General features: G+C 43.4%; 1 protein-coding gene across 1 annotated transcript; it reads left to right on the top strand.

Moving 5' to 3' along the window:
- Positions 1-10,871: 10,871 nt before the first annotated feature.
- On the top strand, positions 10,872-65,249 carry LOC147881689 (uncharacterized). The gene is made up of 11 exons (XM_087401773.1): positions 10,872-11,127; positions 23,254-23,316; positions 40,428-40,512; positions 40,660-40,734; positions 40,983-41,034; positions 41,229-41,280; positions 48,627-48,736; positions 48,935-49,004; positions 64,258-64,340; positions 64,665-64,713; positions 64,806-65,249. The coding sequence occupies exons 1-11, from the start codon at positions 10,957-10,959 to the stop codon at positions 64,839-64,841; spliced, it is 846 nt and encodes a 281-aa protein (XP_087257899.1). The 5' UTR covers positions 10,872-10,956; the 3' UTR covers positions 64,842-65,249.
- Positions 65,250-70,613: the final 5,364 nt, after the last annotated feature.

Here is a 70,613-nt window from a genome sequence, read left to right as displayed (position 1 = left end):
CTAAAGCATGGAAAACATATCTCATGCACGCATGAATGAGAAAGAGGGCTTGATTATAACGATTGATGGAGGCTCTCACCTCCATGGGAGTCCAAGGGTTCAGAAGGGGATTTCAGGGTTAGAAAGGGGGACAGGATTGAGAGAGTTAACAAGAGTTCCAAGGTTCAAAGGGGGTTGCAGGGTTTAGGAGGAGTCCAAGGTTGAGTGGAGAGCTAGTCTCCTTCACAGATTCAAGGGGTAAGGGTTGAGGAGGAGGGACAAGGAAGGAGGAGGAAGAGACGGGAGGAGGAGGAGATGGGAGAAGGAGATGGGAGGAGGAGGGAGGAGTAGAAGGAGGGAGGAGGAGGAGATGGAGGAGAAGGGTGAGGGAAAAAGAGGAGGAGGGAGGAGGAGGAGGAGAGAGAGGAGGAGAGAGGAGGAGGGAGGAGGAGGAGGGAGGAAGGAGGAGGAGGGAGTACACGGGTGAGGGAGGAGGAGGAGGAGGGAGGAGGAGGAGATGGAGGAGAAGGATGAGGGAGGAGGTGGAGGAGGAGGAGGAGGGAGGAAGGAGGAGGAGGAGGAGGAGGAGGAGGGAGTACAAGGGTAGAGAGTGCAGGGTAAGGGCATGGAAGAACACGATAGTGTAAGAGAGCATGGACACAATGGAGATAAATCGCATGAACACAATAGTGAGCTTAAACACTGAACCCCAAAGAGTGGGAATATTTATACATGTTGGTCTTTACACAATCTGTAGTGGGTACCTCTGTGGTGGGACCTCTTTTGTAGGAGACCTTCTAGATAGGAGTCCCTCCACTTGTGGGGGGGACCTTTTGGGTCTCTACACAAAGTGAGGGAACCTTTTAGGTCTCTACACAAAGTGGAGGGACTTTTTGGGTCTTTACACAAGGTGGAGGAACCTCCGAAAGTGTAGACTTTTAGTCTTTCTCTCTCTAGATCATGATTTTGCAAGTATGATTGGGTCTTTTCTAAAGAGGATTTTGGCTATCCTCATCCTTTAAGATTTATCATACTATCTTTCAGGCTCAAGATATTACAAGCGGAGCTTTGCTGCTGCTCTACACACACAATGCTCTCATAGTTGTTATCCTAGACTGCACTTCTGGCCCTTGTTGCCACAGGGTTAACAACTCCCCTAGACGAATTTGATTACCCATCCTTGGGTTATGTTGTGATGCAGTTGTCTTTACCCAATGAGTACGGTAAAGATGGCGGCAGTGATAGATGGAGCGAGCTTCTTGTCAATCTTTTCCTTGTAATCCATGAACACTATAGATTGCTTGCTCAGTTTTTAAGAAGCCAGTGTCAACCATTTCTTCAAACAAGCACACATAATGCCCTTGAAGAGATATGGCCCTTTGAAAGAGGCGACTTGTTGTTTGAGCATTTATCCACTGCTATTGATTTGGATTGAAGCTGAGGTTGGGCAAATGGTCATCAATGGTGAGAAACACCTCTAGGATGATTGCTAAGGCTTCACTGTATCTTGCACTTGAGTGTTTTATCATAACTGCTTTGCATAATTGATGCATGTATGTCCAAGGCTCTGATGAGTGTTTCCTGGCTTGTCCATTTGATTTTAGAGTTTCTATTGATTAACGGCCAATTGTGAGGAGCATATGTATTATCTGGATCATGATGATTGGCATCCCACCAGTAGTGACGGGGCACCGCATCAAATGTGGGATGCGTGAGAAAGGAAGATGAAGCCTGCATGTATTCAAGGAGGTACTTTTCATTGAGTAGCTTTGGTTTGCGCCAAGCAGGATGTGGCTTCAATTTCATGTTGATGTCTGGAGTGATTTGTGCTTGGCAGATACTCATTGAAATTCTAGAGGGGTCCCATCCTCCTCTTGACTGCATCTTTGGGTATTGCCTACAAAAATCACCAATTGGATTACCGGGCATGGGAATCCTATCTATATCTTGTTGCAACTCTCTTGTGGGTGTGCAAATTGGATTATCCAATTCTTGAAGCTCATTGATGGAATCATTAATGGTGTCTTCCATTGAAAACTCAAGGGAAATTGGAGGAACATGTGATCTTGGGGGAGATGAAGAGGTTATAGGGAAAAAGCTTGAGGTCGAAGCAAGTAGTGAATTTGAGAAGGTAGAAGTAGGAATGTTGGTGGAAAGTGGAGGGAGAGCAAGGTAAATTGATTTTAGCAACTTGATAATCCTCAAGGGATGGATTGTCAAGTGTTGGAAAAAAGTTAGGTGTAACTGGATGATAGGAGTTAGATTCTTGGATTAGGCGATAGTGTTGAGAGGCATGGGCAAAGAGGCATGGCAAGGAATATGGATTAGCATGGATTTCTGGAAAGGTATGGAGGATAGTACTGGAGTTAGGTAGAAATGTGAGTAGGTCAGAATAGAGAGTGGCAAGATAGGGGAGATTAGATTGAAGGTAGACCACATATTCCTCTGGCAGATCCCTACCGCTTCTGGTAGGCATTCACAGTTTTAATTTTGGATTCTTCTAGGAGTTATATCCCATGGAAGTTGCTGGTGATTGTTGCAGTAAAGGTAGGAGTCCGGCTACTACCCGAAGAGGGGGGCTTCCCATCAAGCATTCATATAGTAGTATTGCATCAACCTTTAACCGTATGAGATTTGCGTGCATTGAGAGACATTCCTTCTCTAGTGCTTGAATTTGATGTTTACCTTCTTTGAGGCTGTTCTGCAACTCATTGTTTGTGTCTAATGTGGCATGGATCTCATCCTCTTTGAGTAGTAATCTTTCATTTAAGTGCACCCATTCCTTCTTGATATCATCACAAGTGGCTTGCATATGGGAGAGGGATAACTTGACCTTTTCCTTTTGGTTCAAGGCATCAGATATTTGTAGGTGTTTATCTTGGAGAGAAACCGTGGCTTGTAGGGCATCCTTTCTACTTTTTGCTAGAGCATTTTGTGTAAGGAGTTGTTGTTGCATTTGTTCTACCATGCTTTCCTTGAGCTTCATAATTTTAGTCTCGACACTTTGCAACTTGGATTGGAGTGATGGCAGCATCTATCTTTCCATTTCTCTTTCCTGCTCCTCTGACACCATGGTAGCAAATAATTGAGACCATTGTTGTAATTGTTGGCTATGATGTTGTTTGATCTGGAATGTGCTATGGCCTTGCTTGTATTGGACATACAGTTGACTCCCATGTGCCCATGTGGAATTTTGATCTATTTCTTGAACAACAATCTGTTGTATGGTGCCAGTAGAGACATCTGGGGGTTGTGACTCTAGAGTCGTGGAGTCATTTAACATTGGTGACTTGTGATTCCTGGAGAGGCATGCTATTTGGCTCTCTTGCAAAGTCATTATGTGGAATGGTATCCTCTTGGATTTCCATGCTCGAGTCCTTCTATTGTGGGAGCAAGGCTGAATTGAGTTGCAGTATTCTTCGACAAAGTTCCACATTGTCATTCTCTAGAGTCTGTTTGGAATTGTTGCCCTTCCATGCTATCCGCATTGAGAGTAGGTGGAGGGTCTAATTCCCATTCTGGCAATAATATCAATGCTTCAAAGTCCTCTATATCTTGTGTTGAGAGGGGTGTAGAGTCATCCTCTTGCTCTATTGCAAACCCAAGAGGCCTACGATGACATTCCTAAACAATTTGAAGAGGTTTGACTATATATAAAAGAATCATATAAAGCTATTCTCTCATTAACAAGCAACAAGTGGAGCAACTAAATAAAAAAATCCCCAATATAAAAAAGGAATCAAGTAACAACTTTCTCATGAAGGAAAGAAAATGCATAATTGGGTCTAGCCAATCACGAAACTATATTGGGGGCATTTTTGTGGTCGTGTGATGTTGCACTACAATGCGTTGGTGGGTGAGATTCCAAATTGGGGTTAGGCTTGCACTCTTGTTGGGTTTCCCCCCTGGCATATTGATTGCCACACTAGCATAATGATGAGACACAATCTGTTAAAACTTGCTAGCATACTTGTTCTAAACACCGTGTAAAGCTCGACACACAGCACTCCATGCCTCTACTCCACAGGCATATAATCATTCTAAACAATGTGCAAAGCTCAACATGTGGGCTATACATATAACCATTCTAAAAACTGTACAGAGCTCAACACCCCACAACTTTACTAGATAGGCATACAGTGTGTGATGTGTGGTAGTCTGTAGAGCAGTGGGACCACCACGTTGGTCCTTGTGCATGAGCACCGCACTTGTTCAACAAAAGAGGTGCTTTAGTACTTCAAATCTATTTAAATCCAACATGATGGTTGCTTTTTTCATAGCTATTTTAGATAGAGAAGTAAATCAACCATTATTTTCCCTATACAACCAATATTTTCTTGATATTCTTATAACATACATTTTTGGAATTTTAGAGCTCTTCTATTGCATGCTATAAATTATTGCAAAGACACTAATATTTTAGGATTTAATATCTTTTTTTAGATCACTTAACTATGTAAAAAAGTACATTATCACGTGCATTCAAGGAAATCCCTTAGTATCCCAACCACAATTATGCCAAGAATGCACATTTTGGGCATTGTTTAGCACTTTTAGAGCATGTTGATAATTGCACAAAGAAACTCATATTTTTAGGCACCTTTTAACACCTTTGGAGAATGCTCATGATCACACAAAGATGCCATTACAGAGAGACACTCATATTTTATGTCAAAACTAGACTATCACATGAATTTAAGGGTATATTAGAAATCCCTTAGCGCCCCAAACAATGGCCCAAACCATCTACATTTGACTTCAAATTTTATTGCCCCATACTTTACTATACTACAAGATTTATATTGTAATAATCCAAGCATATTCACTATTTGGCAAGAGACTATGAAGAAAGAGAAATGTGTTTGTATCTTTATAAATTTTATATTACAAAATCTGGCAAGAGAATATTGAGCCCAATACAAAATTTGGCAAGAGGATATTGAGCTCTTGGACCTACAATTGGCTGAGACACTGTTGTATGTGGAACTTGATCTTTTTTCACGGTGTTTTTTGGTTGTACTTTAGGCTCAGGCATGTTTATACCCATTCCATAAAGGGGGGTAGTGGGGACAACGCCCTTCCTAGGACTATCATCGCGAGGGGTTCCAAGGGGGGCCAATGACATGCATTAGGCCCCCCTTGGCCAAAGCCAAAAGTACATGAAAATTGGTACATGAGTTATGTGGTTGAAATTGCAAGATAAGGGTGTGGCACACATAGCAAGAGAGTAGTGCATATACTAATTGTATCTTCTCACTAGTGATAATAAAAATGCAAGACTAGATATTTTTCTGTAGATGCAGCCCACGCTAGGTGAACCATGTATGTCTATGTCTCTCTTTCTCTTCCATTTTGTGCCCTTCCTATATTGTGTAGTTTACACATTTTGCTTGTTGAACTGTTATCACATTGCTCGTAACAACTGGTATCAAAGCATTTGTTCGAGCAACATCCATTAACTCGTTTGGAAGGAGTGGGAGCAAAAAAGGCAAGTTAAAAATGGAGAAGTTCAATGGCAAGAACTACCAGCATTGAGTAAGTCAGTTGAAAACTAATAGGTTCTTGACAAAAAGGTGCTAGAAATGATAGGACTGCGTTTAGGAGCATCAGTGGCTTTCAACGTCCTTGAATAGAAGACAATAAAGGACTTGATGAGGATGTTGAATTCATTGTATAAAAACCCATCAACTTCTAATGAGGTATTTCTTAGCATCTATTCAATCTGAAGATGTCATAAGGCGGGTCTATAGCTAATCATTTGAATCCTTTCAATACACATACAAGCGAATTAAGGTCTATAAGAGTAAACTTTAATGATGAGGTTTGAGCTTTCCTGATTTTATGCTCATTGTTGGAAAGTTGGGATGGCTTGGTCATGGCTGTGAGCAACTCTACCTCTAGGTCAAAAACTTTAAAGTTTGATGATGTTGTTGGCGTTCTCCTTAGCGAGGAAATGTGATGAAAAGGCACATATGAAACATCAGGTAATGCTTTGACTCTTGCGCCCACAAAAAAAAAAAGACCATAGTAGCATGCCATGGATTAGGGGACAACGCCATAAGATCATGACTCAACATCTATTGCATTTGTCAGACTCTATTTCCAAGGAATACCTTTGCTAGTGCATAATTTGCAAAGATTTTCAATGCACACTCATATTGCACAACAAACCCAACTCCACAGCAAAGCCATCACGCCAGCTCAAGCCTACAAAATAAAGAGCTACATGACATCTCCCAAGGTGTTTAATGCACTCTATGCGGCCATATTCCTCTTATATAGAGTCAAAACATTGTGGTGGCATCTTTGTCATGGTATGTTTATTATGTGCACAGCTACCCAAGACATCATAGATAGTCAAAGAGGCAACCCAACCAAAATGAGTAGTGTTTGCTATGGATGAGGCAATTGCAACTATGGATTGAGTTTCTAAAGAGGAACTAAAGGTGCAGTTAGTAATCACAGTAGTTGTAGATTGATGATCTTCTTTTTAACTTTGTTTAAGCTCCTAGTTGCAAACCATGCACATGGTCTACTATTTCATGTAGACAGCTCCATTAGCTTAGCTATAGTTTCCAACACATGTTTGTATTTAGTTTACCTTTAATCTATGAATTATATGACCTTAGAGATTTGTAAATTATTGAGTTGAAATCAATTGGAGAATGAAATTCATTGAAAATCTTTTTATACTTAAGAAAACATACGTGATCACAACATATATGTTTGAAGAGTATTAAATCTATAAAGTGTCATATGTGTGATTATATAAGTGGTACTTCTAAAGTTCTAAGGAGAAAAATTTTGAATACCTACTAAAAGGATTGTATGTACTCAAACACTATTTGCAAACACTATTTGAGTAGATGCTATCATCATAATCCTCAATTGTTCCAGATGTTAAAATTAATATTATTTCCATTGCCCAATACTTTGATGAATTTGTTTTACCAAATTGAATTGATCCTAAAGGTTGGTTATGCTAGATAACATTGTGTAAGAATTTACCTATTTTTCATGACTAATGTGGCCACATATTAATATATGTTTGTTGGTGACATTATAAGGGAAAGATTCAAAGAATTAAGCTTTGTCTTTGGTATTTTTCTCAATGTCATATTTGTGTAGGACAATAAAGATATCAATTAATTCAACATGTACAATGCTTTGACCTATACCAAACATGAGCAATGAATTGGTGTAGTATGGAAGTTTCTACTAGTATAGGATAAGAATAATAATAATTTAGAGATAATTCATAAGTTCTAATTTGCATAACTCATTGAGGAAATTTGAAAGTCTCATGAAGATACTTTTTGATAATCTTAGTGAGGATTTCAATGGATATCCAAGAAGGTCTTCACATCTTAATTTCCTCGCATTCACTAGTAAAGTCAAACACACAATGGAGGCCAGTTTAAGATGGATACATGAAATTTTTTTTCCATCATCATGTTCTTGCTAGGGGTAATTGCAAAGTGATCCATACAACACCACTAGACATGGCGGTAGTTTCAAAGGATGCAGTTTCGAAGGTTTAATTAGGGATACTAATTAAATCTATGTTTTGTCAATCAAGCTAATCGGTGTTATAGGTGATTCCTTATTTATACTATTGTCACTAGTGTGACTGTGTTATTGCAACTAGATGGCTTTGTGTTTTGATGTTTGAGGTGTGGCATCAAGGAATATCTTGGCCAAGTGTGCCAAAATTTGTGTTTGTATTATAATTCTAATATAGGGGCAAAAAGATTGATGAAAGCATAAAAGCCTTGGATTATTTTAAGCTTGTGGAGCCATGTTGGGAATGCCTTTAATTGTGGTCAAGAGGCGTCTCTAATGTCAATAACTATGAATACTTTGGGAAGCTGGACTAGAGGGGTGGATGGATTAGACCCAATGTTGTGTAGCCTCATCTCTCTTGAGGTTTCCTTTGTTTCTTTTGTTCATGAATTTGTGAGCATGGTAGATCAAAAATAGGACTAGACAGTGTGTGTTGCACAAGCAAGCACATCTCATGGCTTAAGGAGTTTGCTTGTAAGATCATAAAGTTTTACAATCAAAACAATGGCTCGAGATAATACACATGTTAAGAGATGGGTGCATAATGCTACAACTACCTATTGTGACAATATTTTGCATGATCTTTTAGACATTATGATTATTGATTAAGATTAAGACTAAGACATTCCGTTGTGACATATTTCCAAGATGGATGTCGAGTGACAAAAGACTATTGCAAGGTTGTCTAAGAAAGGATAAGGTTAGTGTCATTAGGAAGTCTACTAAGGAAAGGATAGGGTTACCATCATTCTGTCAAGGAAAGGATAGGGTAAGCATAATTATGGAAGTCTAGACATTAAGGATGCCACGAGGATAACCATGCATGTCATGTTTGCGATGAGAGCTTTAAACTCAATGGTGTTGGAAAAACCACCAGATGTTGCCATGTGGTAGATGAATGTGCTGAGTACGAGGGGGTCCCCCTCCCCCATCTCCTAGCCACGCTAAGCCTCCCCACTATCGTAAAAAAGGCTAGCGAGATAGTGAGGAGGGTCTCCAAGGCTTCGATATGTCTAAGGACCCTCTATTCTCACAATTCTATATGGGACTATGTCTCTCGATGCCATGTTTCTTGCATACACCAATGAGGCCTTTTTTAATCACATAATCACTGGGGTTTGGCCACAAAGGCCACATTTTCCACCAAAAGACCCCAATCATAGGAAAAGCTTGCATGCACTTTTGGACCATAAAGGAAGCTCTTATTGCCAACATCCTACCCATGTGGTGATTAGAAGAGGGCGCTCTAACTAATGCCACCCTTTGGTCCATGCACTTTTGGAGGTCAGTCAATGATGTTTTCGCAAGAGAGTTGATGTCAGTCAAGAGCGCCTCGAATGGAGCTATGTAATCCACTTGTAGATTGGCCACAACTTGTAGACGTTTTTTTGCATGCATTAATTCCAAGTCAAAGGAGACTTCAATTTTGAGACATAGAGCATTCGTGATGCCTTTTCAAGCATGATGCAATGTTTTCAATGCATTTTAATAAATGCAAGATGATGTGATGCATGGTATGCTGCAACATTTTGAATCATAGTATGATGCAACATTTCAAGAGGCCAATGAAAACGAAGCCAAAAATGGACTATATTGATGCATGCATATAGGGTGTGATTTTTTGGTGAGCTTTTTGTCATGAGCTTTTTTTCAATTTTCATGAATATTGCGAGCTTTTCATTCACCTGAGAGAGAGAGAGGGGGGGGGGTCATGGAGTGGGGTGGGTTGAAAGTTTGGGTTGTGGTTGCAGTTAAGAGGAGAGAGGGGGGGGAGGGGAGATAAAGGAAAGGGGGAGGGACGGGCACATGGGTAAGGTAGCATGGAGAAGGGAGGGGAGGGGAGTTGGAACATATATTCATTATCATAGTGGAGAACGTAGAGGGGGAACTTATAAGGTATGCAAAGAGGAGTGCAAGGAGGAGAGAGAGGATGAGGAATGTGAAAGTTATGTTCATGTACTAAATGTAAAGGGGAAGGGAGACCATGTGGGAAATTTGTTTATTTTCAAAGTGTATAATTTGACAGATTTGACCTCATATTTGGATTCCTCGTCGAATTCCGGTCATTTGGAGTACCAACATGACCATATTCTGATAAAAATTGGAAAAATGGTGTTTTTGTAATTTTGGCCTGTTTGGGGCCTGTTTTGAGTCTAGCGCAGACTCAAAACAGGCCCCAAACAGGCCAAAATGACAAAAACACCATTTTTCCAATTTTTATCAGAATATGGTCATGTTGGTACTCAAAATGACCGGAATTCGACGAGCGCAGACTCAAAACAGGCCCCAAACAGGCCAAAATGACAAAAACACCATTTTTCCAATTTTTATCAGAATATGGTCATGTTGGTACTCAAAATGACCGGAATTCGATGAGGAATCCAAATATGAGGTCAAAAGTTTCAAATTATACACTTTTAAAATGTACATATCTCCCATAGTTCCTCCCTTCTACTTTGAATATGGACATATCTTCCATAATTTTTTGCCTCCTACTGCCACTCATATCCTCCCCCCCCTTGTGCATAGTATACACTCTTCCACCCCTCCCACATGCTATGAAAATGAACATATCCTATATTCTCTCCCCCTCTTTCTAACCTCCCCATCTTTCTTATAACAAAAACATGTATGGATTTCTAAAAAAAGCTCGCAAAAACAAAGGAAATGGTAAAAAAGCTCACATTAAAAAGCTCGCCAAAAGATTTCCCCCATGCATATACAACCCACAATCTTATGTACGTCCTTGGTTGGATAATCAACGAGATGAATGCCCATGGATATTTTCGGACCATTCTTGTTGTTGAGAGAATAATGGCCCACAATCCTTAGGTCAAAAGGCCACCACAATACACAGAGGAAATTTTGGGCACATTTGGGTGCAACGAGGATGGTCATGGAGTAGTCTATAGGAAAGGATATTGTGAGGTTATAATGATTCTTAATATCTTGCAACTTAGGCTCTTGCTTGTGGACCCAGTGTGCGAATCTTTGTCAGTCTCCAAGGAAAGCCACTTCAATGTAGTGAATGCTTCGAAACATTCCTGCAGCCAATGATGCCTATCGACATGCACTACTTGCCATAAAGTCTACTAGCCATCATGCTCATCCGACCCTATTCCCATTGTATATGCCATCTATCTAGTATTATAAACTTTCCAGCAGAGTTAAGCTCCCACTCTATTCTAGTGTATCTTAAACCCATCCAATTCCCAAGCCATCGCCTTTACTAGGGGGATTCTATATATATATACGAAGAGACGTTAATTTCGGAAATAACATAACACAGGGGGATTGAACCCTTGACCTGGGTTTCATAACGATCCGCCTCAACCACTGGGATTCTATTAGAGAGGCAGCTGGTTAGGGTTTGTTTTGTTTTCTAGAATAGCATTTCTGTTATATCCTCCGGGCATGGCTGTGGAGACCTCTGCTCAATCTTCCGGCTCTGGCGGCGATGAGGTTCGGACTCTCTTCATCTCAGGCCTTCCTAACGACATTAAGGAGCGCGAAATTTACAACCTTTTTCGAACGTACACGGGCTATGAATCCTGTCAGCTCAAATACACCGGCCGTGGTTATCAGGTAACAAGCACGTGTAGGTCGTCTAAGTCAGTCCATTATAGAGGCGCGATCGTTGCACGCAATGTTTAGTGATGTATTGCAGCTCTTTTAAATTGCAAGGCCTAGCAATTTATTGTGCAGCTTTGTTTAGTGTTGCATGGTTCGGCTTTGTTTTAACACACACACACACAGACACACACACAGACACACACACACACAAACACACACACACACAGTTTTTCCTTTCAGTGTTCCCCTCAAGACTTTTACTTGAGGGGGTTTTCACCGTTTTGGCAATCTTATAATATCATTAGATCTGAAATGCGGCTGGATTTCATGAGGATTATTAAACGAGCTTTGAAGCATAAGTCGGGTTATGCTACTGTTTTTTGCAGAGGCATAGAAACGTGGTCAGCTTTTGAAACATAAGTTCTTGCATAGGCATGTACCTCACTGTGTTTGGCTTGAAATTAGGGGGTAGAGACTTGTTCATTATGTTTAGCAATCGCTCCTAGATTCCTGTCTCAATGTTTCAGGGTTATTTGTTGTGGCCCTATATTGCCTAGCAAAAGCAGCAGCTCTGTATAGCGTAGTAGAAGCGTCTTGTTCTCATTCAGGTAGCGCTGGAGAGAGAGAATAGACGAGAGAGAGAGTGTGAGGGTATAGTTTTTTGGCTGCCAAGATTTCTCATGTTTAGGTAAACCCTTTAAGTTACAAAATACTTTTTTTTCATCTTTTGGTAGAGCCTTTAAGTTTATAAAATACTGTATAGAAACCTTGTTGTAGGAAAACGTGCCCATGTTGACCCCCATGTCATTTTACGAATGGCACTTGGATCTTAGAGGTGGGTGGTATGCTACTTCGTTAATCTCATAATGCACGTGAGTAGGCACAAAGTCGTCTTAAATCTCATGACCTCTTCAATATTTGTTTTGCTTGGCTTAAGCTTCTTGCTTGGCGAAATGGAAAAGATCTTCCATTTTTTCGAGGTCATCGTTGCCTACTACTTTTTCAAATCCATGCCTGTGGCATGTGACCTAACTACCTTCCCCTAATGGTTATGCTAGCATAGAAATCTCTCAAGACCTTTGAATATCATGGTAGAATGGCCTCAAATACTCCAACCCATTTGCTCACGTTATCACAGGATGGTATCTTGTATATATGATATGAATAATTGTTGTTAGAATTGACTCATAGGCGCTCCAATCATTAACCATTTCTTGAAGAAATTGGGGTCACTCTCCACTAGTGAGCCCTCATATGAGGAAGACATGGGGGAGGATAACCTACCTTTAGTAAAAGGGGTTGGATTAAGTTTGCCATGTGGGCAGCAGATTGGCTGCCAGATGGGCATTATTGGAGAAGGGCATGTACTGCAGCCCATGCAAGTACGGGCAGGAACGGCTCCACCGGCATGGCGGATGAAAGGTATAGGTCGGCAAGTACAAAAGGTCTGGTTGGCACATGCACTGTGCGAGGTACAAGGACCTAGAGAAGAATGCATTGTAGTTAAGGTGTCGGCTTGGCAAATCCATCCCCTTTCACTTGGAGTTGTTCTTTGACTTTCACAAGCCGAACTAGAGATAGTTCTGAAATGATTGTTTCTTCTGAGGGCTTTGTATTCCCCTCAGCTTCTTTGGCTGCAAGTCCACTTTAAAAAGGAAGCCATAAATCTGACATGGCCAATATTAAGGCATATCATACTCATTGACTTCTCATGCAAGAGAGGTGTCTTTGTCACGATCTGTGACGTATTCCTTTCTCTATTTCTAGACTTATGGATGGTTTGATGATGGACACTTGTGGAAGGGTATGCCCTTTCGACGGGACACTTCCTATAAGGCACAACCCTTCACAAGAGACATTCTATGGAAGAGACACTTCTATTGTAATGTACCCTCTCATCAAGGGTCACACCCTTCACAAGGGGTACCCTCTACACAAGGGGTACACACCTCTTCATGCACACACACTTTGGAGTACAGCAGGAGATCTGCCTTTTCTGCACCCAGCCTCTGCCAACGCCCCTCGTCTGCCTCGAAAGTCTACCAGGCACCTATTTCTAGTTCACACATCCACGTGGATTTGCAAGGACAGCAACATGGACCTCCGGACAGTGATCTGCAGGCCTTTTCTACGCAACTAACTGGCATATTAAATCTATGCCAGGTGGATTCTTTCCATTCTATTTCTAAGGATTCTCTTTCATATTGTCATTTGAAGCTTATTATCAAATTACAGCAAATGAAAGCGGCTTCCTTAAAGAATGGAAACCCCTGGCAATTCACCCATCCTTTCAAGGACACCTCAGGCATCATCTACCACACAATATCGTGTTCAGATTGCACAACCAGCCCGTTTCGGAGCTTTTGCATCGTGGTTCTTCTGTGTCACGTGCCCTTCCAGTGATTTGGACCACATCCTATACCTTTTGCGTGAGGCACCTCAGTTACATTACTTCCTCAGCACAGTCCAGGTTGTGTTCTAAGAGACACGTAGATACCCAGAACCTGATATTCCTCACGAGTTTGCTGTCCATCTTTGGAGAGAAATGGTGCGTTGCCCTATCAGCTAGATTTAGATTTAGATGCTCGTTGGGGAGAGACTAAAATGAAAATGTTTAGACTTCACAAGCAGTTGTAGCTTGAATGAAGAGATTTTGGACTACCTTTTGATTAGCCTTCTCCTTTAGTGCTAGCCTTCATCATGGTTGAGTCTGCCCTTCACCTTCGGAGTGCCGACAGAAACTCAGTACGAAGACTTTGTATAAATGGATGCTCAAGTATGTGTGGGGGTGTGGATTTGTATGTGTGAGAGCATATTTTTATACTATGGTCTACACCCACTATTGGGCGCTGATGACGTCAGTGGGGATGTCATAGTAGCTAGTCCCTGCTATGCATGATGGAGTTTATGGTTTTCAACCTTGTGAGTGACTATCATGAGATTGAAACTGCACTATGTTGTGTTTTTAGAGGATGAGTTTGGGAATGTTCCTAGATTCATCTAGGTATATTTGGAGAGATTTTTACCCTCAGCTTCAGCATCTCCAGGGTACTCTCCACCTCCTTCAGCTCCCAGATATCCTCCTATACAGGTTGTACCCTCCCCAAGACAGTATTTACACTCTGAAGGCACTCCTTCTCCTGGATATCTTCCACTTGCGACAGCTGCTCCTTATCCCTTCTCAGATCCGTGGACTCTGCAACCTACCCCTGTACTCTCACGAGTAGTAACACCCATTTCGGCATTACCAGTGTTACCTCAGACAGGATCTCCTTTACGAGATTTCCACGGCTGGTTCCATCCTGCTTCTTGTGCCCCCTCCAACATGAGTAACCTCAGGGAGCAGCCCGAATCTTCTTCGAGGAATGGTACAAACTAGAGCGTAGGTTCGTGCTTTTCTCACAGGGACCTCAGATATGTCGCAACGCTTGCGTGCAGCCTCTCCGAAAATAAGCGACTCAAGTCTAAAAAAGACCCTTGAAGTCAACCTCAATGTGTTTCGTGCGAGCATGAAACACTGGATTCTTTGCCACTGCTATGGCACACTGACTATCAGTGAGAATTGGAGAAGGACCCTCCAATGACAGATGAAGATCAGCAAATAGACGACGCAGCCAGACACATTCAACTGTTGCTGTGAAAGCTGCCCTGTACTCAGCTTCACATGATGAGGTAGCCACTGTAGATTGTTTCTTGCTCAGCCAGGAAATGCAAGCTTTACCCAAAAAGAAACAATTGCCACTATTGGACTGCCTAGTGTCATAATCACCAGCCCAACTTCTTCTTCTAGAGGTATCATACCTGTTTCAGCTAGTAGGGTCGGGTAGCGTGTTTGTGCCTTAGCCCGTAGCTCCCCTATCACGAAATGTTTATGTAAAGTTCCAATTCTACCCAATAACTCCTCGAGAGCCCTGTGCCCAAGTTGGGCATCCGTAAAGGATTTTGTCTATACAAGCATGGTGTACAAAAACTCTCATTTTCCAATTCCACAAATTTGCTTTCCTACATTCGTTTTCAAAGATATATAAGTCTTTCAAGCCTCCAAGAATCCTCGTTTCCATGCATGCATTGCCTTTGTAGGTATCTGTGAAATCCAGTCTAGCTGCATGTATGTCTGCAATTTCTTGCTGAACCACCGGTTCCACTGCCTGTGGAGGTGGCAAGACATCCTGTGGCTCAATTGGAGCATCGGGAGGTGGTTGTAAATTCTGATTTGCATCAGAAATATCAGCGGGGGAACCCAAGGCAATGGGTAGTAACCCCTCAAAAACATCCTCTGAAGAAGAAAGAAAGAAAGAAAGAAAGTTTATTAAAGTCTTTGGGAGACCGTGAAGGTCTATGAGACTAAAGATAACTGATACAATGAGCATAACGGTGGCGGTCTCAAAACGGGCCAGCCAACCGTTTCTACAAAAAAGAGGTTATGAAGGACGGTGTGTCTAGTCCTGATACAAAAAATATGTGTCTACCTCCAGATGATACAAAAAAGTAGGGGGGGTTACAAAAAATGGGGCAGAGGGGGGAGATACAATATATATGTGCAGGTGGTGATCGTCAGAGACCAATCATAGAGGGGCCGTCAAATGGGAGGCCGGAAAAAACCCTGCGATAGATGATTGGCCTCTGACGTCACGCGGCCTAGTCGAGCTCGGTCGTCGGGGGCGGTGGGTGGCCCTGTGGATGAGGGCAACGGTAACCCCGGTGGGGCGGGCAGAGAGCAGAGACGAGATGTCGTGGACCCGGATGTGTGAGTCTGTCCGCTGGTGCAGCTGTCGTGGCTTTGGCTCTCGCTCACATCCGCGTCGTCGGCTAGATTGAGGAGAGGTATCCTGTGACTGGAAGAAATCAGTGATGGGCCGCTGGGCGTTTTCACACTGTGTGCTGTGCGTGTCGCCGTGCTCAGAGAGAGGTATCTCGGTGGCGAGTCATCTTATGTAAGAAAGCGGCTAGGCATTGCTGATCCGAGAACTGCAGCATGTGTGGGAGGAGGCCGAATCCGTCGCGGAAGAGGCAGTGGTACTGGCCTCGAATGGCATAATAGATAGGACATCTGAAAGCAAAGTGCTCCTCCGACTCGATCTCTTGCAAGTCGCAAAGTGGGCAAAGGCGGCCCTCTCGTGGGATGCCCTCTGTGCGTCCGCTCTCGATCCGTAATCGGTGTGACGAAACCCTAAATTGACCGAGGGAGATCTGGAGCGCATGTGGTAGATGAAGCTGTGTGTAACCCGGAGGTGTGATGAAGCCCTGCTGTGAGATCTGGAGGTAGTGTCGGCGGTAGAAGTCGAGCTTCACAGGAAGCTCGGGGTGAAGAAACCATGTCCGCTAGGTGTGGAGCTGGAGCAGATCCGCTCGAATGAGCCGGTTGACCTCCTGATTAGTGGGGGAGAGGGGAGATGGTGGAGCGTCGAGGCTGTATTGAAAAGGAGGCAACCGGTCTAAGTCGAGGCCCAGTCGGGTGAACCAATTGGAAAGACGACTATACCAGCATCGCTAGTCCCCATCAACGGATAAGGCCATAGAGGAGGATAGGGCTAGCCAAGGTAGGCGGAGGTGACCGTCGGAGGAGGAGCTGAAATCCCCGACTCTGTGTAGATAAGTGATAGCCCGGAAAGCCGCATCGAGCTGTAGGGGTGAGGCGCCGAACTCTGCTAGAATGGTCTGGTGTGGTACCGATGGTTTGCTGCGGATCATCCGAGCAAACATCAGTATCCGTAGGTGCTCGACTCGAGCCCACTCTGTGTCTGAAAGGTCGGCTCTCCACCACGGGCTACCGTACATGCCTGCTCTCAATATCTCAACTATCTCAATAGGGTCGTCGGTGAAGAGGAACTGCTCTCGGTGCATAGCGGGTTTGGAAGTGTTGAAGATCATCACCTTGGTTTTCCCAAGGTTGACCTTCAAGTCATGTGTATCACAGAAGGCCTGAAGTCCATCCAGGTGTCGTTGAAGACCAGTAGCAGAAGAGGATAGTAGTACTACATCGTCTGCGTATAGGAGAATTTGGATGACAGCCTCCGCAAGAGAGCAGCCTGCACCTCGGAGTGTCCTGATGGTGGTCTCGAGCTCGTCGATGTAGAGGCCAAATAGAGTCGGTGACAAGGGACATCCTTGTTTGACTCCGATAGTGCTCGTGATCTCTGGGGTCCATCTGGTGCCAATCCTGACCTGGCCCGTCACCCGCTCATAGAGAGCTACTACTGCCCAGATAACCTCCAAGTCGTAGCCTAACTCCTGAAGGCATATGAAATTCAGCTTGAGTGTGAGCTGAATTTTCTGCAAATATCACATCTCTCCTGACAATGATCTTGTGTGTAGCAAGATTGTAGAGACGGTACCCCTTGCTTTCTGCACTGTATTAACAAATATGCACTTAATTGCCTTATCTGACAACTTATGCCGAAATTCAACTGGCACATGAGCATATGCAAGGCATCCAAAGGCATGGAAATGATCCACTGAAGGCTTTCTCCCATTCCAGACTTCATAGGGAGTTTTTGTTTTCAAAGCCTTAGTTGGCACACATTAGACCTTCAAGCCAGAATTGTGAGGCATGTGTTTGCTTTTCAACATACATCTGTCCATCTCCATAAGAGTTCTGTTTTTCCTCTCAGCTTTGCCATTTTGTTGAGGGGTGAGCCTCACTGTGAGCTGATGCACAATACCCTTGCCTTTCAAAAAAGCATCAAAATTTGCAGACAAGTATTCCCCACCTCTATCTGTGCGCAATGTCTGTGTCTTGAGTCCAGTTTCATTTTCAACCATGGCTGAAAAGTGTTTAAACACCATGAACACTTCTGATTTGCGCTTCAGCCCAAAGACCCAAGTGAAATTGGAGTAATCATCAATAAAAGTAACAAAGTAGAGATGACCACCCAATGATGGAGTAATCAGCGAAAGTAGATGTATCCTGTGCGGACAGCAACGACACGACTGACAGTACGTACAATTGTACGGCGGATAATTGTACGGGCTGTTGCTGTACGGAAGTGCGGCAGGTGTTGAATGGATGTATGGTTGGCTGACATAGGACTGTAAGGTTGGCTGATGTTGGACGGTACGGACAGTCAGTGCATGTACTGAACGGATGGCAGGTATGGACTGCACGTGTGGTAGTACGACGAATGTACAGACAGCAAACTCGAAATCCGTACAGCGTACGGATGTTGTACAGCTGCTTGTGCGCACATGTACACCTGCAAGTACGGACGGGGAACTGAAGGATGTATGGCGACGAGCTATATAGCCGTACGGTCGCAGGTATGGACGACGAGACTGCAGGTACGACAGGTACGGAAGCAGCATGTACGACAGGTACGGCCGCAGCAAGTACGGCATGGGACTGTACGGAATCAGTCCGTACAGATTGTACGGACGATCTGTACGAACGACGAACGATTGGAGCAGGAAGCTATTGGGCTGGTGATGGAGGCGAATGTGCAGCATGAGTTGAAGGGAGCAGGGAGCACGGAGCTCTTGAACCCACTCTGATACCAAATGTAAGATTTGGGGAGAGAGAGAGCAAGAGAGTGAGGTGAGAGTTGAAAGCTTGAGCGCTTAGTTGCAATAGAAGAGTGTAAGTGTGATACAACTGAAAGAGTGAGATAAGGTATCCTAGTGACAAAACTTAATAGTCACTAACCATAGTTAGTGGACTAATTGCAGTTAGGGAAAAAAACCTCTTAAAGAGGGAAAAGTGCCCCTAACTAGCTTATTAAATTACATTGGTCACTGCTGAATTATATCTATAATTCTAACACGCAGTACCACCCATACAGAGGATGATGTGACGCAACCAGATGACTATGTGGACTCATTCCCACCAGAGATAGAAAACACTGAACTTCGTGCCCTCTACCGTTTACTCCAAGCTTCCAAAACTAAAAGACTTGAGATTAAACTTCCGGAAGCCTACACTGGTTAACGAAATCGTCGAACAGTTGACCAATGGCTCGCAAAACTGCGCATGTACTTTGATAGTGTTGACCTCAGTGAAGGCAAAAAGATTGCCTTGGCAACCTCCCTCCTTAAGGATACAGCTTTTCTATGGTGGCAAAGACGCTTAAAGGACAGAAAAAGTGTGTTAACTTGGGAACGTTTTGAACACGTGCTCCGTAAGCAGTTCATACCTGCTAATGCGGACTTCCAAGCACGCTCAAAACTCTGACAGTTGGAGCAAACAGGCTCCCTGTCCACTGTCGATGAGGATAGTGACCGTTGTTCTGCGAATCGTCGATCCTTGAACACAAAGTACTTGAGTGACTAGGGAAGGTTTGGGGTTGCTGGTAAGGCTCAAGTGGATGGTATTTGCCATTTAAACAGCTTTGCCTTTCTTGTCTTGTGCTGGGGTAGCATCTTCTGTTTGGGAAGTGCATGGTCTACACCCACTGTTAGGCGCTGATGACGTCAGTGGGGATGTCATAGTAGCTAGTCCTTGCTATGCATGATGGAGTTTCTGGTTTTTAACCTTGTGAGTGACTATCATGAGATTGAAACTGCACTATGTTGTGTTTTTAGAGGGTGAGTTTGGGAATGTTCCTGGATTCATCTAGGTATATTCTGTTTGGGAAGTGCTAGGTTCCATATTGGAATTTTGCTTTGGTCACTTGGGACAATCGAACCATCTATGGTCGCCTGTACAGATGGTACAAAGTCCTTTTGTGCTGGAGTTGTTCTTCTTGTCAGTGGCCGCATCTTTATGTTAGGGATGACGGTAATGACTTTGTGAAGAAGAAGAGGTGCGATCCTTGGAGGAGTGCCTCTGTTGGAATCCAGCATATGATTTTTGAGACTTCTGGGGATCTTGAGACTGTCGTTGACCTTGATTACCCGAGTTTTTTCTAAACCTGGGGTTATCTTGAGGGTGAGCACCTTTGGCCATAGTAGAGTTCTGTGTTCGATTAGCACTCTGCTTCCCTGTGTTTTGGAAATCTGTAATGCGCTCTGCGTAAGCAATAGCGCCAGCTGTGGTGGTGATGTTTGCTTTAAGGACATCAATGCATAACGAGGGATTTAGGCGTGAGATGAAAGCATGAAGGCAATCATCCTCAGTTAAACCATCAATCTGCAGCACCAATGTGGTGAACTAAGAGATGTAGTCATGGACTATCAGATTGAACTCGCAAATGGAACTACCTTCTTGTGCAACACCAGGATCAAAAACTTGTCTTTTCGCGTCCAACATTATACGGACAAGTTGAATTTCGACATTATGCCTCTTTCTCGGTACGATGTCATACTTGGACAATAGTGGCTCTATGACTATGATCCATCAATCAGTTTTCGCAGCCATACTATCCAGTTTGTTCACCAGGGAAAACTTATTGAGCTAACTGGTTCTAGGGACTCTCCTTCAATCACAGTTGCCTCTGCCCTACAAGTAAAGAAGTGGGTTCGTAAACGTCAAGTAAAGACTTCACTTCTGTTGGTTACGACAGTAGAGGAGACACCTACAAAGGTTCCTCCTGAATATCTCAACCAACCTTTTTTCTAGCCCTACTTGGATATTTTTCCACAGGAATTGCCAAAGCGGTTACCACCTTGATGACCAGTGGATCACCCAATCGAACTTATTCATGGCAGTAATCTACCGTCGAAACCTCCTTATCGGGTTTCTTACACTCAAAATGAAGAAATCCAAAGACAGGTGACCGAACTACTCGACAAAGGTCACATTCGGCCCAGTCGTAGCCCTTTCGGATCTCCTGTACTACTTGTGGAAAAAAAGAATAAGTCAATGCGCCTTTGCATCGACTACCGAGCCCTCAACAAGCTCACTATCAAAAACAAGTATTCATTGCCTCGCATTGATGACCTCTTCGATAACAAGAGACATTCTATGAAAGAAACACTTCTATTGTAATGTACCCTCTCATCAAGGGTCACACCCTTCACAAGGGGTACACACATCTTCACAAGGGGTACACACCTCTTCATGCACATACACTTTGGAGTACACACCTTTTCATGTGTGACTCTTCACTCTCTATATAGGAGAGGCCCAATTGTATGGATGACACTACAGATACACTATAGACACTCAAGCAATACAATTATTCCTTGTTCTCTGCTATTTCAGTCTCCTTTCTGTTCATTAGCACATTTCTAAATATAATAAATCTAGGATTTCTTACAGTCTTCTTGAAATGAATTCAAGAAAACAGTCCATCTTCGTAAGGCAAACTTTATCAACATAAAAAAGATACTTAGCCTTAATAAAACTGTTTCTTGGAATCTTTCCAGATCCTCTTTCTTTGAAAATCCTCTCAAATCTTTATGAATGAAGTGATAAACTCCATACCGATACTCTTCCAAGTATTGTAAAGCTCAATCTTGGAAGTTCGTTCGGAAAGAATTATGCATTGGAGAATATTTGTAATTCTATTCACGGATTTGGTGCTTCCTTATACATAAAATATCTTGCTACCAAACACTTACTGTGTTGAGAAGACATGAACTTGGAGGGTTGTCAAACTTTCCAAAAGGACATATAACTGACAGATGAACTGTAAAACTCTGTTGCTTTGGCCATAGTAATCCACGAGAAACCATAAGAGTTCTTGTATAAAACAAATCCCAATGGAGACTATTGAATAATAGAATCCTGAAGAAAATACTGGGTCAATAACCATAAAATGCCGCCATATTGAGGGCTGATATATGAGCATGTCATGTTCCATAACAAGAAAACAACAAAACTGAAACTCCTTTGGAACTGAGATAATATAACTTGAAACTGAAATACTTGGTCAATAATGATCACATGGATACTTGCCATAAAGGATCGAATACTTGATCATCTCATCCTCCATAAGAATCATGACTAGTTATCATAAATTGAAGATCATAAAATCAAGTGCATGACTATCAACTTGCCGACTTTGAACATACTACCCTCAAATAGGGTCTGATCTTGAATTTGTCATGGATCTAACTCTTCAATTCATAAAAAATATACAAGTATTCTCCGGCACTTCTCCTCTTTGGCATAAGTTGCTCAAACCCATAAATTGGATATAATAACTTTGAGATTCTTTTGTCTTGGTATATCTTTTGTCTTGGTACTATGTACACAAAAGTTTGATGAGACCAAACAAATAGTCCATAGCCTTGACCACATAAGTCACAAAAAACTGGTTCCATAATAGAGACTATATCACTCGTGTACAATAACTTGGAATCCTCCAAAACCGAAATATAACTCGGAAAAACTAGCTTGTCCCATCAAGGAATACATTAGGACCACATAGGTAGGTATAAGCAATCTTGTATGTATAAACAATCAAGGAAATTACAGCGGAGCAGTTTTTATATTCTTGCAATATTCCCTTCAAGGTTGCAAGGACTTCTGCCTACAAGAAGGTTTACCTTCCTCTAGTAGAGTAGGAAAATCATTCCTTGCATGTGCTAGTTATGAGACTCTGCGTATCACACGTTCGAAGAAGCAGGTGGGATTGATTAAGAAAGACATGGAAGGACTCAAGGAGGGTTGGGGTCCATACCACACGTTTGAAGAAGTGGATGCACTGTAGTCTTTGAAGGATGGAGTGACACCAAGATGAGACATATGATTAACATCTTGGTTACTTGTTGTGTGGGAAGTACCTTCTTGAGGGTGGTTGATGGAAGGCCATTAGGAATCTCAAATGCAAACAACAATTGAACTAAAAAGGAGACAAGGTTATCAATCGATATAAATATCAAATATGCAAACAAGTTCCAATTGTATCTTTCAAGACATAAAAAATTTCTTTGATCAATGTGTGAAAATTGACAAAAGGAATAGTAAGTCAGCATATGACTTCTAGGATTATTAATCCTACCGTAGTGCTTTATTAGATTTGTAGGTTTTGCAGCAAAAATGCATGCTAGTTGTTCTATATCTCAAATGGATTTCTTTTTGAAACATTATAAATAAATCATCACATGCTTTCGTTATAGCATGACTCTGATAGCTAGTGAGAGAAGCAGGTAGATCTCATAGCAGTTAAGTATTATATCTAATTTTTTTCTAGATTAGTATTAAGGAATACCAATGTCATGATTATTTGAAATACAATCGTGGGTAATGCGATATTTTAATGTTCTCCCAAGGGTAGCAATTTGTGACAAAAGATTGAATGTTTTACTTTTATATGGCAGATCGTGGCTTTTGCTGTGTTCACCGACCAAGCATCGGCATTGACAGCAAAAGAAGCCCTTAATGTAAGTAACTTAAAACTTATCCTCTAATAATTTGATTTTTAATATGTACAAGTGTAGTTTTGGTTCATAATTGAGGTTTAGAATTTGCCATGAGTGCATTCCACAAACCGGAATTTCGTCAAACACTTCCTGTGCTCTTGTAAGCAAGCCATGCTTGGCATACATATCAACCAAAGTGATAGCAACAAAAGGATCTCTTTCCAACAATTTCTAGCAATCTCATCATGTATTTCCACGGCCCTTGTCTATGGCTCCTATGCTGCCACAAGCTTTCAAGCTCCAAACAAATGTGACCGCATCAGGAGAGACAACTTTCAATTACATCTCTTCGAAATAGTTTGACTGTTCCGCATACCTTGTGATAAGTGCATTCCATGAGACTTCTTCTCCTATGCTTTTGCAAGCAAGCCACAGTGGGCATACATATCAACCAAGGTGCTACCAACAAAAGGATTTCTTTCCAACAACCCCTTTCTTGCAATCTTAGCATGTATTTTTCTATGGCTGCTATGAAAGACTGGATTATTTTGACGTTTCTTGTAACTCAAACATATTTCTTAATGACCTGTATGGTCCACAACATCTTGATGTTAGCTTATAGCATTTACTACTAGCACTCATGGTTTTTGAATCTTTAGCTACCATGCCCTCTTGTAGGGTTGTTACCATGAGTAGAATAGTGTTGTGCTCAGTCTTTAGCATTCTGATGAGCTGTTAGCATATCTTCCATAGTTTGATTAGTTTGCGAAGTTTGACCATATCTATATCACTATCGATATTGTTAGAAAAGTGGACTCTCACATAGAGGTTATCCTGCAGCGGAAGACTGATAGCCCAGGAATTACACGCGGAAGTGTTTCACTATGGAATTAATGCTTCATCAAGTGTGTGTACTTCACAACATTCATGTGTAGGTGTAGACTAGCAAATAGACTGTGCTTAGAGAAAAATATAGAAGCAACATCCCTCCATCCACAAACTGGACAAGATACAATACAAAAGGTTCTACTATATGCCTAGCACATCTAGATCTCTGAGCCCGTGTGCTCCACCTCGAGCTTATGTAGACTCTCTGTCCAGATCTCAGCATACTGCCCTGGAATACAGCCTAGGCTTCAGCCTCTCTTGACCTAAGTCTGCAGCATCTCTGACCCTTCTTCACCTCCTGGATGTAGGCCCAAGTAGAAGTCCTGCTGCTGCTCCTTTCTGCTTCAAATGGTGGCTGCTTGCTGGATGCCAAAATGGGGTCTATGGCCCCTCCTTTCATAGGGCCAGGCTGCCACTAAATCAACCGACCCAGCAGGGGGATGCCCCCCCCCCCTCCTCGACTTTGGGGCTCCCAAAACTGTGGCCTATTGGCCCACAAAATCATGCCCGCTGGGCCCAGCCCTTTGACCTGCCCAACCAAGGCCTGGCTGGACCAGCCCCAACCAGCCTTGTCTTTAGCCGATCCATGCTGCTGGTCTGCCCCGCCCTGTTGTGCCATCTTCAAGGCCCTGCTGCAGGTCGTACACCTCCCCACAGACTCCGCCAAACAGCTCGCCAACAGTCCGTACAGCCATGTGTCACTGCCCCGTACAGCACTGTACCCTGCTGATGTCATCACGACCTGGTTCCAGGCTGGAGACTCTGCACAGATCTGCTGTTCTGTCCTTGATAGTCACCTGGCCATTCTTTGCGAGATTTGCCCTCCAGGCAAGCTTCCATCTGCCAGGTACTCTCGTCTCTTTGCTGTCCACATGACAGCCTGTTTGCTGCCCATGTTGCAGCTCCTTTTCTCTCTTTTGATGTTTGTATGATGCCCTTGCCTTTTGCTCTTGTCTTGAGCTATTAGGGTCTTGTCATCCTTGTTCGTACCATCGTACTTCTTTTCCCAAGCTTCTTGCTGCAATAGTAATGAAACCAGCTCCTCAAAAGTCACTGGCATCGCCTTATGCCCTGCAATCATCGTAGTCACAAAACTATTGGAGCATTACTAGCAACAGCCTCTCCATCTTGGTCGAGCTCGTCTTTTCACCAACTGCCACTAGTTGATCCCGCACCACCTATGTATTCCTGTACCAATTCCCTTTCATCCATACTTATGCCATACAGCTCTGTCTCGAGGTCCAAGATTCTCGCTTCATTGTCAAGCTTGTACATATCCCTCAAAGTCATCCAAGCCTCGAAAGAAGTGTCCGCCATCTGAATATGCGGTAGCATCATGTCTGCCATCTGAATATGTGGTAGCATCATGTCCGCCGTAGCACAATGATAGCCAAGGCATTCGCATTTCGGATGTGCCATGCTCTCACTAAGGTAGGTTTTGCTGGTGGTCACCACCGCTGAGGTTGTGGTTGGAGTTGGAGTAGTCATGGTGGCCTAAGGTATCAACTTTGTCCCCGTCGCAATCCCCGAGGACTCCCTCAACACCAAGTGGCTCCGGACCTTCATTTTCGTCGAGCTTGCCGGAATCTAGCATCTATTGTCCATGAACTGAAATAGGAAAAGGGTTTAGAGTGTCGTAACCTGTCTTAACCTGAGTCTCCCACTTAGGTACAATCCTTCAAGCGCCGGTTTGAACCTAAGTCTTTTGTCTAGGTACGGTCCTTTAGACACCAAAGCTAATTCCTCCGAGCATTGAATCAAGGTCGTCCTTCAGCAATGTCCTCGCCTTCAAGTTCCACTTCCCGAGAACAACAAATTTTTTTTTGGATTTTAGAACAACAAAATTCTAAATTTGTACGATAGGATATATTCTAGTCTTACAAAGGTATATTTTTTAATCACCTAAGCGGACATGCAAATTCTTTGAATTTTCGTCCAAGTGGTGATCAGTTGTTCAACTACATCCAATTATCTTATGCGGGTGCAGAAGCCCCAATAGCTAAAACTTCTTTGGACTTTAGAACAACAAAAGATCTAAATTTGTGCGAATGGATATGTTATAGTCTTACAAAGGTATATTGACTTCCCGAGAACTTTCGTCAAGGCTCTGATACCATGTTAGAAAGTGAACTCTCACATAGAGGGTTCCTGCAGCGAAAGACTGATAGTTAGCCCAGGAATTACACAGGGAACTGTTTCTCTATGGAATCAATGCTTCATTAAGTGTGTGTACTTCACAACATTCATGTGTATGTGCAGATTGTGTATGTGCAGACTAGCAAATAGACTGTGCTAAGAGACAAATACAGAAACAACGCTTTATATTTTTGTCTGTCAACAACTGGACAAGATACAATACCAAAAGTTTCTCCTACTATTTGCCTAGCACATCTAGATCTCTGAGCCTGCGTGCTCCACCTTGAGCTTATGTAGACTCTCCGTCCAGATCTCAGCACCTTACTGCCTTGGAATACAGCCTAGGCTTCAGCCTCTCCTGAGCTAAGTATGCAGCTCCTCTGGCCCTTCTTCTCCTCCTGGATATAGGCCCAAGTAGAAGTCCTGCTGCTGCTTCTTTCTGCTTCAAATGGTGGCTGCTTTGCTGGATGCCAAAATGAGGCCCCTCCTTTTATAGGGCTGGGCTCCTGCTGGCCAACCTGACTGCAGCCCCCCCTTAACTTTGGGGGCTCCCAAAACTGTGGCCTATTGGCCCACAAAACCGTGCCAGGGCCCAGCCCTTTGACCAGCCCAAGCAAGGCCTGGTGGCTGGCTCAACCAGTTGAACCGACCCCTGCTGGCCAACTTGACTGCAGGCCCCCCGCGACTTTGGGGTCTCCCAAAACTGTGGTCTATTGGCCCACAAAATCATGCCAGGGCCCAGCCCTTTGACCAGCCCAACCAAGGCCTGGTTGGCTGTCTCAACCAGCCCCTACCAGCCTTGTCTTTAGCTGACCCATGCTGCCGCCCTGTTGTGCCATCTTCAAGGCCTTGGTGCAGGTTGTACACCTGTCCACAGACTCCGCCAAACAGCTCACCAACAGTCCGTACAGCCATGTGTCACTGCCCAGAGATGCTGGGCAGATCTGCTCCGAACTGTCCTTGACAGTTGCCTGCCCATTCTTTGCCAAATCTGCTCTCTGTGCAAGCTTCCATCTGCCAGGCACTCTCCTCTCTTTGCTGTCCACATGGTAGCCTGTTTGCTGCCCCTTTTTTCTCTCTTTCGATGTTTGTCTGATGCCCACATGACAGCCAGGTTGCTGCCCATGTGGCTCTCTTTCAAAACCCAGGTTCACCCCCCCATGCTCTCTCTCAAAACCCAGGTTCACCCCCCCAAGTTCAACAGCTCAGATAGAGGATAGACGCACAGATTACACTTGGGGATATCGCCTCCATGTTCATCATTGGAGCTCGTCCGACAGGGGTTACTGTAGCCCTTGTTAGGCGTAGAGCTATGACCAGGAGACGTCATAGGACTGCACCCTCGAGTGGTAGACAGCACTCTATCGCCGACTTCCTGCCTCCAGTGCCTCATTCACCTATGATGTCCTGATGAGGATGATGATGATGATGTGACTGATTTGTAGCTCAATCACCGACATGACTATGTTGTACTTAATTCTTAAAACTATCATTCTACATTATTTTTACATTATGCATTGGTGTGGATGCTCATTTAGTAGCTCCACCCTCACAGCGTGACTGTACCAGGGTTTCACAGTCTCATAGACCCATCGGTCTTCCGAAGACTTAACTTTCTTTCTTTCTTTCTTTCTCCTCATTTGGAGGCTTTGTTGACCTATGCATTTCCAAAAAATATCCCTCGGCAATATTACTAATTTCCTGTATTTCCTATCAAAATGAATGCACAGTTTTGCCAAACAATCTGTCCAACTATATCTTGGCTTCTTCTATTGTTGTTCTTTCAATCTTAGTAACTCAACTTGCTTAGCGTTCTCTTGAGTCCTGCATATGAGCATCTCATAGATGTTAGACATCAAGACATAAGCTGTAGCATTCTTTTAAGCCAATTCCACTGCATGTTTAAATGCCCACCTTCCAAGATCCACATTCCCCCACTTCTAACAAGTGCCCAACATAGTATGCCACGATTTGGATTGAACAAATTCAAGGGTTTTTACCATGAGTATAATAGCATTGTGCTCAGTCTATTGTGCTCAGTCTTTACCATTCTTATGAGCTGTTAGCATATCTTCCACAGTTTGATTAGCTTGCGTAGTCTAACCATCTGATTTTGAATGGTCTAAAGAGCTCATACTGAGGGATGGTTTCAACTTTTCAAGCAATGATGCCAAAATTGTGCAGTTAATTTTATATTTCTATCTCTTGCAGGAATTTGGGGCTTTTGCATTTTGGATGCAATTTGGCAGTGGACAGATAATTTGGGAGCTTTGCAAGCAGTTTTGGACTCAGTTTGAGTCACATTGGAGACTTTCGTCAATTTTTGCAGGCAGATTTTGCAGATTTTGGCATTTGCAGAGCATTTTGGTGCATTTTAAGCCTTTGATAGGTTGTGACAACAAATTGTCACTTTGGGCAGATTTTTTGATGACTTTGGTTGTGCATTTTACATCCTAGAAAGGGATTTCACTTGTCGTGTTTGCTGCATTTTTTGAGTTGTCTGGCAAATATGGCTCAGAACAATCCCAATGAGGTCTTTGGTGTCCTCACACAGGAGGATATGGTGCGCAACATCTTAGTTGGCAGACATCTATGGGATTATGTCAATGGAGATGAGACAAGGTAAAAAACAGTGGCTATACCTGTCAGTCCTACTCTAAGGTGGAGGTCAAGGTGTAGGACAAGTGGTAGGAGCAATAGCTGCTGCTTTGGTGGCTCCCACACCAGAACAGAAAAGGTGCACCGGAACAGAAAAGGTGGGATTCACGTGATGTACAAGCTCTTTCAGTCATTTTCCTTTTTGTGAAAAGGTTTATCATTCCTCACGTTCGGTCATGCCAGACCTCGAAGGCAGCTTGGAATATTTTAGAGACCATGTTTGCAGTCAGAAATGATGCGTGAGTCTTGTTCTTGAAGAGACACACATATGGATGAGGGTGATTCCATGAATGCTCACCTCACCAAGCTTCAGGATTTGAGGGAACAATTGTTGAATATAGATGAGATCATTCTTGATTCAGAGATGATTACCACTACTTGGAATTCTCTTTCTGAGTGGTATCTCAGTTTTTATACCTCGCTGAATTTGTCATTGAGGGGGAGTAGCAATCCTCTTTCTTTTCACGAGTTAGGAAGAACATGGTTACACGGGCTGGCGAGTATGCCATGCTTTCAAAGTTCAAGCCCAAAGGGAAAGGGCAACAAAAGCAATAAGGAAATCAGTCTACACATCAGCATAAAGCTGATTTAGGACAGCTCTCTCATAAGGCTAAAGGTGATGCAGAGAAGCCAAAGAGGAAGGGCATTTGTCATTATTGCAAGAAGCCGGGTCACTACATTGGTGAATGCAAGAAAAGAATAGCAAAGGAGAAGAAAAAGGATTCGGGTATGGCTGTCTTAGATGCATCAACTCATGCACATGAAGGAGGGGATGTTATAGTCAACTTTGTAGAAGAGGATTATGCCTTTTTGTCTTGCATTTCAGATTTTCCAGTGGCTAGTCCAGATACTACAGTCACTCTTGAGGATGACTCATATGCTTTTCTGACTTGCAGCTATGACCCTTCGAAGGATGCATGCTCTTTCAGTGTCAACACCCAACAAAGATACACTTTAGTGCCTTATTTGACAACCTATGTCAAAACTCCACAAGCACGTGGGCACATGCAACACATCCAAAAACACGAAAGTGATCCATTGAAGGCTTCCTCCCATGCCAAGCCTCATAGGGAGTGATTGTCTTCAAAGCCTTTATGGGAGCCTGATTCAAAACATAATTGGCACATATGAGGCCAAGTCTCATAGGGAGTGATTGTCTTCAAAGCCTTTATGGGAGCCTGATTCAAAACATAATTGGCACATATGAGGCCTTCAAGCCAAAATATGTGAGGCAACTTCTTGCTAGTGAGCATGCATCTATCCATCTCCAAGACAATTCTAATTTTTCGCTCAGCTTTGTCATTTTGCTGACGAGTAAACCCCACTATAAGCTGATATGTGATGCCTTTCTCCTTCAAAAATGCCTCAAATTCATGAGACACATACTCTCCCCCTCTGTTAGTGCGAAGCGTATGCACCTTGAGTCTTGTCTCATTTTTAACCATGGCCACAAAGTGTTTGAAATGCATGAACACATCTAATTTTTTCTTCAAGCCATAGACCCAAGTGTCATCTATAAATGTGACATAATATAGATAACCACCAAAAGCAAGTGTCCTCATGGGACCACAGACATCACTATGTATGAGCTGTAATTTGCGAGTAGCTCGTACTGCACAATCCTTTTTAAAGGCAAATCTATGCATCTTACCAAGGATGCATCCCTCACAGGCATGACAAGGAGGTGACTCCAAAGGAGGCAATTTATCAACCATACATAGCATGCTTCTAAAGTGTCATCAAGCTACCATAGCTCATGTGCCCATATCTGGCATGCCATAACTCCGCATTTTGCATGGCAACAGTAGGAGTGCTTACTGCAAGTACAAGATCGAATCTTTTCTCATAAATATCAAGTTGAAAAAGACCTTGAGACAAAGTGCCAGACAACATCAAATCATAATCATTCTCTTTGTCTCGGACTGCACATTTAGCATCATCAAAGATAACTTGAAATCCTCCTCGATTGAGAGAGGACATTGAAAGTAAATTCTTCTTTATACCAGGCACATAAAGAACATAAAGGACACTGAATAAGAAGAATTGTTTGTACATGTCACCTTCTTTTTAGCAGGTGGTGCATGCAGAGATGCAAAAAGACTCTTCCTTGAAGTGATATGCTTGAATGCACTGCTATCAAAATACCATATGTTCAATGTCTAGTGCACAAAGCAAAGGCTATTGTCTCTACAATCCTGCCACACGCAAGATTTTTGTGAGTAGAGATGTCGTTTTTTCAGAGAATTCAGCTCATACACATGCTGAATTCACTTATTCCAACTTCTTCAGATGATGTTTTTGAGGGGTTGCTTCCTCTTGCTTTTGGTTCCCCAGTTGAGGCTCATGTTGGCTCACGCTGAAAATCAGCATTTACAGCAGCCTCCACGTGCTCCACATGCCCCGATCCAACCATATGCTGATTTTGTTTCTCCACAGGCAGTGGATGATGTTGTCAGGCAAGAGATTCAAGAGATACTTGCAGCAAAAATAGTTCCGAATTGGTTGCTACAAACTCTTAGGGAGAGTAGACTTGAGGCACCTTTGCCTGGCAGGACTCGTAGTGCAGTAAGGCACGCAGGGGGGGCTCTTTTTGTTGAATCAGCTTATGCAAGTACTCTTCTTGATGAAAAAGAACCTGAAACTTTTGAAGAAGCCAAGGATAATGTGCACTGGATGAATGCCATGCACAATGAATTGCAATTCGTTGAGAAAAAACAGACTTGGGATGTTGTGGATTTACCACTAGGAAAACATGCTATTCGTACCAAATGGGTTTTCAAAGTTAAAAGGAAGTCAAATGGGTCCATTGAAAGGTACAAGGCATGGTTGGTTACCAAAGGCTATGCTAGATTATGAGAAGACTTTTGCTCCTACATCTCGGATGACCACTATCAGATCAGTTATTGCCATGGTTGCAAATTTTGTTTGGAATGTCATCAGTTGGACATAAAAACAGCTTTACTTAATGGGGACTTGCATGAAGAGGCTTATGTTAAACAACCTTCTGGCTTTGAACTTTGGGGTAATGCACTTCAAGTTTGCAAGTTGAATAAAGCTTTATATGGGCTGAAACAAGCCCCACGTGCATGGTATGCCAAGATTGAAACCTTCCTGGCAAGTAAGGGGTTACACAATAGTGGGGGGGATATTTTGCTAATCATTCTTTATGTAGATGACATGTTGCTCATAGGGTCAAATAAGGAAATAATTGCAGATTTCAAGGCTGAATTGAAAGCTGAATTTGAGATGATAGACTCGGGCATGTTAAATTTCTATTTGGGAATCCAGTTCATACAAGACAAGCGTGGCATTGTTATGTCTCAATACAAGTATGTGCAAAAGCTCTTGGATAGGTTCAATATGCAAGATTGTAAGCTTACAGCCACTCTCATGGAGCCAGGGTTGAAGCTTACTATGTATGATGCAGGTGAATCAGTGGATGCGACACTTTACAGCCAGGCTGCCTTATTTATTTGTGCAATACACGGCCCGATATTCAGTATGCAGTATCTTAGGCGAGTAAGTATATGCACAGCCCAAAGACAATACACTGGCAGGTTGTAAAATGCATCTTCCGTTACTTGCAAGGCATAAAGTCTTATGGCTTGATGTTTCCCAAGGGAGTGACTTGCAGATGCATGCTTACAATGACTTAGATTAGGCTGGAGACTATGACACCAGGTAGTCCACTAGTGGTAATTGTTTCTTTTTGGGCAAAACTTGCATTTCTTGGCTGAGCAAGAAACAATCTACTGTGGTTACTTCCTCATGTGAACCTGAGTACAGGGCTGCTTTCACAGTGACAGTTGAATGTGTTTGGCTGCGTCGTTTGTTTGTTGATCTTCGTCTCTTATTGGAGGGTCCCTCACTGATAGTCAGAGTGCTATAGCAATGGCAAAGAATATTGCTATAGCAATGGCAAAGAATCCTGTGTTTCATGCTTGCACGAAGCACATTGATCATTATGTCAAAGAGAAGTTGCATGCAGGGGAGATCAGTATGATCTATGTGTCAACACATGACAATGTTGCAAATATCTTCACCAAAGCACTTCCACGTGAGAAGTTTGAGGCATTTCATAGTGCCCTGAACTTATCTCCTTTTGGTGATTGATCACTTTCTTGTACATTATCACATTGGCACTGCAGGGGGGTGTTAGAATTATTGGCATATTCTAGGCAGTGACCAATGTAGTCCATAAGTGAGTAGGGGCACTTTTCCCTCTTTAGAGGTTTCCCCCCCTAACCACAGTCAGTGGGTTAGTGTGGTTTTGTCACTTAGACAAAACCACCTCCTACGTTTTGCTCTCTCTTACTTGCTTCTTGCTCCCACTTTCAACACTTTTCCCATACTCGGCATACATGTCAGCTAGGGTGCTAGCATGAAAAGGATCTCATTTCAACAACTCTTTTCATGTAATCTCCGCATGTATTTTCTTGGCCGTTGTCTATGGCTCCTATCATACCATAGGCTTTCACGCTGCAAACAAATGCGACCGCACAGGAGAGACACCGTCAATTGCATCTCTTCAAAAGAGTTCAGTGCATCCTTACCAAGGTCATGTTCAGTATACCTTGCGGATAAAGTGCATTTCACGAGATTGCATCTTGAAGTGGAACTTCGTCAAATACTTCTTGTGCTTTTGCAAGAAAGCCACACTTGCCATACATATCAACCAAGGTGCTAGCAACAAAAGGATCCTTTTTCCAGCAAGCTCTTTCCCACAATCTCAGCATGTATTTCCTTGGCCCTTGTCTATGGCTCATATGCTGCCACAAGCTTTCAAGCTGCAAACAAATGTGCATGCATTAGGAAAGACACCTGTCAATTGGAACCAAATGGTCCACTGTTGAGTGTTGGGGATGGAACCTTGCCTGGATGGCTCCCTCACTCCCCGTGTCTCCACCCATGTGGTGAGTTTTTGCTCAATGATAGTACCATATAGCTTAGCTATGAGGCTGCTCACCATAATTGTGCAATAGTTTCTTGATGTGTCCGTCCTTGTGCATCGGTACGATTGTGCTAAGTTGCCATTCAGTGGGAAACCCTTTTGTTGGAGCCTTATTCATGAGGGTGGTGAGTTTAGCCTTCTCTCTCCTCCATGTCAGCATCGCAGCCACTAGTCCTTGTGTGTCTGGAGCTTTTCCATTTAGGGAGAGAAAGGAAGAAAGTTTACTAACGTCTACAAAATATCAAAGGGTCTATGACACTAAAAGGAAACCAGATACAATGAAACCTAAGGTTGGGGCCACTAAAATGGTCACCCCTACTTGAGGCTCATGCTGTGACGAGAAATAAAAGACAGCTTGACAGATGCAGATACGAGACATTTTTGCAGCCCACCAGAGAGCCATCATTGTACCAGGCTTCGGTTTTGTCCCAGTGTTTGGATAGATTGATTGATATGATTATGATTATGATTCTGTTAGCATAGACTAGTACTCAGCAAGGGTCCTAGCGTACCCTTTGCTTCAGCCCACTGAGGCTTGTATGAGTTCGCTTTTTTGTGCACTTTGTCCCATAGGCCCACGAGGTCTCCTGTGGACGTTAATATATCTTTCTTTGTTTCTTTCTATCGTCGCCAAGGAAACCCACAAAGGGAGAGCAAACACGAGAGAGAATCCCCTAGTCGTCTATCAATCGGTCACCCGTCCTCGTATATCCTATCTGTGGGACCAACATGATTGGACGACTGCGGAGAGACAAGAGGAGCTTGCCCGACAATGGCTCAGGATCTGGTGATGGTTGGCGTAGAGAGAAAAAATAAGTGATAATATGTTGCTGTCACTCAGCTTGTTTTGGTCCATCCCTCCTCCTCTGTAGTTTTTGTAATGTGGCCGGCCGTGTGACAAGCGCTTCTCCCCATGTCGACGATAGAGGATATGTCTGCAGCTCTCATGTGAGTGTCCACTCGGGGTCGGATCGGGCGAGTCATGTCCTTTGGCTCTCTCCTACGTCTGTTCCCTTGTCCTCGGCGCGGGTCAACGGAGGAAAAATCCATGATCGTGCTTTGATTGGGCTCGATCGTTCCCTTGTGTGCTCTCCTTTGTGCTCATATGAGCTGATCTCTCTGTCTGTGGGCTGCAAGAAGGAAAATAGCAACCCTCCATTGATTTGGATGTGCTAGGAACTCTTCGAGTGGGCCTAAACTAGTGCTGAAAAGACAGAGATGTCGTCCAAGGACCTCATAGTATACAAGAATTTGAAAGCATGGTGATCCTCTATCTTTGGTCTCCTGCATATCACATAAAGTGGAGATTCGTCTCTCGCGTGGGATGCCCTTTGCTTGTCCTATCTCAACTATCCGAAACTGACCCATTGAGATCCTTAATGCATGTGGGAGATGAATCTGGTGGTTCGGTGAACCCCTCCTTTGAGATCTGCAAGCAATGATCTTTGTAGAAGATGAGTTTCACCAAAAGCTCAGTAGGTGCTAACCGATTCGTGAACATGTAAAGATGCAAGAGATCCTCTTCGACGACTTCTGACAGGCAAGCATAATGGATGGAGCCTCAAGGCTATGCTGAAATGGTGGAATTTGTCCATGTGTAGCCCCATATTTCTGAACCCTTTGCATGTTCGAGCATACCAACTCTTCTGATTCCTTTCTACCTCCAATGCCATAGATGAAGTTAGGTACCTCCCTTGTGGGGAATATTTTCGCAGGTTCTTTCCTTTGTAGGGATCTTGAGTCTTGTCCACCTGCTCCTCTTCTAATTTTGCATATTAGATGCCTTTTAAACATTTGAGAGAGAGAGAGAGAGAGAGAGAGAGAGAGAGAGAGAGAGAGAGAGAGAGAAGGAGGGGGGGAGGGAGGGAGGCTATTAACGTCCACGGGAGACCAAAGATCTATTGAACAATAGAAAAGCCATCCAATACATCAGCTTAGGGAGGGCACGTGGACAACATGAGAATCATCAGGCTTGTCATCCTCGTCAGCCGTCCAATCAATGTTGTCAGGTAGTGTTGCTTTGACATTTGCTAAGGTATCATTGAATGAGTCCTCCTCCTTGTATCATCCTTCTGAGAGTCCCCCAATAATACATTATCCCGTTTGGCTTCATGTTCCTTGATCTCCTGCTGAATATGAACTTTGTTGACCTTTGCTTCAAACTCCACAATGACCTCCTATTTGGCTGTTCGTATTTCATTATGAACTAAATCCTTAACTGTGGAGACTAACTAGGGGTGGGGGGGGAAGTCTTGCAGGACTTCACAACCTCATCAATCATTGCTTGTTTGCCAAACCCTTCTACAACCTCGAATCGAGCCTTTACTTTTGCTAGCTCCAGCGTTAACTTTGACTGTTTGCTGCAAGTAGTAAATCTGTTCATGTTGCCCAATTATGGGTCGCTTTGAAGCTGCTTGTTGGTAGTTATATGCAAATGGAGAGGGCGCCATGGCATTAGTGGAGGTTGCTAGTGTTGAGGGGGATTTTGAGGAAAGAGTTTGCCACTCCATGCTGGCCATATCTGAGTACCTCCAAAGCTAAAGGTAACCCCCAGATTGGGCTTGGAGTTCAGCCCATCTTGGGGTGACTTGAAATTGTAGCTGATGAGCTGATGAACCCTAACTAGATTGGACGAGTTGGGACTGAACTGAAGTGGCATGAACCCTAACTAGTAGACAACTTGGAGCTGCTTTGCGACGAGTTACTTGAGCGACAAGGCACTTGAGCGAGGCTACAATGGAGGGCTACGACGGATGACAAGCGACAGTGTTACAACGGTGTACGATGAGCGACGGGTGATGGGGAGAGCAGTAGGCGAGGAGAGCTCGGATGGAGAGCAGCAGATGGGGAAGGCTACGACGGGGGGGGGAGAGAGAGAGAGAGAGAGAGAGAGAGAGAGAGAGAGAGAGAGAGAAGCGTCCACAAGAGGCCTATGGGACAAAGTACACCAAGAGAAAAAAATCTCATACAAGCCTCAATGGAGCGCCAGGATCCTTGTTGAGTATCAAGCTATGCTGTGCTAAGCTATAGAGCTCAAGGAAGATCAAGTACAAGTTGAAGCAAAATGAGAGATGAGACTCAAAAACCAAACCTTGGCACCATGGTGGCTCTCCGGGGAGCTGTGAAAATATATCGGATCTGCGTCTGTCGAGTTTTCTCATGCTGTGGTGGGGGAGGGGGCGTGGTCTCTTCGATCTCTGAATCCGCTGAGCAATGTCCAGATTGACTCCTCGTCTCTGGCGGTCTCCTTTGAAGAAAGTGGAGATAGGCTAGACCTCAATAGTTTGTGCTCTAGTCGCTCTCCGTGCAATGCCGTGTGAGCTCTCTCTGTCGATCCAGGCTGCTCTCATATCGGCTAGCTCCTCCTCCTCCACTCCGTTATGTCCTAGAGCTCAGTCCAATGCATAGAAGTCTGTGACTTGTGGCTGTGCTTGGTCTATCTCTGTGTCAAGTGCCTGGTCACCTCCTATTGCTCTTTGATCTGTCGCAAAAGTGACTCCTTGTATGGGTGCATCTCAATTAAATAGAGCCCAGTGAAGACCTGGTCATGGAAGTGGATCAGTTATGAGAGTGGACCAAAGCTGCTCCCCTCTGGATAGAGATAGTGGTATCACCCTCGAATCTCATAGTAGGTTGGGCAGGCACATAGAAAATGCTCCTTTGTCTCAACCATCCCCAGTGTGCATAATGTACAGATTCGCTGCCCTCTAGATATACTTGCCGCTCTCCATGACTCAATTCTGAGTTGATGGGATGAGACCCGCCTCTGTCCAATGCCGATCCTCAATGCATATGAGACTCCTTTGTCCTCAAGATACGGGGGTCTAATGATGAATCCCTCCCTTGATACTCTCTGGAAGTGGTCGCGATAGAATTGGATCTTGGTTGGGAACTTCTGGTTCCTTCCCCAAGTCCGAGATGTGAGACTCCTTTGTCCTCAATGCATGTGAGACCCCCTTGTCCTCAAGATACGGGGGTGTAATGATGAATCCCTCCCTCGATACTCTCTGGAAGTGGTCGCGATAGAATTGGATCTTGGTTGGGAACTCTCGGTCCCCTCCCCAAGTCTGAGAAGTGAGACTCCTTTGTCCTCAATGCATGTGAGACTCCCTTGTCCTCAAGGTACGGGGGTCTAATGATGAATCCCTCCCTCGATACTCTTTGGAAGTGGTTGCGATAGAACTGGATCTTGGTTGGGAACTCTTGGTCCCCTCCCCAAGTCCGAGATGTGTGGAGTTGGAGGAGATAACCAGATGATACGATTAGTCTGGTCTTGTGGGATCGACTCTATCAAGCCATGTGGATACACTTGCATGCCATGTGTTGGCCCAGCTCGTTGCCAGCTGTCTGGATGACTCTAAGGCCAGCGTCGTTAGTGTCCAGGGAGATGAGGCCCAAACTTTGTGGGTGAATGTCATTGTCTGAAAGATGGCAGCAAAGCTAGTGCTTTGAAAACAAAACCGGTTGCCATGGTGGCTCTCCGGATGAGATGTGAATATGTATCGTATATCTGTCTTTCGAGCCGTCTCTCATTGTGGCAAGGGGCGTGGTCTTTGTATCTGGTGGGCCATATCAAGAGGCTCGAACGGTCTCTCTTGAGAGAGGGGACCACACCGTACGAGGAATATATCTTGGTATGTTTCTTGATTCTAATTTTATTTTATATTTGCTTATATACATACATGCATACATACATATGCATGCATGCTATTAAGGAAGTATACCAATCCCGGTAGGGGCCTGGGGGTGGTCCTCGTTCACACTCATACATTGTGTGTGTGATTAGAGTAAAGATGTATACCAAGATTTACCTCTTTGTATATGGAGAAGGAGCAGCCAGCCTGAAAGCAGCCTGCACCCAAGGTGAAAGACAAGCAAAAGAAGAAAGTAGTGCCAAAGGAAAGAGTGAGACAGAGGGTCCTGTTAGCTTCATTGGAATGGAGAGGATGCGAATAGAAGAAGAGGACGAACAGGAGGGATAGGAAGAAAGAGAGGGGTGAAGGAAAAGAAACTATTAGAGGCGGCATAAGCCCTAGTCTCCTACATCATTCACTTCATCTTGGTGATCGTATGGGCATCATCGACGGCGTGAAGCTAGTTTAGAAGATTACATGGAGAGAAGCATGTTTGATTGATGAAATAAAGTATCATAAGTCCAGGGTATTGCTTGTTTAGATGTGGAACTTAAACACGCACTTAGCTCGCGAGGAACTACTGGGAAACGCTTTGGAGGCCCAAGGAAGGATTCCACATACATGGCTTGAGTTTAAGGAGCAGCTTTATCATCACTTGTTATCTCTAGAGTTCAAAAGATATATGCTTATGGAATAGGGTGCATTCCAGTGAACAGCCGGTGAGTAGGACAAGAGTTAACATGGTTGCTTAAATTCTACTCCCAAAGGTACATTCATTTTCTTTCAAAAGCCTAAGAGAGTATGTTGGAGGTTTATTTTGTGGGATATGAAATTTGAATATTCTAATGTTAAGAAACTTGAAGATTTAATTATGTTGTCACTAAGGGTTGAAAACAAAGGAAGCGAAGGATGGATTTTTGATATGGGTATAGATAGTAATGAATTTTTGATATGGGTATAGATAGTAGTCAGGGGAAGAGGAATGTATTTCCGTTTAATAGGATTTGATATTTTCGGCCTAAGTTGCAAGCATGCAACTTCTGTAGATTGTTTGTTTGGATGAGCTTGGGCAAATTCAAAGTTTTTTACATGTATATAAGAATTATCTTGTTATGACAATTGCGTTCACTATTGAGTAAATGGAATTAGAATTTTTGATATGGGTATAGATAGTAGTCAGGGGAAGAGGAATATAGGATTTGATTATTTTCTGCCTAAGTTGTAAACATGCAACTTATGTATATTGTTTGTTTTGGATGAGTTTGGGCAAATTCAAAGTTTTTTACTTGTATATAAGAATTATCTTGTTATGACAATTGCGTTCTCTATTAAGTAAATGGAATTAGACAAGGGTTAGTTAAGGTCGCGTACCTAATGGTTACGCATGTTAGAAACATCAGGTACTCTCAGCTATGCTAGGTCCCTTCCCATTATTGTACGGCCATACAGCACCTATTTTGCGAATCTGCTCCTGTCCTCGCTGTCTGCTTTTGCGCTCATCAAAGCCCTCTTGGAGCAGCAGTGTGCTGTGTTTCTAGAACCTAGCTCCAACTACCAGGTATCTTATCACTATAATATTATATAATATGTGCTATGTGGTGGAGTTTATGATTTGAAGATTTGTGAGTGGACTCCTCTAGCAGAGCGAAAAGGTTGCATTGCTCTGTTAGTGAGGATGTATTCAGTCTTCTTTGTAAATGTGTATATAATCTGTAAAACAACTCCTTGTGAAACCTGGCTGTAGTTTAAAGCATTTGTGATACAAGTAGGAAGCTTGAGGTCATAGGGTCTCAGTTTTTGGTGTTTTGTTTTAAATATAAGGGTCAGCATGATCTTGACTACAATTTCTTTTCTTATAATCACAGGGTCACAAGTTTGATCTTCAGCTTGGTTCAATTCTCCACATTGAGCTCGCAAGATCGAACTCTAGAGTAAAGAGACCCCATTCAGGTATAGAGGTGATTTTAGCACTGCATATGTATGTGCAATCGAAATATATACTCAGTAGTTGCAACTTTCAGGCTGGTGTATTCTGGATAAAGTTGACATTCCAAGATATGTCACTGACTCGTTAAATGCATGTCACTCTTTTGCCAGATGAGAGAGGTCCAGGTGCTATGGAGAAAAAATTCAGGGGACCCTTGGGGGTTCCTGGGGTTTATCCTGATGCAGGTGCAAACTAGTACACGTGTCTTTGAAGGCTTAAACAATGTTATTGGATTCATTGGTTTTATTATCTTTCTATTTTCTCCCCCCCATTTGCCATGTGTAAAACTTCCATGGTTGTGCTTGTCCTATGAACACTTTTGTTGGATTGTACTTGAGCACCCATCTGTGCACTTGCTGTACAGCTTAGCTAGAGGCACATGCTTGGCACACAAGCACACTCACAGGGCTTTACCGCACTGTTCACATGCCAGGAATGGTGCACTCCGTTTACAGCGACCTGCATGGGTATCCACCTTCACAAAGGTCAACAAAAGCACTTCTTCACTGTCAATGGCTTTGCATTCCACATTATAATATACGCATAGATTTTTGGATTTGGACGAAGTTTTATCCTGCAGGAAGCAGGACTTCAAGTTTCCTGTTCAGCTATACAATTTGTGTAAAAGTCCATAATCTTTATTGATATGCTAAGCATGCTTGTTTGTTCCTTAAAGCAGTAGCATGGTAGGAGCCTATGCGATGCAGGATGGGGTTTCAGGCCTGATGATGGTAAGCTGCCTCTTGTACTTGGATTGACATTTTAGCATGTTTATTCTGCAGATTATTTTGTACTGTTCACTACGTTTTGCACGTGGACGTGGACAAAAAGGAGTAATACAAGAGTTTCTTCTAGTTCAAAGGCACGTCTTTTTAGGTCCTAGGTTTGTGGTTTTTCACAGTCTCATAGACCTATCAGTCTTCTAAAGACTTAAGTAAACTTTCTTTCTTTCTTTCTGTGTGTGTGTTGTGTTTGTCTCTCTCCATCCGCCATAGCTCTTGCCCTCCATCCCACATAGCTCCTGCCTTGTTGCGCCTCCATCTCTCCATAGCCCCTCTTCTCCATCCCGCCATAGCTCTTGCTCTCACCTCGCTCAGCCCCCCGCTCTCAGCCCCCTGCTCAGCTCTCCTGCTCTCAGCCCTCCGCTCTCAGCCCCCCGCTCTCCTCAGCCCCCCGCTCTCAGCCCCCCGCTCTCACCTCGCTCAGCCCCCCGCTCAGCCCTCCGCTCTCAGCCCCCCACTCTGAGCCCCCCGCTCAGCCCTCGCTCAGCCCCCCACTCTCAGCCCCCCCGCTCAGTCCCCCCGCTCTCAGCCCCCCCCGCTCAGCCCCCCCGCTCAGCCCTCCACTACCCTCCCCCCCGCTGAGCCCCCCCGCTCTAGCTCTAGCACCCCCCCCCCCCAACCCCTGCTCTTTGCTAACCGCTACCTCCACTACCCCCCCGTTCAGCCCTCCGCTACTACCCCCCCCCCCCCGGTACCCCCCCGCTTGGGCGCTGCTGCAGCTAACCGCACCCCCCCCTTTTGACTTCATTCGTTGAAACGAGGAGGAGCTACTGAACATTTTGTTTAGTAACAACTCTAAGGACTTCTGGCGGAGATTTCTAGAAGGATGGTCCCCTCCGCCACTCACTGGCACCTAGATCTGGTTTGATTACGCACGCACACTTTATGACATCCCAAATCAGACAGCAGTCCCTAGCCTCTCACACATGCCTCGTTCCACATCCTGCACCCTCTTCACTAGAGGAGGGGTAAAGGATGCTGTAATGAAACTTCATAATGGCCGAGCGAAGGATCATGAGGGACTATGTACTGAGTTCATTGCATATGGGATTAACCTCCTAGCCCCGATCTTAGCAAAGCTTTTTAATGAAGCGGTTTGTTTGGGATTTCCACACACTTGGACCATTAACACTATCTCACCCATCCACAAGGCAGGGGATCCCATGAGCCTGGAGAACTACAGGACCATTATGATTGGACATGTCATGTCCAAGATTTATGCATCGGTACTTGACTGCGAGGTTAGTAGACTTGCAGAGTGTCGAGGACTCAGAGCAGCAGGACAGGTCGGATTCCGACGTGATCATGGAACCATGGACCACATTCTGACGCTCAGATGTATCATCGAGGAGGCGAGATCACGGAAGCAGAGGGTTTATTGTTGCTTTGTGGATTTTCACAAGGCATTTGACACAGTCCCGAGAGTCCGTCTCATACGGCACCGACAGGACTTGGGTTATGACTAGGAGATCATTTGGGCTGTCATGGCACTTTACGAGAGTTTCTGGCAGAGTTCGGGTAGGATCCGGGTAGACAGATGAGATCATGAGCACCATCGGGGTCAAACAAGGGTGTCCCTTGTCGCCTACCTTGTTTTGCCTCTACATTGACGAGCTTGAGATAGTGATGCAGACACAGGGGGGTGTAGGTTGCTCTCTTGCAGGCACGTTGATCCAGATTTTGCTCTATGTAGATGACGTGGCTCTCTTGTCTTCCTCAGCAGACGGGCTTCAGAGACACTTAGACGCACTATAGTTCTTTTGTGAGTCTCATGATTTGAAGGTCAACCTGGGTAAAACCAAGGTCATGATCTTTAATACATCTCGAGCCATCATGTGTCAGGAGCAGTTTACATTTGCGGGGTCATCTGTTGAGATAGTTTCATCATACACTTATCTTGGGGTTATCTTCTCCGGACCGAGCTTCACTATGAGACCCGTGATGCAGGCACGCTTGAGTAGAGGGTATGTCTCATTGGCCAGGCTAGAGAGGCAGTGCTTCTGCTCACACTTTTAGGATCCACGCACCAAGGGGTTGCTTTTTGACTCCTTGGCTCGTCCAGCGGGGATGTACGGCAGTCCTTGTTGGGGGCCAGACTTGTTGGATACAGAGTGGGCTCATGTGGAGCGGCTACAGGTTCTCATGCTATCACGGATGATTCATGGTAAGTCATCCGTTCCTCACCAGATCATTCAGGCTGAGTTTGGGTCACCCCCTTTACAGCTAGATGTTGCATTTCAGGTCATCACATATTTGTACCGAGTTAGGAAATATGGGGATTATACCTCGGGACGTAGCAGGCTACCATGGATAGCTTTATCCTCTTCTATGGCACTTGCAGCAGGAGGAGACCAGAGGTGCTGGTATGCACGTACAGAGAGATGGTTTGAGCGACTGGGGCTCCACATGGATAGACTATCTCCCTTCCAATATAGCATGGATGCTCCGTTCTCTCCCCTCTTATCACACGAGGTCAACCAGGTTATCCGTGAGGATCTACTACAGCTACACACTTTTAGGACCTGGTTGGAACCGAGTGAACTCCCAGTGAAGCTTAACTTCTACAGAGATCACTTCTTACATATCACAGCGGAGGGTTTCATTGACCCACCAGGATACACACAGATTCACCTACCCCACTCGATGAGGATCCCTCTTGGGCAGTTCCGGGTCTCTTTACACAGACTTCGCATCGAGAGCGGCAGAGCAAAGCGACTACCCAGGGAGCGGCGCATATGCACACTATGTGACATACAGGAGGTTGAGACAGAGGAGCATTTCATCTTCAGGTGTCCTGTGTACTATGAGATCTGAGGACGTTTCCATTGCCTCTTCAGAGATAGTTATGGGATTTTAGCCCATTTCCTCTCCTACCCAGACCAGCGGTGTTTGACAGGTTTCATTCATGAGGCACTTAGACACTGCGAGAGGATACTCCGAGCACGGAGACATGAGCAGACTTCTTCCTCGGTTGATCCCTCTCAGAGCTCTATCACGGAGTTCTTTCAGCTAGATCACATAGATCCCAACGAGACGAGGCCTCGACATGACCGTGACCCGGAATCCGTGACCCGACAGCTCAGACGGAGGGTCGACACATAGAACACACTTGGAGACATCCCCTCCTTGTTTAGAGTTGGAGCCCGACCGACGGGGGTCACAGTAGCCCTGGTTGGACGTAGAGCTACGACCAAGAGACGTGCCAGGACCGCACCTCTGAGTGGCCGACAACACTCTATTGCCGACTTCATGCCTCCACTGTCTCATCCATCCTGATATCTTGCTGTTGCTGGGGATGATGATGCTGAGATTGATATATAGTCGACCACCGACATCACTATGTTGTACTTAGGACTTAGTACTGCCATTCTGCATTTTTGGCATTTTGCATTTTGCATTGGTATGGACGCTCATTTAGTAGCTCCACTACCACAGCTCGTTGTATCAGGATCTTCACAGTGTCATAGACCCATTGGTCTTCCGAAGACTTTAATAAACTTTCTTTCTTTCTCCATCCCGTCACAGCTCTTGCTCTCTGCTTTGCTGCAATTCTATCCTACCATAGCTCTTCGCCTAGCTATACCTCCATCTCGCCAGAGCCCCCAACCTTACTGCGCCTCCATCCGGCCATAGCTCTCTTGTCATCATCCCTTGCCTCGCCTTCAACCCATACCACCTAGTCTGACTCTAGCCTCCATACGACCTACAAGCACCACATCTAGCCCAAAGTGACCCGTCACAAGCTCTAGAGCTTACACCTGCCATCGTGACCTGCTAACAACAGCTCTTTCTAATTGCACCCACCCTCCACGAGCTGTCTTCAATTGACGCGAGAGCTCGTTTTGTACTAGGTCTTTCACAGTCTCATAGACCCATTGATCTTTCGAAGACTTTAATAAACTTTCTTTCTTTGTTTGTGTGTGTGTGTGTGTGTGTCTCTCTCTCTCTCTCTCTCTCTCCTGTCCGCCATAGCTCTTGCCCTCTATCTCACATAGCTCCTGCCTTGCTGCGTCTCCATCTCGCCATAGCCCCTGTTCTCCATCTCGCCATAGCTCGTGCTCTCCATCCTGTCATAGCTCCCGCTCTCCACTTTGCTGCACTTCTATCCCGCCATAGCCCTTCGCCTAGCTGTACCTGCGCCTCCATCCCGCCATAGCTCTCTTGTCGTCAGTCCCTTCATCGCCTTCAGCCTATACCACCTAGTGTGACTCTAGCCTCCATACGACCTACTACAAGCACCACATCCAGCCCTAAGTGACCCGCCACAAGCTCTAGAGCTTACACCCGCCATCGTGACATGCTAACAATGGCTCTTTCTAACTGCGCCCAACCCCCACGGGCTGTCTTCAACTGACGCAACCTGTTGCAACATTCCTAATGGGCTCTCCATACTGTCACGATCCATAACAGTCCCCACGGGCTCTGCTCCACTACCTCGACCTGCAACAGACCTCCCAAGTGCCTCAAAGTTGCTTCATTTCCTCAAATCCTGCCAAGAAACTCTCCAATGGTACCAAGAAGCTGCCAAGAAATTGCTTGGGAGCTACTACCCTAGGGTGCCACGACCATCCTAGGGGTTGTTCAAGCCACGCGGACCTACATATACTTGCGAATCAGGGAGTCCTCTTCGGTCCTCAGATAATGAAAGGAAAATAGGTCTTTCAAAGAAGGCAAATACACTTTGGTCAAAAAAAAAAAAAGAGAAGTCCCTAGATTGTATTGCCTCACGGACCTGCCAAAAAAGAAAAGAGTTTGAGAATTAGCATCGAAAGCATGGGAAAAGGAGAGCAGGAGAATAACAAAGAAAAGTGGAGAAACATGAAAGAGGACAAGATTTCAAAACGAACCTAGAAGACGTCAATACACGCATCAACAAGAGCGGGCGACATCGAAGCAATAACAAAAAATGCTACATCATCCACGTCGGCGGTTCCATCATCCTCATCAACATCTACCTTGGGGTCCTCAACTTCGACTTGACGTCCACATCGATCGCTACATCGGCTACATTTGTTGCACTAGGTTCACCACCTGCTTCGCAGTCTCCGGAGATCCATACATGCCCACAAGACTCTCTCTCTTCTCTCTCACCTCTCCCTCGTAGCTAGCCCTCCTTCTCGAATTCTACCGTAGCCACTTCATCACTATCCCAAATATCCTCTCTCTCTGCTTAGCTCACTCGATTGCCACCTACCATCGAGTCCCACCCCTCCACCTTTGTACCAACCCTCTTCTGGTTCGAGATCCCGAGAGGATCGAGCTTTCCACTGGCTAACTGGGAGTCTTTTCTCATAGAGGTACACTACATTTGTGCGCTTGAGGTGGAGTTGACACGATTTGCATAGGAGGAGGCCCGTTTTACTTAGGATCAGGTGCTTGTTATATAGTAGCAGGCCAGTCTCATCCAGGAGCTCATACAGGACATCGTAGAGCTCAAGAAGGTGGTTTCTTCTTTGAGCACGGCCTCAGGGGGCACATGAGCTACTGCAAGAGTGAAGGCCCAAATAGCCACCATGCAGTTGGCCATTGCAGAGACATCCAAATGGGTAGATGTGGTGAAGTGCGAACTTGTGAAAGCAACCGTTTCGGCTACCCTTTTGGAGTAGGAGAAGAGGGCCACTAAGGCTCTCAACATCAGAGTCTGCGAGATCCCACGAACAGAGGCCACACCAATAGACGACGCAACTGCCTTTGTTGCGATCACTTTAGGGGTTCCTGTTCATGCTATTGTGGGAGCATGGCGAGTGGGGAGAGACTCAAATACTTGGCACTCTTGGCAGCTCTGCATCGCAGATTGTCCTTACAAGATCACCCCTCGATATCCATGGATGAGGACCTGACACCTCTACAGATAGAGGAGAGACTTGCTCTCTTGCAGCAGTGGGATGCAGCCCGCAAGGAGGAGAATGGGCAGTAGTGCGGGACGGACGTCTCATCACCGGGCCTTGTCGAACATGTGACCATCCTCCCACTTAGGGGGGTGGGGTCTATGAGACTCAGGATACCAAGACCCTTGCTTGCATTATCTGGAACTGTAATGGTACCCTATGGTCAGAGCTTGGGAATTTCTCGGAGTTCTACAGAGGAGGAGACATAGTTTTCTACACAGAGACTCATCAGAGCTTAGAGCATCCCTTACCGGTTGTCAGCGGTTACACTTGGGAGTCGGCCTACATTGAGCAGACTAGGGAGACAAGCGGAGTATGCAGTTTAGAGGAGTGGCAGTTCTATATAGATCATCTCTCATTGGGGTGATCTCAATTGAGAGGAGGGACCCGCACTCTAGGTTCCTTTGTATCCGGTTATGACGCACGACTATCATAGTGATTTGCTATTTCCTACTAGAGACATCACACTTTACGAGGGCAGCGTGGGAGGGTGACATACAAGATAGGGAGCTTTGCTTCAAGAGGAATGTAGGCCATATATCTATGAATAGGTTGTGGGGTGAGCATGAAAAACAGAAACGGGTGAGGTGAAAATATGAGATCGTCTTATGTAATCCTCAACATTGAAACCTTTTCCATGTGGGAGGCATGTGAAACCACTAATAATGGCAATCATGCTTGTCTGCGGAGTGCCAATCTGTACAACATGTAGGGTTTGTATTTATACATGTGTATATATTTATAGATCAATGAAAATAAATGTGTCTATATGTACTTGTGTGTGTGTGTGAATGCATGTATGCATATATGTGCACAATGTATATAGAAGCCTGTAGTTGCAAGGGTTGAGAGATCACCTTAAAAAAGTATATGTTTTTCTCTGGTTTGTAAGGCCTATTGTGGAAGCTCCACATTGTCTGGTCTGCTCTGTAAGATTGGATTTGTAACAGTAAAACAACACAAAAGGCATCCTTTTCCTGAAAACGGGGGATGATTGACACATGCTGAAGGTATTGGGCTCTTGTCTTTAATACTTTCTTTGGTTCTTTGTCTTGCTAGTGACATAAAAGGAAATTCGTTAGAGCAAAGGAGTAAATCTTCGATTGGAATAGATTCCTAGAAACCTTTTCTTTTCATTGTGCCCTTTTTGTTCTTTATACATATGATGATTTCTTGTCTTGTTTGTTTGTAAAATAATAATTCGCCCCCCCTGCCCCCCCCTTTTCAACAAATTAATTAATAGGCGCGTTTCTATCGTTGGGGGGCCCTATTAATTCTGGGTTGAGACAGCAACATTTTTCGTCTTCAGTTTGGACTGTAAATGCTATCAAATGCTTAAGTATCCTTATAAAACAACATTCTTTGTGGATTGCCAATGTGCCAAATTTCTACTTCTGCTTGATCCAGGGTTCAGTGATGTCGCCTGCAGCTGGAAGCAATCCTCCTTGTTCTACTCTGTTTGTAGCTAATCTTGGTTTGAACTGCACGGAAGCTGAGCTCTCACAGGTTCTTGGAAGGTAATTCTGCGTCATTAGGTACATCCAAGTTTGTTGTCATAAGATAGGGTAGATAAAGGGACAAGAAGGAGACTTGGCAGTTGAACATACATTCAACTAAATAATATAGGAGTAAAATGGTGTATCTTTCGGTTGATTTAAGGCTGCTTTTGTTGATTGGCTTTCGTTGATTGGCTTTCGTCATTGATGGTGCTTCAGGTTTCCAGGATTTCGAAAAGTGAAAATGCAAACCAAAGGTGGCTTGCCTGTTGCTTTTGTGGAGTTTCAGGTCAGGGAACATAAAGTTTGATGGGTTTTTGGTTTTTGTTGATATGATGCTCAATCCCTGTCATTGCTTGCCAACGCCCACACATCCTCTTTATTGTCCGCTCTTGCTAAAACTCCTTTATAGCAGCATTTGTCTTGAGGTGTGCTCTTTTAAAAAGTGTGACTGTATGTATATGATATGGAACTGACCGATGTGAAGGGAAACATCATTTAATTCCAGTAGTTGTTAGTTACTCAATCTGCAAGCCAACAGGAGCACCATGGAACATGCGAGTATAGGACCTTTATCGCTCATTTAAAGCCAAGGCACATGGTCTAGAAGCAGGGCTCCTCCTGCAGTCCCAAGACCGAGGTAGGACCACCTGCACAAGGCCAGCAACCTGTTAAATGGAGTGCCATTCGGGTGGTCATCTGCCCTCAGTTGTGGTTAGGGTACAACAGCCCTGGTTGGGAGTAGGCAATATCCAAAGGGCGTGCATGGAAACCCTTTCCTTCTGACTGCTTGGGTGTCTTTGTCGAGACTGAATGGAAAACCAACATCCTTATTGAAAGTATGGCCAATCAAGAGACCTGATAAAAGCTTGGTTGGGTGAAGGAAAACCACATTATTCTATTCAGACTACAGTATGTTCGATGTTGGCAAAGCTGGTTAAGAACAAGGTATCACAAGGTCTGAACTTTTGGCATTTTCCCACAATTGTAGATGTAGTGATTCACTCCTTTTTTACGTTTCTTGACCTCCAAGAGCAAGAGTCTAGGTGACTGATTTTCATATGGAGATCATAGTCACAAGAAACGTTTCATCCATTTTAGTGTTTCGGGGTTTCGACACGTTTCGTCTCATTTTGTTTGGTCTTTTCGGATGGAACGGATAAGTTTCGAAATGATACTTCATATAGAGGTAAACAAGATATGTTATATTGAAATTTAGAGTGGAAAAAGACAAATACAAGTGACAAGTCAATACACATAGCCTCTGGTAATTCAAAACATGTCACAAACTCATGATTTCAACATCTTATCTCAAGTTTAACTTTAGACCATAATCCATTTAATATTTATGATCATTGACTCATTGAAGTTTTAATCTAGATGTGCGAGTCATTTCCAAAATGTCAAGCCAAAACTAGATATATGAAATAATAAGTTTCCAAAGGGACGAGTCGTAAGTTCAAAGTTACCAAAAATTGAAATGAGTAGCATGTGTCGCAAGTGATAACAAGTCAACTAATCGGTTTGATTACCTGCGGTTTATAGAATGAGGCAAAGTACCAACCTTACAACAATGTTTTAATAACATAGCTGGGTCGTTACCACAAATGGATTAGTACTTTTGTTAGAAATCGACCCAGCAAAAATCTCTACAGCTTGTTTGCTACTAGTAGTTGCGGATTAAGATGAGAGTGAACTAGCAAGGGTGGTGCCACCTCTTCCTTTCAAAAGGCAGTTGTAGAGGACAATATAATTATGGAGCTGTAAATTCTCAAAGAGTGTATGGCCTAGTCTTCAATTCCTGCTCTGGCCTAGTCTTCAATTCCTACAGAGCACAAATGTGAGGTCTGAACTTGAAAATAATCCTTAATACAAGCACGTTTTTCAATGGGAAAAATCCCGCCACGTTCCAATTAAAAAAGAGTAGAGTTTCAAGTGACTTATCACTAGCTTCAAGTATAGCTTTCGGTGGTTTTGCATGTGGAATGACAATCTTTGGAGGAAGTTATGTGTGTTTCGCAAAAGGACACATATGTTCTCCTACTGTACATTTAGGTAGCAGTTGGCCAAGGTCAAGCATTTGAGAGTGAGGGGGTTACAGGCATTTGTGTCCCAACAAGTTGAGGTGTATCTGTAGACTAGAAATGTAAAGACCACACTCCACCCGAGTGCCCAAACTGGGGACCAATCAAATGCATAGAATGTATACCGACCTAGCAACTAGTAAGGAGAATGTTTGCACTAGCGTTAGGTGTGGGCCTGTGAAGATGAAAGAGTCAAAGGGATACAAGACAAGACGAAAACTCACAGAAGGCCAACCATACTCAATTAGCCTTAGATTAGTAGATTAGCCCTTTGAATAGAGCTAATTGCCAGAAACCTAAGGATGAAAATAGAAGCAAAATTAGACTAGTATTGAGCACCTAAAATGAATTTAATGGTCAAGCAAAAGAGTGTTTGAAAACCTCCTCAATCCAAAATTATCGCATATGACAATCCCACCATATGACACGTGTCATGTTAATGTGACACTGCACAACTAAAGTGGGTGCCCCATCTTATATAGTAGGGCATGGGAGAAGGGGCTCAAAAAGAAATGTAGGAGATGGACGGGCTTGATAGAATGTGACCCTTTCTTCCCTCCTCCTATGCCATCTCATAGCTGTGACATCTCATGCTTGCTCTGCCACATGTCCTATACCACCTCAAAGGCTGTCATGTGTCATGTCTACCACATTGTCATGCCACATGCCAAGGTTGCCATGTGAGCATGGCACATATCAAGGTGTGTCTTGTCTTGTATCCCTTCGACTCCTTCATGCTCACAGGCCCGCACCCAAGGCTGCTATAAACATGCTTCTTAGTAGTTGTTGGGTTGGTGTGCTTATCAAGGTGTGTCTTGTCTTGTATCCCTTCGACTCTTTCATGCTCACAGGCCCACACCCAAGGCTGCTATAAACATGCTCCTTAGTAGTCGTTGGGTTGGTGTACATTCTATGTATTTGATTGGTCCCCTTTTTAGCTAGTGTTGTGGGGTGTGGTCTTTATGTTTCTCTTTTATAGATACGTCTCAACTTTTGGAACGCTAATGCCCATAACCCCTTCGAAGGGGGTCCATCCTCAAATGCTAGACCCTAGTCAACCATTAACAAACTATACAATAGGAAAACATACGCACACTTTTTGCTAACATCTAATTTAAAGAGCTTGAAAGTATAAAAAGTAAAGATATGCAATAATTGAATTACCAAGCAAGTGGATATGCTGGTAAGAGAAGTGACCTGAAACCAGCTTCTAATCACTTAGAGGGCAGTGGAACTAAACCTTTAATCACTTCAGCGCTTATTTACAGCTCACAAAGCATAGATCACAACCATTAACCATTGCATGATCACCATTTGGCATTTACCCATATGTTCACAAACAAAACCACTGAAAAAGGGATGGAGGCTAGAATGCCCTTGCTCAACAAACATAGACAAGTGCACCCGATTGGCCCCAAACACTGTGGTGCCCCTTTCGATATTTCTTTATATTTCACAGTGAAATGATTACAAGTTGCATTTGGGAGACCTTTCCTGCAATTGAGCACGCAGTCCCAATTAATTGAGCCTTCGCAAGGCTTTCAAGCATAGAATACCATCACATAAGTGCACTTAATGCATAGGCTCAATCCAAAGGCATTCTCTTTTCCGAGTGCAATTCCATTGGCTGTCCAGATGCAATCACACTGCACCCCAGCTGCACTCTCTTTGAGTGGTTTCCAGATGGCATTCACAAAGCTTTTCAAAGATCTAAAATAAAATCAGCAAAGTACCCAACCAAAGAATGACTCATGTAGCACTGCTTGGGCACCTGTGAACCAAGAAAGAGGTGGCACATGAGGCCAACCAATAGCTTATGGCAAAAAGAAATTGCAGTAGCAAAATCACAACTCACCAAGCCTTGAAAACTCGAACCAAGTCCTCAATCGCCAAGTGGACATAGTAGCCAATGCCCAATTGCATTCTCAGCCAAAGGGGAGTGCAAAGGCATGAAGAAAGAGCATTTACAAGAGCCGATTAGCAAGAATTCCATTGAAAAATGCGAAAAGAAGCACTTTTGTTGCGAAGAAATGGGAGTTCTTGGGCTCAAAAGAAGTGTGCTTTAGAGAGGAATGCATCGAGAAGGTTTTGGAGAAGTTTCATCGTCGGAAAGTCCTCCAAAATTGAGAAAAACCAGTCAACTAGCGCGTGGGACCACTCGATGTAGCTTTGCAAGAGGAGAGGCCCAGGTTGCTGTAGAAGCAAAAAGGTAAAAAAAAAGCCACTTTTGCAAATTCGACCAGCAAAAGAAGTGCTCAGCTTTGCCCGTTCTACGAAACGCACGGAGGGAAAAGCATATCACTGCGAAGGGGAGGCAGAGGGGAAGCCATCGGGCCAAACGGAAGTCCAGGAATCCAAACGGGTGAGGAGTTATGAAGAAAAACGAAATGCAGCTGATGGAGGCTGAAAAACCAATTCAAAATCTCAACAAAGGAAGAAGATGAGGGAGAAAACCACACATGTGAAGTTTAGAAGGCCTAGGAAGGCTCAAGAATGGCAAAGGAGCATGTAGAAGGCACTAGAGCCACTTGGAACTCTAGGGGGGCCACTGAAGGTACATGGCCCTCTAGGGGGCCCATTAAAAATGCCACGTCATCATTTCCCAACAACCACTCTTTTAATTCCTTGGAATGCCTTTGGACCTAGGGATTAATTATGCTTATGTGCTAGGCACCATGCCGCGTTTAATTACACATTATTAAGCCCACACTTGGACTTTTAAAACCAAAGTTGGCACAGTCTTGTAGTACATTAAAGTACTTAGAATTTCACACCCCCGTGACATATCCCTCTCTTGAAACAGCAAACCACAGTTTGCTGCCCCAAAACATAGCATGAAAGAGTATACAAGAAAGCTGCAGCTATAGTACACAGAGACAGTGAAAATATGGCTAGGAGAGGCATATACATTGCTCAAAATCTATGTGATCCTTGGCGATCAATAGTCACGATGCATCAATATCATGAAGTCTCATAGTAGAAATACTGTCAGCTCAGTATCTCGGATGAAACATACAGTGTCATCAAGCGACCTCATGAAATCACAGTGAGCCCGTCTGTACTGAGGGAGTGGAGGTGCTACCTCTCTCTCGAACACCAGGTAATGCTCCAGACGCTCGCTCTGCTGAACTACGTGTAGGAGTCCGGAGCGCAGTTGGCTCTAACTGGAAAGCATCAAGGTAAAGCTGCAATATCCCAGGTGAATCTGCCAGTTCACCTTTCTCCATCCATTTCGCATCAAGTGAGGGTAATTTTGAAATTTTACCAAGTAGCGACGGATAACTTTACCCTTGAGCTTTCTATCTTTGTGTGCCGGGACTAGAAGTTAACCCTGTTCTTCCACTTCAGGTTGTATCTCATCAGGTAAATCCTCGAAAACATTTCCATGATATTGCTTTAACAAGCTCACATGAAAGGCATTATGTATCTTCCAATGCGGAGGCAACTTCAGCCTATAAGCTACCTCGTTTAGCTTTTCAGAAACCTGGAAAGAACCATAGTAAAGTATGTTCAGCTTTGTGTACAACCTTTCCTTGCCTTTCTTATTTTTCAGCCTTGCGTTCTGAAAATGCAGCAAAACCCAATCACCTTTTGTAAATACCAATTCCGTGCGGTGCTTATTTGCTGCTCTTTTCTGCTTGTCCTGACTTCTTTGCAAGGCATATTTGATCTTCTTGTAAGCCTCTTCAAGGCTTTTCACAAAATGATCAGCTTCGAAGATTTTCTCGTTTGTATGCCAAATGGGAGGTATCTTCCTGGTACCTTCCACTATTTCAAAAGGTGCTTTACCTGTGGATGTGTGCATTATATTATTGTAAGCATATTCCAGCAAAGGTAAATAATGCTCCCATTTGCTTTTGTGGTCTGAGACATAGCATTTAAACATATCCAAGATGGTAGAGTTTTCTTGCTCCAATTGTCCATCAGACTGAGGGTGAAAAGATGACAAAAAATTCAGTGTAGTGCCCATATTTTCAAACAGTCCTCTCCAAAAGAGGCTGGTCATCCTCGGATCTCTATCACTGATTATGGATTCAAGCATCCCATGATCCTTGAAGACATGCTGCAGAAACAATTTGGCCATTTGATCTGCTATAATTTTCTTTCTTACTAGCACAAAGTGGGCTTGTTTGCTAAACCTGCAAATTATTGTCCACAATCCATCATGTCCAGTAGGAGTACGTGGAAGATCAAACACAAAATCCATAGCTATGCTTTGCCATGGTCTATTCGGAATTGGCAAAGGGTGTAACAACCCAGGTGCCTTCTGCTTGCCAAACTTTACTTTCTGACTAACCATGCATGTTCTCACATATTCTTCCACATCTTTCCTCAAAGATGGCCAATAAAAGTATTGCTCCATTGTTGTAATTGTTGTTGTAATTCCCCTATGTCCTGCATATGGAGGAGCATGACTTTCCATTATGACTTTCTATCACATCTGATTAGTGACACAGAGTTGTCCATGCATGGAAATGAAACCCTCTTTCAACATATAGTGATCATGCCTTTGACCATGAGAAAGCTGATCATAAATAGTTGAAAAATTAGCATCATTAACATACTGATCTTTCATCATATCTAACACATTGTTGTAAGCAATGCTCATTGCTGAAACATTGGGTTTCTTGGAGACTGCTTTAGGCTGTGGTTTCTTGGAAAGTGCATCAGCCACGACATTTTTGTTACCCGGCACATGTATAATCTGAAAATGAAACATTGAGAGGAAGTTAGCCCATCTCATGTGCTTTTCAGATAATTTTCTCTGCGTGAGAAATTATCTAAGTGACTGATGATTTGTCTACACATAAAAATCAGCTCCAAGAAGGTAATGTTTCCGTGTGGTCAAAGCATGTATCACTGCTAACATTTCCTTCTCGTATGTCTACAAGTATAATTCAACATCTTTGAGAACTCTACTCTCATATGCAACCACTTTGCCATCCTGCATCAAAGTGCCTCCTATGTTGTTTCCACATGCATCACAAGTTACAGCAAAGGGTTTTGCAAGATCTGGCAAGATAATAACGGGTTCAGAACACAACTTTTGCTCCATCTTGACTCCATCTTTGACACTATATGATTGAGAAAATGAATCTCATGCATAAAGAACTCACTTTTCTTGGTGTTTATTAACAGCTTGTGTCTTTTCAACTCTTGAAACGCAATAGTGAGGTGTTTTCTGTGCTCCTGCTCATTTTTAGATAACACAATGATGTCATCGAAGAAAGTGCCCACAAACTTTTTGTGTGCTCTAAAAATTCTGTCCATCATTCTATTGAAAGTGGGAGGTGCATTAGTCAAACCAAAAGGCATCACAAGGAACTCATATAAGCCAAATGAAGTGCGGAAGGTAGTCTTGTAGACATCTTCAAGCCGTATCCTTATCTGATGGTATCCACTTTTAAGGTCAGTACGACTGAACATTGAGGAACCTTCCAACCGATCTAATATATCATCAATGCGTGGAATTGGAAAACGGTTCTTAATTGTGAATTTATTCAAAGCCCTATAATCAATACACATTCTCCAACTGCCATCCTTCTTTTGCACAAGCTACACAAGGGAACAATAAAGATAATTACTTGGCTGTATTAATTCCTTTTCCAAGAGTTCCTTCACTTGTGACATTATCTCTTCGTGTTGTGCCTTATTGACACGATAGGGAGGTATATTAGACGGTGAGCTTCTTGGAATTATATCAATTTGATGATCCTCGGGCCTCTTGGGAGGTAATTCTTGAGGAAGTGCATCTGAGAAACAATCCTGAAAATCTGAAATAAAAGCAACCCTTTCTCTATCTAAAGCAGAAAGAGTAGAGCCTTTCTGAACTGGTTGGCTGTCCTCTTTGACAAAAATCAAGTACGCTGAAATATGACGCTTTATTACATTGGAAATACAAGAAGTTGAAACTACAGGGATGGACTCCCCTTTCAACTTTACATCAAGTACATGATTTTTGAAATATGACGCTTTATTACATTGGAAATACAAGAAGTTGAAACTACAGGGATGGACTCCCCTTTCAACTTTACATCAAGTACATGATTTTTGCCTCTATGAGTTAAAGAAATCTTCTTGTTTCTCATTTGTACATCAGCCCCCACCCTATACATCCAAGGCATCCCAAGCAAAGCATCACACTCTGTGAGTTCAGGGTTGGCCATATCACACATGCTGGATGGCCCCATTTCCTTAGGCTTGATGCCAAGCCTTCCTGCCATATCAAGAGTTATGAAATTTGCCTTTGCCCTAGAATCAAAGAAAAACAAACAATTCTGATTTCTAATTTTTCTCCATGCTCTGCACATCTTAGTCTTTTTCATTTCTTCTTCATCATGTGCATGTGGCAAACTCCCAATCACATCTGGAAGAAGTCCTGCGGAAGGTTTAGGCCTTTTGCCCTTCCGATCAGCCTGTTTATCATCAACATAGCATCAAAGATAGAATTTGTACCAAAATATTTAGGTTGCTGCCTCAAATATGGCTGTGGTTGAGCCACATTTATGGACTGCACATTATTATTTTGAGGAGTAGAAGTACCCAAATCAAGGCCTTGTGCTGGCTGCTCATACTGTTGCACTGGCTGTACGTTTTGTACCTCTTTCTCAAGTGCTCTTTTGGGGGATTCCTCTCTCTTAGAAGTCACTTTCTGAGTCCATTTTGATGGCTGTCCCTCATGGGAAATTGATGCATGAGTGTGCGGTCTGCCATGGGAAGCTGATGCATGTGTGTACTCACTCTTTCCGTGCTTGTGATTTCTTGATTTCTTCTTCTTCTTGGCATTTGTTTGCACAATCTGAGCCAAATTTTGAGTCAGCTGAGTCAAAGCAGTCACTGCACTTGCAAGCTGTGCATTCAATATAGTAGCATTATCTGACTCACTGCTAGAACTAGTATCATCGTTGAGCTCAGTTGTAGCTTCATGTGTGGCCTGCTCAAAAGGCATTTGTTGTGCTCCCTGCGGCTGTACACACTAGTTGGATCATTAAGGCTTTTCTGCCTTCTCCTTTGAGGAGTTGTGGAGCTCTCTTGCTCATGGGTACTCACCATGTTTATGGTTGTAATATTCAATTGTCAAAAAGTGCAGCAAAGATATCCTTCCACCAAACTACTGAGGCCCATCTCTTGAGGAAGAGAGTGTGGTATTCTGGCAATGGAACCAATGAAACTAGCCTCTAATCACTCAGAGGGTAGTGGAACTAAACCTTTAATCACTTCAGCACTTATTTACAGCTCACAAAGCATATATCACAACCATTAACCATTGCATGATCACCATTTGGCATTTACCCATTTGTTCACAAACAAAACCACTGAAAAAGGGAGGGAGGCTAGAATGCCCCTGCTCAACAAACATAGACAAGTACACCCAATTGGTCCCAAACACCGTGGCGTCCCTTTCGGTATTTCTTTATATTTCATAGTGAAATGATTACGAGTTGCATCTGGGAGACCTTGCTATGAAACTCAGCCAAGATTTGATTTTTGAATGAGGAATGAGGGACCAAATAAACTCTATCCAAGTTACCATAGCAATCCATTCCTTAAGGCATATTGTGGATAATCCAAACGTTGAGGGTCGTGAAAATATCAGCAGCAGATTCTGGATGCTCCATGTATCTCTTGGATGTCGTGGATCCAATTCTTGTAGAGAGTAGTGACTGCATAACATTGACAAGACCACTCTATAAGGTCCTTGACCTAGATATTTGAGTTTGCCCTTGTGGACTTTGGCATTGTTTAGCACCACACATATAACTGGTGCAGCCTGAGAATCTCCAAAACCTTAGCAACATGCTGCAAATGCTCTTCCTTACTCTTGTTGTATATGAGTATATCATCAAAGAACACAAGTGCAAACTTGAAGAAATAAGGACCCAAGATTTGGTTCATCAAGTACTGAAAAGTAGTTGGGGCATTAGTGAGCCCAAAGGGCATCACTTTGAACTCATAATGTCCTCTTTTAGTTCTAAAGGCAGTTTACTTTCATCTCCCTCCTTGATCCTTATCTGGTGGTACCCTGACCTGAGGTCTATCTTTGAGAAGTATTTGGCTCCCTTAAGCTCATCCAATAGGTCATCCATTCGAGGGATAGGAAACATGTTTTTAATTTTAATTGTCATTTTGTTTAACTCCCTATAGTCAATGTGCATTCTGAAAGTCCCATCCTTCTTCGTAACCAATAGAACAGGAGAAGCAAATGGGGATTGACTATGGGTAATAAAGCCCTTATCCTTAATTCTTGAATTTGTTTAACCACTTCATCTTTTTCTGCCCTTGACACCCTGTAGGGAGCTTTCCTGACAGGTTTATCCCCTTCCTCCAAATAAATGGCATGATCCACTTCCCTTTTTGGTGGTAGACCAGGTGGGGGTTCCCTAAATATGTCCTTATATTGCTATAGCAATTCAGCATTCAACATCTTCAACTTTGAAGTCCTTGCCAGATTTTTTAGTGCTTTCAGCTTCAAGCTTAAGTGCAAATAGAATCACCTCTTTCTTCAAGAGTCTCCTAAGCTGTTTAGCAGTGACCAACTGTAATTTTTGAGGATGAATTCCAAATAAACAAACTTTCTTATCCCCATCTTGGAAAGTCATGGTCATCCCTTTGAGATCCATGGTGAACTTACCTAGTGTTACGAGCCAATCACAGCCAAGAATGATGTCTATAGGACCAAGATTTAATGCAAATAAATCCACAGTACGAGAGTATTCTGATGAGAGCTTAATATCCACATCTTTGCAACTTCTTTGGCTGGTAGTGTAGGCTCCATCAGCCACTTCCACCTTCAAGCTGTGAGGTAATTCATCACTTGGGAGCTTAAGTGATTGAATAGACCTGGAATTTATGAAGCTGTGGGTACTTCCTGTGTCCACAAGTACATAGATATCTTTGCCCTTAACTTGCCCTTTGACTCTATAAGTAGTAGTTCCACTTATCCCACTTAGATCATTGCTGGAAATGACATACAGTTCTGAGTGAGTATCCCATGCCACTTCTTCATCACTAACAGTTCCATTGCCTTCAGCTTCAAGGATCCTTGAGATGATAGGACTCGTGCCCATTCCTTGCTGTAGTTGCATTTGAAACTGACTGAGCAGAAAATGGTAGTAAGTTCCATGTCCTAGAGCTGTCCATGGCTCTCAACTCACCATAATTGAGACCCCCAGGATTGAAGACAAAGTTCTCATCCTCTATCTCATCATGCCTCAGAACTTCTTGACCACAATCATGGTACTCTTCAGGCTCTTCACGCTCCTCAGATTCTGAAACCTCAATGATCATGCTCAGCTTACCTGAGGCTGACTTTGCCTTGCATGATTTGTTGTGGTCAACACTCCACGTTTGTCCAGACCTAAAGCATAGTCCTTTCTTTCTCCTGTCATCCACTAGAGATTGGGGAAACTGTTTTTGAACCTCCCTCTTGCCCTTGTCAAGGTCTAGATATCTTCCCTCAGCTTTGGACTCTTTGGCAACAGGATTAGTCTTTGAAGCATTGATGGTGGGATATTTGGGAATTGTTCTACTTGGTACACCATAAGCTGAGGCTGATTGAGAAGGCTTATATCCCATTTGAAATTTATGTTTTCCCATAGACTTCCTCACACCATAATCCATTGTGCCCCCTTCCACTTCTTGTAAGTAGTGCCTCCACCATGTGTGGGCATAGTTCTCTAAATGTAGGACTGCAAATTGGAGTTTGGCAGCATCAGTTCTAGGCTCAACTTGAAGTAATCTTCCAACTTGGAAGTAAAGCTCATTTCGTGAGGTGGACTCTCCCTTCTGCAGCACTATTTTGTCCTTGTAGTCCTTGCCCATACTAGAACCACTGATTATAAGCCATGAACTGTTGTGTCAAAATTTCACCCCTCTTAAGTGACACTTGGTACACTTTGGATGGACCAGTTGGATGAATTGGTTCCACCTTCTGGAATTGGCACATGAGCTGGACTTGTTTCTGTAGCACCGGAAAGATTTGCATTCCATGGGGGCACATGTTGTTGTGGATGAGACCTTCTAGCCTCTGCCATAAATCCCTGCCCTTTCCTGAGTTTAAACCACCTGATTTGGTTCCATAACCTTCTTGGGCACATTCTCCCTTAGGATTTCCTTCCCTCTAGGTTCAGCTCTATTCCTCACCTGATTCACATCACTCCTCATGTTCCTTAACTGAGTGAAGGCATACTCAAACTTAGTCTTCCACATCATCAAATTTCTGTTCCAGCATTACATTGAGCTGCCCAACTTGACCAGATAGCTTTTGTTGCTGATCCATAAGATGCTGCATCAATTTATATTGCTTCTCCATAATACTTTTCTGTTGCTGCAGCATTGTAGCCAAAAATCCTTCAAGATACACTCCAGGCCCTGGAAAGAGGAGACTTGAGAGGTGGTTGGGAGGTAGACCTTCTTGCCAATCCCTTGTCTCCTGGCTCTTGCTCACTAATATGGACTTCATCCCCAAGTTCCAAGGCTCCAACTTGTTCTTCTGCCTGGCTCATTATTTGAGCTTCATCATACTCCATCTCATATCTTAGATCTCAAGATTAGATGCAAATTTCTTTGGTGCCATTAGATTTCTTTGGCTAGGCAAGATAGAATAGAGTAGAATGGCCTGCAAATTCAGAAAGCCCCAAAAATTTCAAAGTATCTGACGGGATATTGCAATTGCGCCACCTGTGAGCTCAATTTCGAGAAGATTTCAAGGCAAAGGATCTTCAATTGACTCCAAACCTAGTTCATATGCTCCAAAGGCTGAGGCGACTCCTTGGAAGCAGGCTTTTTATTATTTGCAGCAGGGAAACCCTAATTCGAAGCAGAAACACAGGTACAGCCAGTCGAAATGCTGATAACTCCTTCACTTAGACTCTGATGTCTACCAAACTTTAGGAGCAGCCTATAGAGCCTAGGGCGACCAGCTTAGTGCAAGAAGTACCAAAATCGGAGCAGTACTCAGCTAGATTACTCAGCTAGATCGCAGGCTAGGTCAATTTCGCATGTGCCAGTTGATTTCAAGCAATTTCCTGGTCAAACCTGCACCTTCTTGTGTTTCTTGCACATAGGAGTGCAAGAGCTATCCAATAATGCTAAAAGCCCCAAATTCTGAGCACCCTGAAAATTAGGGTCTCTGCACAGTCCGACACATGGCAGCAGTTGACTGGACACGTGACCGCGGTGAAATTTCGCATAGAGACAGGCGTAGGCCTCAAGATGCCATGCTCCAATTTTCGACAAGTTTGGACATGATTTACCCCACCTTTTCCCATGAAAAGGGCTCTGATACCAAATGTAACAAGGGCAACTGCTAAACTCACTAAACTGTCACTAAAATAGCAGAAAGAACAGAAAAAGGTAGAGGGGTAGGGTTAGAGACACTCTCACAAGAGAGGGCATGGACTTTCAGCTCCATGGGGTGGCTAGCCATTGCTAGGGAAAGTCCTTGGGATTGGATCAATCACCAAAAGAGAGTAAACTCCGATTTGTATTAATGATCAAAAGGTGCTTGGAAGTACAGCTGAAGCCCCTTTTATATTATTGGAAAGTGGACCAGCAACCTTAAATTCTTATGGGATAATTCCCAAGGGCTGCCACGTGGCATTGCCTTATTTAAAGTAACATTTACAAAAGAAAAGTAGTAGTTTCCCACTAAAATGGAATTAACTACTAATCTGGAAGTAAGTACTGTTACAGAAATCCTTTGAACTTCAAGACATACTTAAAATCTGTCAAGATTTGTCAAATCTCAGTTTGTTTGCTAGGCAGAAAACGGATGAACAGCTGTGATCTGATGTGTTTTACAGGATGGAACTGTTTTACAGCAGAAATTGACAGCAAGATGTAGTCTTTGGTTGCATTGGAATGAGTGAAACTGTACGATTTCAGAAAATTGCCCTGTGTCAAAATTGGGGCCTTTTGATTTTGTGTAGGAAATTTCAATCAATCTTAGTGTGAGATTACCCCCTTTATAGAGTTTTTACACTGATAAGCTTTGAAGAATTGATTGGGTCTTCTCTTCAAGAAGAACACAAGAAGCAGGTCGATGTTAATCTTGAAAAAGACACAGAAGACAGGGCTTCAATTGCCAATGGAAAAAGGCAGTTTCAATGACAAAAGGTGATTCCAAACATAAGAAAGGGCCATGTTTTGACTTTGGTAAGTCAGGACACTGACTTTTGAGTGCTACAAGAAAAGGATTGGTATGGGTGAAGTACTTCTGGTCGGTATAGGCAGAGGCAGAGAAAGAGTAGCTAATGCGCCTACTGATAAGAGGTAGAGGCAGAGCCAAGGGATAGGCAGGTGATGAGTCTCATGGATCTATAGAAAAAGGTGAGAGTGATTGTACGTCTGGCTTGAGATTCCTAGTTGCCTGAGTGCTCATTTTCTTTTGAGATGCATAAGAAATTCACACCTTCATCAAGGCTTGCTGATTTAGGTGCCCCTTGTCAATGACACCTAGGAGGGATTGGTTCACTTATTTGAGATAGCCACTGAGTGTAGCCCTGCACCATATGATGTAGTCCTAAGAGCTAGCTAAGGACTTAGATTTCTTGGAGTTGATTTCGTAAGGTTAATGCTCAGTTTTTATAGATGTCAATGACATCCACCTAGATTAGATGCTGAGAAGCCATGAGCAATAGCATAGGAGGTGCCTCAGGCATCATGATTTCAGCCCTCTATCAGTCAGAGAGAGAGGCTGATGTGTAGAGAGCAGTATAGGCTGTCAAATCATGATGTGTCATGGGCCTTTCTAATGTTGCATGTACAGTTGCAGGTATGTGTCTGTTCGTTGGTTTTGTTTTATGAATTCTAAATGCAGTCGCAGCCTTGGATCGAGTAAATCCAAATCTTGAGAACACACAATTTCTACTTATGGACCATTTTGAGTCTGGTCATTAAATCTCCTTACATTCATACTTTGTTGAATGCGTATTTGCCAAGGAAGTTGACCACTGGATCTACGAACCTTGGTTTGTCACACACTTAAGAGGAGAAGCATTCTCCTCAAGTTGTAAGTTAACTGACCTGTCTTATGGAATCCCACATGCTATAATTGCACTTTTATTAGTGGATATCACGAGTCCATGCATAAAGCACAACCAATATAATAGATCAGTGATCTGTCATATCAATTGATAGGCCCGCTCTCTTAGGAAAGGAGGTGCTGTGGCCTTATGCTATAACCTTAGCTTGTAAGAATAACAGCCACATATGTACTTTGAGAGCGAGCTCGTTAAATGCAGGATAATCAATCAATCAAATCAAAAAATTAACAGGATCTGTATGGTTTTAGATCCTGTTATTGAACAGACCGGGCAAGGAAGTCGCCAAATGCATCTATCAGTCATAGAACGCATATGTCTTACGAGTGTTTGTACTTTCCTTTTGTCCTCCTTTGTTCCTGAGAAATTAATACAGATGGTGTCTAAGTTATTGAATGCTGCTACTTGTATGCAGGATGCAATGTCTTCAACGCAAGCCCTCAACCAGCTCCAAAACAGCATGCTTCCATCATCAGTGCAGGGTGGCATACGGCTGGAGTATCCTTTTTCTTGCTCTGTTAATATATAATTTTTGGATCCAATGAGATATATTCTACAATGATGAGGCTGTGTACCAAGCCAACAGAACAGAGGATAAACCAAGCTGGGAGTCTAACGTGCAGAGGTTCGTTTAGGCAATGTTTCTTCCTTGGAGGTTCCATTGAAGGTCTATGAATTAAGAAAAGAGGCTTCCCTTTACCTGCTGATGGGCCTTTTATCATCTGAATGGAATTTGGCGTTCTGGATTGGAAGTTCTGTGTGGTTCATGCAGATTGCAGGCATTTTTTCTTTCCTTGTATAGTATCCTTGACAGAAGAATAGGTATGCCAAAGCAAAGATGGGACAACCTGGAAGGGAGAGACTACATCAGGTATGATGTCTACGGCACTGCTTTTTCAAAGAATGTTGGTTATGAAAGCTATTCAGGACATTCTTTATTTGTGGTGGTTGTATTGTTTTCAGATCCCTCGATATGTCCACAGTGCCTTACCTATCTGAGGACTGTGAACCCCTGAAGTCTAGCTGTTTATGTAAGGTTATTGTAGAGCTTACTTTACAGTGCCAGACTTAATGTCTTGCAACGTGAGTTTGTAATATTGAGCACTGCGTTTGCAGTCAAATGTGTAGAAGCTGGGTAATCCTAGGATGATAAACTGTCCTTAAAATTGTCAGAGATGCGTTTGAGAGTCTTTGTAGAGAAGATTTATTTTTTCAAAGAAAATGTGTGCGGATTCTCTATATTTTGATGTTTATGCTTTCTCATTGAAAGCACAATATTCTGTGGGTAAGTGGAGAGTGCCAATTTTTACTGAGCGAGATCATGTTCTTTGAAGGAAATCACTGGTTTGTAAATCAGACTGGAAAGTATGGCTATTGTATTCCCAGGTGATTCATAATGCTGTTGTATTTTAAAAAAAGGGCATTTGCTGTTTGAGTACTTGGATCATAGTAATATCATGTTGATTTGATGGGAAATTTGCTGACACCACCTATATTCCAGTATGTTGCATTGATGAGCACATATTCGTTTCCTTTTATTGCAACATGTTGGTGTTTTCTGTATAGTTGAAAGGTTCTGCAATTTTTCCACGCATATGATATAGCATGTACACTGAGACACACAAATTGCAGTGTAGTTGTGTGCCATGGAATTTTTTAATGCCAGGTTTGGGAGAATGATCTCATGGTTTTTGTTTTCGGATGTTGAAGACTCCATGTACTTCTCTGATGACTAGCTGGTAGCCAGCTGTGGCTATTTCTGATATTTTTGTTCCGGGAACCATTCATCTATTCCAGTTTTAGCTTGATAATTTTTGCAGTAGCAATGTTCGGGAGGATGGGATTGTTTTGCCTGCAGAGGAGATTGACTGTGAGGGGACACTTTTTTTTTTTGGTTAGGAACTTCTATGTTCTAGAGCTCACAAACAGATGAATAGTATATATATACATATTTGGTTCTAGAGCTCACAAACAAATGTATAGTACATTGGAAATTGGTTTCCTTTTAAGGGGCAGACATAATCAAAGTTGCTATTTAGAAGTAGTCGACATACGTTTAAAGTTTCAACTAGTACTTTCAACTTTATGGGAATACTGGAGAGAACTTCACCTTTTTTTTCTTGGGACCCAACATGGTTGGTCTTTGCAGGCCTTATCAAGAAAAGTAAATCCAAGCACACCCTCTCACCAGGGAATGAGCAGATGGTATTATGGTGGAATACCATGAGCCTTCGATCGTTCTCAGTCAAGTGTAGAGCACCTGCTGACTAAGGCCCCTTCCCTTCTGCCGATTCAAGTGCTTTCCTGGTTGGGGGCGATTGGAAGCTGCGGAAAGGCTTTATGCTTTACCTGATGCCCCCTTTCTGCTTACGGCTGTCTCGACCTCCCCTTTCGGCTTCCCTCAGTAACCGGCAAGGTGAAGCGTAACTCAGTGCTTCCCGATTATAGGTCGATTAAGATTAAGGCTTCCTTGGGCCTTCCGTAAGGGCAAATTGGAACTATCAGGGATCATACCATTCCCTCTTTCAGGAGTGGCACGGCTTTGGTCCACTCACGGTTGATCCGCTTTTGTGATCGAGGTTTGCATGTGGCCCTATCTAATTGAGACGCGATAGGAGTTACACGACGGGAGGTTGACGTAGATCGAGCACAGCGACATGTCATGGACTTCTATGCATTTGAGTCAGCTTCAAGACATAGTGGGGTGGAGGAGAAGCAACCAGTTGACATGAGGGACGTGATGTTGAGCTAGGGACGCACAGATCGCACAGGACCTAGAGAGTGACCAGAGCATAAATGACCAAGGTCCGGTCTATCTCAGTTGTGCTCAGAGGAGACTACTAGAGACAAGGCGTCACTCGACATAGCTTACGGAATACAGAGGTTGAGCTCGCCACCCATGAGACAGATGTAGATTCGGGACATCTTTGTAGCTCACCGGAGAGCCACCACCATGTCGGATTTCGGCTTTTTAGTTTCAATTTTTTGTTTTGAGTATTGTGTTCAGCTCTATAGTTTAGCATAGCATTCAACAAGGCTCAAGCACGCCCTTTGCTTCAGTCCATAGAGGCTTGTATGAAGCCTTTCTTTTGATGTATTTGTCCCATAGGCCCGTGAGGCCTCTCGATGATGGTACTCTCTTTCCCTCTCTCTCTCTCTCTCTCTCTCTCTCTCTCTCTCTCTCTCTCTCTCGGCATGGAGAGCCGCAATCACACCCAGAGTGGTGGGTCTACAGCTATGCACATTGGAGGAAGTGGAGTCAGACGTGGAGCATACCATTGCCTTTTCATAGGGGCTCTGTTTTGGGCAACTTTCTCGATTGATCCATTTTCATGATCAGGTCTACATTGGTCTCCATCTGATTGAGATGTGGCGATATAAAGAGATCCTACTGACACAGAATAGAGAGTAGGAGATGATGGTGCCATATGAGGTAGAGGTAGACCGGTTCACACAGTCACACGGTTAGAACCAAATGTCATATCACGCGGTTAGAACTGATCTACCTCTATCTCATGCGGCACCACCATCTCCTTTGGTTCTAAGATAGTGTGGAATGAAAGGAGGAGCTGGTTGATATGAGGCCAAAGTGGATAAGCGGGAATAGATGACGTGGAATTATGAAGCTAGAGATACAGGGACCACGCTCGATGCAGCGGTTGACTAGAGTACGAACTATGCATCCTATGTGGGATCTACTCAAAGAGGATTGTCAGAGTTGAGGTCACTCTTGATATGGTCCATTGGATACAAAGTTCACGGAGGCTATACCTTATATCGTTGCAAGAGACGACCTGATAGAGTTAGGTATGAGCTACATGTTCACATCTCACCAGAGGGTTGCCATTGCACGATTATCATAGGTCACATCTTTTGCTACCTTGCGATTTTTGAGTATTGGATTTTGAGTAATAGCTAGAGTTTCTTAGTATCACTCATCAAGGGTTGGATTTTGAGTAATAGCTAGAGTTTCTTAGTATCACTCATCAAGGGTCCTAGCGAGTCCTTTGCATCAGCCCACTTTGTATGAGTTTCTTTTCTTATTGTACCTTGTCTCAAAGGTTGGTGAGATATGTTGCTAAGGCGTCTTCTCTAGGGCTCTAGACAAGTAGCTGAACGATTATTGAAGGTCACAAGGAATGCTACATTTGTTGCCAGCAAGAGAAGTTGAAGCCCTCAGAAGTCGGCTCTTTTGTGTATAAGAGCGGTAGCAAGTGCTTAAGTTCCTTTAGTACCTTTGTCTACAATTTATGCTTTATTGTAATAATCTTTAACATTTGTGGATGAATTTATACAGAGTGTTTTTACATGCCTCTCGTAGTTATGTCAAGTTGGATTCGAATATCACATGAGTTGCAAGACATTACATTTGTTACTCCACATGTATGAATGTAGGGGTTGTAGATGCATGCATTTAAGCATGATGCCTTTCTTTTATCTTAAGATCAAATTTATTAATGTAATAGTTAGCAAAGTTGCAGTTTAATGAGGATGTGCATTTTTGTGAGCACTTGCATGCACACTAATAATGTGTAATAACACATTGCTTGCTTTGAAGAATGTTTGTTTTTGCACAAATGTATTGTCAAGCATTTACAAACGGAATTTCAAGGAAAAATTATATGGCATATGGCATGCAAGCAAAATATGTTGATGTGAAGACTTTAAGCAAAGGTGCAAAGAATGTGAAGGCTCTTGCTAGGCAAAGTATTCCTAGTTGCTGTATTTGTGATGAGGTAAATATGCTATAGATAAGTAATGTCAAAGAAGTAAAAGTACTTGAAAAAATGCAAGGGATATATTAGTCATGGAAGGAATAAGTACAATGTGTTAGAAAATTCAATGTGTTTGTATCATTCATCTAATGGATACAAGTACAACTTTAGCTCGTTCCTATATTTGCCTTTAAGAGTAGAAGGAAAAATGTTCTTAAAGACACTTTTGTGGAGTTCTCATACATGGATTTAAGATATGTTGTGGTGAAGATGTCCCAAAGGTATTTGTATGAAAATTTTCTTCAACGTGATTGGATTCCTAATAATGATCATCACGTAAATTATCACCATCACCTTTGTCCTAATGGAGCATAGCTTTTGCAAACACAATTTGAAATTAAAATTATAAATTCTTGAAGTGATATAAACTAGCATACACAAGAATCATTGGAGCCTTGCACCACAAAATGCATCTTTAAAACTCATTTCATGTCAAAGAGCTAATATAAATGATCTTTCTTAGACTTATCGTGTTGGTGCATTAGGAGTTACTAGTCTTTACATTTGTCTTATTCCCTTTTGCTTTCTCCTTGATAACCATGCCCCAAGAAATCCAATCTCTCCTACGAATATTCTTATTTCCTCTTCCACAATGTATTATTTTATGTGCTTCCTAATATTGTTATCTTTTGTTTTCCATGATACTAGGATCATGTTTGGATGTTGCTATGCTTATGCTTCATTGTTTGGGTCCCATTTTATTTTCATATAGTAATCATAGTCCTTTGTTTTGAGCCACGTGACTCACGCCCCACTACTTCAAAGGAATCTTCCTATATCAGTTCTACTTGCATCCATTACTTTCTCAAACCAAAACCTCACATAGTCGAATTGCAACAGAATCATTAACATACACAACTATAACTCATTTTTCTATATATATGATCCACTAAATGTATGTGGAAGTATAGATTCAAATTTAGTTCTAAACTCTAGTGTTGGGCATTTGTCATTTATTGATATCTGGCTAAACATTAGAGTATTTTCCCTCTTCATTACCCACATTCCTTACTTTATCATGTATTTTTCCTCTTCCTTACTTTGCCTCATTCCTTACTTTATAAGTTCTCATGTTTTTTGAATAGTGGTAGTATTATAATGTTGCCAAGATGGATATAGCATCATTAGTTCTTACCATGAGCTTTATTAATGGATTCTTGTGTATAAGCCCACTTTGAAAGCATGTGATTCCTTGAATCAAAGCAAGCAAGCACATGTGGGCACCTCTTCCCTTAGCCAATGGAACTCCCTCCAAATGGCTCCAAGATGAGGTATCCAATTGTAAATGCCATAGGTACCTCCATTGTCCTCCCCGATTGCCCAATTTGGTATGGCTAAAATTGCTCTGTTGGGTCCACTACTCTCTCTTCGTGGTTGGCCTTCCCATAATAAGAGCCTCCATCGTGCGTACTCCTCGTTGTACCACCTAAGATCTCTAGCCCACCTAAAATAAAACTATCCAAGATGCTTCTGTCATGAACAAGACTGGTTTGAATATCATCAATATGGTTTGGGAGGAATGGGCAAAGCCTCATGCTGAAGACTTTAGCTAAAATCTTATAGGTAGTGTCAAATAATCTAGTTTGTCTCCCCTAGTGAAAATAAATCCTATCACTCTCTTTGGGGATCAAGCAAGTCCATCCACCTATGCAAGGGATTGGGGAAATTGTCAAGAGTCAAAGATCTCCTTTAATGCTAGTTGGAGGGAGGTGTGTATTTGCTTGGAATAGGAATACTAGTAGAAGAAGATTGGACACTAGATATCCTCTTCCCAATATTTCTATCCCAAGAGGGCCCAAGCATACCCTCATTTGTGGCGGGGGGACCAATGGTATCATCACGTTTGCGGTGACTACTACAAAAGAAGTATAGGCTCCTACCTCCTCTCAGACTACACCCTCGTGCGCTACCTCGGATAATTGCCGATACACATAGTTATTATCTCCAATATCTCTTATGGGTTTAACCCAAAGAATCCCTCAATCTCTACCTACCC

This window comes from Dipteris shenzhenensis, chromosome 30 (assembly GCF_047967505.1).
Source record: "Dipteris shenzhenensis isolate YYH24624 ecotype China chromosome 30, Dip_SZ_1.0, whole genome shotgun sequence".
In the NCBI taxonomy this organism is placed as follows: domain Eukaryota; kingdom Viridiplantae; phylum Streptophyta; class Polypodiopsida; order Gleicheniales; family Dipteridaceae; genus Dipteris; species Dipteris shenzhenensis.
The sequence above is the reverse complement of the archived record's forward strand: the minus strand, read 5'-3'. Positions and strand labels throughout refer to the sequence as shown.

Excerpts from the sequence above, each read along its gene's own strand:
- LOC147881689 (XM_087401773.1), top strand. The coding sequence starts at position 10,957 with ATGGCTGTGGAGACCTCTGCTCAATCTTCCGGCTCTGGCGGCGATGAG. Across the intron at positions 41,035-41,228 it reads GGGTATCCACCTTCACAAAG|TAGCATGGTAGGAGCCTATG; the intron begins GTCAACAAAAGC and ends TCCTTAAAGCAG. Across the intron at positions 48,737-48,934 it reads CTCTCACAGGTTCTTGGAAG|GTTTCCAGGATTTCGAAAAG; the intron begins GTAATTCTGCGT and ends ATGGTGCTTCAG.